At 39.6% G+C, this 72,089-nt stretch overlaps 2 protein-coding genes and 1 pseudogene across 6 annotated transcripts; 2 read left to right on the forward strand and 1 right to left on the reverse strand.

Annotated features, from left to right (window-relative positions):
* Window positions 1-30,312: 30,312 nt before the first annotated feature.
* On the forward strand, window positions 30,313-49,764 carry LOC104121595 (zinc finger protein CONSTANS-LIKE 14-like). 4 transcript variants are annotated; one of them, XR_011413103.1, is made up of 6 exons: window positions 30,313-31,453; window positions 32,698-32,898; window positions 33,544-33,806; window positions 33,919-34,064; window positions 35,437-47,221; window positions 48,166-49,764. XR_011413103.1 is itself a non-coding variant. In XM_070192216.1 (5 exons), exons 1-4 carry the CDS (start codon window positions 30,605-30,607, stop codon window positions 34,019-34,021), a joined length of 1,416 nt encoding a protein of 471 aa, XP_070048317.1. In that variant the 5' UTR covers window positions 30,313-30,604; the 3' UTR covers window positions 34,022-34,064; window positions 48,166-49,764. The 4 variants fall into 4 exon arrangements, 3 of the variants coding, with proteins under 3 accessions (XP_070048317.1, XP_009631920.1, XP_009631919.1); XM_070192216.1 differs by lacking the exon at window positions 35,437-47,221; XM_009633625.4 differs by lacking the exons at window positions 35,437-47,221; window positions 48,166-49,764 and adding an exon at window positions 35,084-35,406.
* On the forward strand, window positions 32,403-32,541 carry LOC117273742 (U4 spliceosomal RNA; annotated as a pseudogene).
* An 8,859-nt stretch (window positions 49,765-58,623) lies between the features above and the next one.
* Window positions 58,624-70,552, reverse strand: LOC104115152 (sphingosine-1-phosphate lyase). 2 transcript variants are annotated; one of them, XM_070192103.1, is made up of 15 exons: window positions 70,218-70,551; window positions 69,931-69,976; window positions 63,724-63,869; window positions 63,522-63,581; window positions 62,392-62,616; window positions 62,164-62,305; window positions 61,875-61,925; window positions 61,673-61,764; window positions 61,297-61,423; window positions 60,780-60,795; window positions 60,040-60,147; window positions 59,906-59,960; window positions 59,685-59,831; window positions 59,421-59,499; window positions 58,624-58,933 (listed from the first exon to the last, which is right to left on the reverse strand). In XM_070192103.1, exons 1-15 carry the CDS (start codon window positions 70,415-70,417, stop codon window positions 58,811-58,813), a joined length of 1,617 nt encoding a protein of 538 aa, XP_070048204.1. In that variant the 5' UTR covers window positions 70,418-70,551; the 3' UTR covers window positions 58,624-58,810. The 2 variants fall into 2 exon arrangements, with proteins under 2 accessions (XP_070048204.1, XP_070048205.1); XM_070192104.1 differs by lacking the exon at window positions 59,421-59,499 and having other exon boundaries at window positions 70,218-70,552.
* Window positions 70,553-72,089: the final 1,537 nt, after the last annotated feature.

Raw genomic sequence — 72,089 nt, forward strand, 5'->3', positions numbered from 1 at the left:
TAAATTAAACAATAGCAAGAATTAATAGAAGATGACTCTGAGGCCTACGAGCGGACATGTAGGTATACCTTGAAGTCTTTACAGCAACTCTGATAAACAACTCGCTAATGCCCATCCCGCTTTGAGGTACTTGGATCTACACAAAAATATACAGAAGCGTAGTATGGGTACACCACAGCGGTACCCAATAAGTATCAAGACTAACCTTGGTGAAGTAGTGACGAGGTTCAAGTCAAGACACTCACTAGTCAAGTAACATGTGCTAAATATCAAAACTAATCTGGCAACAAAAAGAATAACACAAGTAATAACTGTAATATCATCAGATTAAGCGATAACCATTTAAAATGAGTAAAGGTCCAATTCTGACATTAAGTCATCAAATAGAATCACTCACACGGCACCTCCTGCCCACATTATTAATCACCATCTCACGGCAAAGATATCGTGCCACAATATACATCCCACTCACACTGCAAAGACCTCGTGCCACTATCTATATCACAACCGCATGGCAAAGACCTCGTGCCACAATATATATATCACAACCGCACGGCAAAGACCTCGTGCCAAAATATATATCACAATTGCATGGCAAAGATCTCATTCCACAATATATATATATATATATATATATATATATATATATATATATATATATATATCACAATTTGTGTCGGTTATTAATAACACGTTCAATAGAAATTTATCAAGAATCAAATAAAGTAAAGCATGATTACAATTTTCTTTTATTTCAATCCATTATAATACCAACAACACAACAGAATATGGGATAACAACTCCATTGGAAAGATAAGTAAAGACATCAAGTAAATCATCAAGTAAAGACAACAGAATATGGGATAACAATTTACCTTGGCTACCAAATCATCAAATAAAGACAGAGACACTAATTAGCACATTGGAAACCATGCAACAAAATACGTAGAAATGCATGACACACACAAAGAGGTCAACCACCACATAAATATAATCAATAATACGCCTCCAGGCCATCACATATCATCCCCACATAGCCTCCCTTGTCTCGCCGCGTGCGATATAATAGAAAAAATGCTCGCCTTGTCTCTCCACACGGGCATCAACAATTATCCCACCTTTGTCTCGCCACATGCGTAAACCCGATATATATATAGCCCGTCTTGTCTTGCCACATGTGCAATATTAAAAATAACAGTAGCACAGAAGAAACCTCGTGCAAACACCCCGACAATCCTCTCAACAAGTCCACGTGTGCCAACATCACAACAACATAACACACCAACAATTTTCATCAAGACATCAAGTCTCAAATCTGCCAACGCAGTGCACAAGGACAAATCGATAAGGAAAGGCGGATGGGTGTTCAACATATAACATGAATTCAACTAACCCAAATAGCAACAATTTAACAAATACCTAACTTGGCCAATTAAAAAAATACAATCCTAAAACATGATCTCTAACATAGAATATGAACTCAAGAAATCATCACAATAGGAAACATGTACTGTAGAGATTTCACAATAAAAACAAGGCAATAAGAGCAGCTTCGGGTCAATCCGCTAATAACCAAAATATATACGCCCGTGTACACACTCGTCACCTTATGTACATGTCATTCACATAGTACAAATAATGCAATTAGACCAAATCCTACGGAGAAGTTTCCTCACATAAGGTTAGGCAAGATACTTACCTCAAAATCCCTCAATCAATACTCTAAAAATGTTTTTCCTCTAAAATTCACCTCGGCTCGGCTCAAATCTAACCAAAATCATTTAATAATATCAAACAATGCAAGAGAAACTAATTTCAATTAAAAAAGTAATGATCTTTACACAATTCCCAAAAGATCAATAAAAGTCAACCCCGGTCTCACCCGGGCAAAACTCGAGTCGAAGGATAGATCTTGACTACCCATAGCCCCAGGACTCTAAATATGTGTTTAGTTTTCAAATACGAGTTCAATTCGACTCCCAAATCTCAAATTTGCATTTTTCAAAATATAGACAAAAATTTCCAAAATTTCTCTTCAAATCTCATGATTTAGATAATAAATCTCATAAGTAACCATGTTATGTAATAAATAAAAGGATTAAAAATACTTACCCAATAGTTTGGTATGAAAATCTCTCCTCAAAATCACCTCACACTGAGTCTAGGGCTCAAAAATGTGATAAATGAGCTAAGTCCCAAAATATCCAGCTATAAACAAGTTGCAGATGTCGCATTTGCGACCTGGGATTCGCAAATGCGACCCCCCCCCCTAAATGCGAAAAAATGATCGCAAAAGAGACCACTGAGAAATTATGGAAACGTTGCAAGAGAGACATAATTTTTGCAAATGCGAACTCGGACTACTTTGAGAAAGCAACATCTTGGTCGCAAATGCGATTCCCCAAAGCCGAGATGCCTACCACAAAAGCGACTCTGGCTTCGCAACTACGAAGCTAGCCCACGCTGTCAGAGCTAGCAAATACGGTGCCCACCATGCAAATGCGAACAATATCTCGCATTTGCGAGACCTGAAGCACCAGTAATGAACCAGACCTCCTAGAACAGTCCAATCTGAAACTCATACGAGCCCCCGGGGGTCCACATCAAATATCCACACAAGTATAAAAATATCATACAAGCTAGCTCGCATGATCAAGACACCAAAATAACATCCAGAATCACAAATCGGACACCAAAACACATGAAAATCACAATGAACTTCAAGAATTGCTAGAAACACAACCATAAGTCCGATTCCTATCAAATCAACTCGGAATGATGCCAAACTTTGAAGAAAAGTTCCAAATAATAAAATCGACCTATTTTAAGTCACGAAACTGAAATCCAAACCCGATATCAATAATGTCAAACCATGGCCAAACTTAGGAATATTCTAAACATTCCAATTGTCAACTTTCTCTAAAAAGGGCCAAATCACCCTAGGAGCCTTCGAATCCAATTTCGGGCATACGCCTAAGTCCAAAATTACCATCCGAACCTAACAGAACCATCAAAACTACAATCTGAGATCAAATATGCAAAAGTCAAACTTGGTCAACTCTTCCAACTTAAAGCTTCCAAGATGAGAATCATTCTTCCAAACAATCCCGAAGTGCTCGAAAAATAAAACCGGCCATGCACGCAAGTCATAATACATAATATGAAGCTACTCAAGACCTCAAACTACCGAGCGGGGTGCTAAAGCTCAAAACGATCGGTCGGGTCGTTACAAAGGGTGTCAATGGTTCGGCTCAGCCGGTAATTTTATGAAATTTATACATATTAATTTTTTGATTACTCTATTTTGTATAACTAAAATTAGACTTTTTGAAACCATACCAATTATCTCTGTGTATCTTTGGTATCGGTATGGTTCATTTAATATCGAATATTTTTTAAAAGGTCGTGTGAGAGTTGCTAGTAGAATTTTTAACGCGATAACATGCGTACTTGCATAGGCTTGGAAAAACTCTCTAGGCAATTTTTTGGTTTACTTTTTAAAATAAAAATTCTACCCTATTATTCGGTATGGCTATTAATTTATATAAAAAAAATTATAATTTTATTAAAAGAAATCTAATATTTAGTTCAGTACAGTACGATACAGTCGATTTAGTCGATTTTTAAAGATGCATTGATATTCCTACTATATTGGTAAAAAATAAAGGTCTTGAAATGTGAACAAATCAATGACCAACACGTGGAAAATATTCCCAGTCAGCTCCAGGTCAAACCGAATGGCTAGCTAAGGAAATAAACCAAAGTTCTCTAAATTGAGATCAAACGGTGTTAATCTAGAAGTAACCACCCCGAATCTCCAGAAAATGATTGAGTATCCGAAAAATCTATGAATTTCCGGATAAGATATGTTCGGATAAATAATTAAGTACCTGGAAGCATTCAGAGTCTTCAGATAAGAAGACCAATAGACCAATAGTTTTTGAGAAATCGGGGAATTAGTATTAACTCAGTAGTTATGGAATTCAATATTACTTAGCAGTTAAAAATCTTACAAATGTAACAAACGTGCTAAATAAATTCTCATAATGGATCCTAATTAAAGAAAATGGCTATGTGGAATTAGTACTATAAATATGTACACTTTAACTGTAACGATTCGGCTGGTCATTTTGTGTATTTGAGTCGCATTTCCCTATTTGATACCCCTTGTATGTGTATTTTTTGTCGTGTGACTTATGGGATGGTTGGTTTGGTTTCGGGGAGATTTTAGATCGTATTGGAACACTTAATTCCTAGTTTGGAAGTTTAAGTTGGAAGTGTTGACCAAGTTTGACTTTTGTATGTTTGACGTTGGATCAGAGTTTTGATAGTCATGTTAGGTCCGGATGGTAATTTTGGACTTAGACATATATCCGGATTTAGATTTTGAGGTTCCCAGGGTGATTTTCCTCTAATTGGCAAAATTTGGCAATTTAAAGGTTTAGAAGTTCATAGTTTGACCCATAGTTGACTTTGTGATTATCGATGTTCATTTGAGATTTTGAGTCTTGGAATAGGTTCATATGGTGATTAATGACTTGTGTGAAAATTTTGGGGTAATTCCAAGTTGTTTAGGCATGTTCGGCGTAAGTTTGGAATTTGAAAATTTGGATTAGATCATTACGTTTGAAATTTGAAAATTTGGATTATTAAGTTTGAATTGAGTTGCGATTCGTGGTTTTTTTAAATATTTTTTTGTATGATTTGAGGCCTCAAATAGATCCATATTATGTTTTGGGATTGGTTGGTATGATTGGACAGGGTCCCGAGGGCCTTAGGTGTTTCGGATGGGTTTCAGACCATTTTTCTCATGTTTGGAGTTACTGGTTTTCTGGTGTTCAGGTGTCAATCGCGATTGCGGATGGGGTATCGCGATCGGGGAGTCTGTTTTGGAGGCTGGCATTTTTTTGCTATTTGCGTTCGCACTAGGGGTGTCACGTTTGCGGAGCATGGTGGGCAGTGGCCTTCGCGTTCACATTCGCGACCATAGGTGGTTGGAGTCTCATATTTTGTATTGATATTGTTAATTGACATTCGAATAGTATTGTATCCTTTGGGATATTCCGTATGTATTCAGTTAGAGCTCATGACTCTGTACTACCTAGTTCTGGGGAGATGTTTAAGTATTGACTTTGAATTGTATTTACTATATTTCTGCTTTTATATTGATTTCTGTATTATTATATTATAATTTTTTGATTTAATATTTTTAAGTCATAGGCTTACCTATACTTAGAGATTAGGTGCAATCACGACCCTTATGGTGGAATTCATGAAAAGTTGATATCAGAGTACTTGGTTCATAGATTCTATGAGTCACGAGCAAGTTTAGTAGAGTCTTGCAGATCGGTACGGAGACGTCTGTACTTATCTTCAAGATGCTTCCAAGCTGTTATGAAACATCATCTTCTTTCATTCTTTATCGTGCCAATTTGTTTTTTCGAAGTTTGAACCTTTACTATTCTACTCTCTCATAGATGGTGAGGACACGCTCTACCCGATTAGCTGAGCAGACACCAGCGCCCCCTACTAGAGCTGCGAGAGGCAGGGGCCGAGGTAGAGGGCGGGGAGGGAAACGTGCCATAGCTAGAGCACGTGCTAGAGCAGTAGCTTTGGAGCCTCCAGCAGGTCTAGTTGAGGATCAGGAGCCCAGGCATGTTAAGCATACACCTGCATAGCCTATTGCTACACCAGGGCTCCAGGAGACCTTGGCATACTTCATGAGTATGTTCGGCATTTTGGCCCAAGCAGGGTTGATTTCGGTTGCACTAGCTACTTCACAAGCTGGGGGAGGAGCTCAAACTCCCGCCGCCCGTACACCAGAGTAGCCGACTCATGCTTATCAGACACCGGGTGTCGTACCGGTAAAACCAGTAGTTGCAGTCTAGCCCGAAGTAGGGCCAGTTGTGTCGGTAGTGGGGAAGAGGAGTTTGGAGAGGTTTCAAAAGTTCCATCCTCCCTAGTTTAGTAAAGGGGCTTCTGAGGATGCACATCATTTCTTGGAACAATGTCACCGCATTCTACGTACTATGGGTTTGGTGGAGTAAGTGGGGATGACCTTACTACCTTTTAGCTAATGGGGTTGGCATATAGATGGTGGTAGACTTATGAGGTGAGCAGACCAGCTAGTGCAGCACCACTTACTTGGTCCTAGTTCTCTGATCTTTTCTTGAGGGAGTTTATTTCACAGACCCGCAGGGATGAGTTGCGCAGTGAGTTTGAGCAGTTGCGCCAGGGGAGTATGATTGTGTTCGGGTATTCTATGAGTTTTACAGAGTTATCTCATCATGCACCTTCCTTGGTTTCCACTAATAGAGATAGTCCATAGGTTTATTGAGGGACTAGTATATAGCCTCAGATTGGGATGGCACGGGAGTTGGAGACTGTGACTCTATCCCATTAGGTTGTGGAGATTGCTAGGAGGTTGGATCAATCCGCGGGAAAAAGAGGGGAGGATAGGGAGGCAAAGAAGCCTCGAGGTTCTGAAGGATTTAGTGGTTTCTACTCTTTGGTTCCGACCCGTCATGGAAGAGGCTTTGTCAGTCGGCTAATTTAGTTCGTACATCAGGTTACTATAGTGCTCCAGCTAGCTAGGGAACCCAGGGCACTCATACCGAGCATTCATTGTTTAGTGCAACTTTTGTACGGGGTTCCTACATTAGTTATTCCAGTCGTCCGGCGCAGACTCAGTACCAGCAGCCACGCCCGCAAAGGGATTATTTTGAATGTGGTGATACAAAGCACTTTATAAGAGATTGTCCTAGACTTTGGAGGGGTAGACCTCAACAGGGTACTCAGACTATGGTTTTCGCTCCAGTTGCTACTCAACCTGCACAGCCAACTAGAGGTGGGGGCAGGCGGGTAGAGGATGTCATAGAAGGGGGTGCCAGGCCCGTTGTTATACTTTCCCTGGTAGGACTGAGGCAGTCGCATCAGATGGTGTCATCACAGTTATTTTTCAATATGTAATTGAGATGCATCAGTTTTATTGATCCGGGTTCTACTTATTCGTATGTGTCCTCCTATTTTGCTTCATATTTGGATATGTCTCGTGATTCTCTATATACTAGTATTTATATATCTACACCCATTGGGGATTCTATTATGGTGGACCGTGTCTATTGCTCTTATTTGGTGACCATTCGGGGCTACAAGACTAGGGTTGATCTTCTATTGCTTAATATGGTGCATTTTGATGTGATTTTGGGTATGGATTTGTTATCTTCGTACCATGGTACTCTTGATTGTCATGCTAATATCATGACATTGGCTATGTCGGGGTTGCCGAGGTTAGAGTGGAGAGTTTCCTTGGGTTATGTTCCAAGTAGAGTGGTATCTTTTCTGAAGGCTCAATGGATAGTTGAGAAGGGGTGCTTGGCGTACTTGGCCTTTGTGAGACATGTGAGTGTTGATACTCCCACGGTTGATTAAGTCCCCATGGTGAGGGATTTTTCAGATGTGTTCCCTTCAGACCTACCGGGCATGCCACCTGATAGGGATATTGATTTTGGTATTGACGGGCACCCACCCCATATCTATTCCACCTTACCACATGGCTCCAGCAAAATTGAAAGAATTAAAGGAACAATTGCAGGAATTACTAGATAGGTGTTTCATCAGGCCGAGTGTGTCACCTTGGGGTGCTCCAATTCTATTTGCGAAGAAGAAAAACGGTTATGTGATGACGTATATTGATTACATGAAATTGAACAAAGTTACTATCAAGAACAAGTATCAACTGTCATATATTGATGATTTATTTGATCAGCTTCAGGGTGCTAGGGTATTCTCAAAGATTGATTTGAGACTGGGGTACCATCAGTTGAATACCAGGGCTTCAGATATTCCTAAAACAGCCTTCAGGACCCGTTATAGCCATTATGAGTTCTTGGTGATATCGTTTGGCTTGACCAATGCCCCAACAACTTTCATGCACTTGATGAACAATGTGTTTCAGCCTTATCTGGATTCCTTTGTCATTGTGTTTATTGATGATATATTGGTGTATTCTCATAGTCGGGAGGAGCATGAGCAGTATTTGAGGATTGTGCTCCAGACTTTGAGGGGGAAGAAGCTATATGCTAAGTTCTCCAAATGCGAATTTTTGTTAGATTCGGTGGTATTCTTGGGTGATGTGGTGTCTAGTGAGGGGATTAAGGTGGATCTGAAGAAGTTTGAGGCAGTTCAGAGTTGGCTCGGACCTTCTACCCCTTTAGAGATTCAGAGTTTCCTTGGGTTGGGTTGGTATTATCACCGCTTTATGGAGGGGTTTTCATCTGTAGCAGCCCCATTGACTAAGTTGACTCAGAAAGGTGTCCCATTCAGGTGGTATGACGAGTGTGAAGAGAGATTTTAGAAGCTCAAGTCTGCCTTGACTACAACTCCAGTTCTGTTTTAGCCTTTAGCATCATGTTCATATACTGTCTACTATGATGCTTCATGGGTTGGATTGGGTGTGTGTTGATGCAGGATGGTTTGGGTGATTGCGTATGCTTCGCGTCGGGTTAAGCTCCATGAGAAGAACTACCCAGTGGAGAATCAAGGCTTTGAAGTCTCCCCTTCTCCTCCTAACCTAGTAGGAGATTCTACATTTGGTAACTTGTCAGCTATAGCAGCCCGACAGGGAGAGGTTGTGGGGTTAGAAGAAGCAAAAGGGTGAGGAATTTGGGAAGCCATTATAATGATAAGTGAAACAATGAATAGAGAAAATCGGAGAATGAAGAGAATACAAGGAAAAAGACGAAGGCAAAGAAAGTAGGGAAAAGATTTGAAGGTTTCGATTTCATATTTATAGGAAAAAGTTGCGTCATCATGAACCTTCATCACGAGACTGTCACTTCGAAGTTACAGAGCCATTAGTGCCTAGAAAATTACTGCAAATTATAGAATCAATCATATTATGCCACATGTCTCGAGTATTAAATGAAAGCGGCGTATGTCCTTTAACTTCTACAGCATTCCCGCCAAAAATTCTTTACCACTTTCTGAACAATCAGTTGAGATTATCCGAAAAGTGGAGGGACTATCCGTATTGGTAAAAAATAGACTCACTATGTGGACAAGTTAAATCTCAACACGTGTCAAATATAGTGAAGAATGATATGGATAGAATTAGAAGAAACACTCGATACTAGACATATTAATATCGTAATCATTAATACTGAAACTGATTATAACGAAACTACGCCAAATTCGGTATGAAGAGTCACAAGTAGATACGAAAAGGAGGAGAATCAGCCAATCCCAGATTAAGTGGGATTAGATAAATTCTGTATCAATTACAAATTCTTAATGTAACTGGTAGAAAACATAATTAATGCGTGTAACGGGTGAGCGTGATATCAGGAAAAAAGTTACGAGTAAATTCACAATTTAAACCCCGCTTTCCTTTCAAATATATCTCATCTAAAAATTATTATATTATTCTCGTAATCGTAACATTGTATTTCTATAAATTCAAGATTCATAGAATATGAGAGAAGAGTTTATTCTAATCAATAAGAATTCTCCTCCCTTTTATTTCATTACTTTACTATTTTGTTCATTGTTTGTGTAATTTCGTATTATTATTATCATTTGAGAAAGTGAATTAAATCGATTGTTAATATCCTAAAATATAAATTTAATTGATTTGACCTATTAATCTAATTTTAGGTTAAACACCCCTCAACCGGGGATTCTCTTTTATCACTCTCCACGAAAATGGGAAAGCTTTCTTCTGGGCATCCCTGAGACAAAATTAAGCATTCTGGGGGATTGTCTCAAGGACAACTCCGGTCATTATCAATTCTTTCTGCTTTCTGATGGACCTTGTCTTCTCTTCCGCGGAGGGTTGATAAGAACAACCCTCCTCAGAATGGAACTTGTAGTATCCTTCTTCTTCCGCTTCAGAGTGATCAACTTTTTGAGCTTTATTATCCATTTTTGGGATCTCAATCAAGACTTAGGGGTGAGTTTTTCTTGACCGAATACCTACAACAATGAGAGGAAGATAAGATCACATAATGTCAAACAAATAATCAGTTCGAAAACTTACCAAAGTGCTTAGATTTCCATCTGGAAATCTTGAAGATATACTTTCACGACCTCATATCCACAGGAGAAGAAGACAATATTTTCTCTAACCATTCCATGATGCAGGGGACTTCTCCAATTATTTTTATAGCAGCTGCGGTTCAAAGACCAAAAATTATAAGATGAACTAGAACAAAGAATTGCATTTATGTTAATCATTTCACTTCTCGGGGAACATGCGGTCTTTGGATTGAACTATATCCCAGGTCGATACCACAATAAATATATCATACTACCCAGTAAAGTTTCAAAAAAATAGAGATGGAGGAGGTTTCGAGAGTGAAATCTATATTGACAAATAAAGAAGGAACGCTACAAGCCTTCAGATACTCGAACCCTTTTGGGCTAGGTAGATGTTGAAATGGTTGCAAAATTCCATCATGCCGAGATCAATTACTGATCCGAATATGAGAGTGTATGGGTACGTATATACGAAGAAACATCATCCTGATGATTAGTAATTAGCTCATTCTCCTAATCAAGTTGAATATCGACATGATATTTCCAATAATATTCCTCCCGAATGAGAGAAGGTGTTCCAACCATATGAAAGAAGAAAAATTCATTCACGGATATATTTCGGTTCTATATTTATCCTTCTATTTTGTTTCAAAGGGCACAATCCGCTAAAGTCATTTTGGCAATATTTGCGAAACTTAGTGATCCGAAATGGAAACATCTTGTGTGATGATCATCTTGCCTTTTGAGGAAGAATAGGGTTTCGTATTCATAGGCATGTAATCAACATCATGGGGTCGTCATCACAAAGTCATGGAGTTATCATTGCCTTGGAAACCGTTGTTAATGACAGTTCCAATCAAGTTTCACTACATATATCAAACATCAAATGAGAATGTCATATGATGCTTCAATCTCGGAACACGTCCCATCAATTTTAGGATGAGAGTATTCAACATAATTTCTTTCCTGCCATTCAAGAATGTCAATTACCATTTTTTTCCCGCTAAGTACTCTTCCACTTACCGAAAGCTTCTAGAAAACTGTTCGAAAAGTGAAAAGACTATTTGTATTGGTAAAAAATAGTCTTGACACGTGAACAGATTAATGACTAACACATGAAAAATATTGCCTAGCCAGCTGTAGGTCAAACCGTAAGGTCAACTAAGGAAGTAAATCCCAAGTTCTCTAAATCAGTATCAAAAGGTGTTAATCCAGAAGTAACCATCCTGAATCTCCAAAATATAATTGAGTGTCCGAAAAAATCTGTGAATGTCCGGAAAGGTATCTCTGAATAAACAATCAAGTGCCCGGAAGCAACTATTTAGAGTCTATGGATTAGAAGACCAACAAACCAGTAGTTTTCAAAAAATTTGGGAGTCAGCATAAACTAGTAGTTACAGAATTCAGTATTAAATCAGCAATTACAAATCTTTTAAATGTAATGAATGGGTTAAATAAATTCTTATAATGGATCCATTATTCAAGGTAAATAGCTACTTGGAACTAGTACTATAAATATGCACACTTTACCATCATTATAATCATCTAATTTTATACTCCCGAATTCAGCACATTGTAATTCATAGCAACTTGCTCCGTAGATTACCGCAATTCAGCTCATCAAGCTTTGTTCAGCACACTCATCCGATCAAGGATCATCACATATAAATCACTTTATTTCTACATATTTGTTGTTTTATTTCTTATTTCTGCTATTATTTTTCCTTTTTGGTTTTATTCGATTAACAAAAGATAATATCATTGGATTGAATCAATTGCTTGTGGCCTTACAATTACAAATTTAATTGATTAATTTGAGAGTCAATTTTTGGGTTATACACTTATACCCCATACCTAGGGACTTATGCCTTACCACATGTTTAGATAAAAACGTCACGCCTTATGCCCACACCAACTAAAATAGTGGATGTAATCAAGGATAAAGTAAAAAGGAAAAATTAAACAAAAATGAAAGACAGTTAGCCGAGAACGCAAATCTAAACCTCAAAAGTCAGAATGGTGGAAGGAGTCTTCATCCATTTGTAAACGTTACACATGGGGAACTTGCACAGGTATTGGTCTTTTATTTCAGAAAAAAGGAGGACACGAAATTTCTCACTTTGATTTGACCGTACACGTTTCTTGCTCACTTCACTCTCTCTCACTCTCCTTCGTTTTTTCTTAACCTATGCTATGTACTATTTCTTCCACCTCAATTTATGTAGCATCAAAAGAAATGAAATTTTTTAAAATTTGTTATTTAAAATAAGTTTTAAATATTTATGTCATTATAAATCATCTTTTTAAAAATAAAAAAATAATATCTCATTCTAGACAAACTAAAAAAATATTACCACATAAATTAAGATAGAGGGAATACAAAACTACTCCTTAGCGATTCATTGCTACGTTAATTACTGCAACACACGTTAATAAAATATCGTTGCCTTGATGCGACCCCACTATGCTGTCATATAAGTAATAGACGCGGAGCCATCATTTAAACTCTATGGGTTTAATTTTTAAGATTTTTAACATTGAACCTATTATATTTTTGAAGTTATGAGTTCATATTTACTATTTTTGTAATTTAAGAAAATTTTACTTATAAATTACTCCGCGTCAAATATTAAGAATTCAACTAAACCCATGATCTGTACACTACATTCGCCTCTAGGAAGTAAGTCTAAATTAATTTAATCTGAGACTGTACAACACGGAATTGAGACTATATAGCAGTAAGTAAATAAGAGTGAATCCGGAACCAAAGTGTGGTTCTTTTAGACTCAAGCGACATAAATAGGTTTTAAAAAAAAAATTAGGTACCATTTTATATATAGCGCGGTTATTCACTGCTCTATACCTTAATAGCACATTTGTCCGTTAAGGTATAGCGCGGTGAATAACCGCGTTATATTTGAACTTAAAAAGGGCGGGAGATATAGCGCACGTATAATATGTGCTATAGTATAGCGCAGTGAATACATGCGCTATACCTACTTAAAGAAGAAGGCCTTCATCTTCCCCGACCAGAATTAGTGCCCTCCCCCCAAACCAATTTCCAGCGGTCCCCTCCCCCCCTCCCCATATTTAAAGCAAAAAAAATTCATTGGAGCCCACCCGTCCCACAAAAAGTGTATCTTCTCGGTATTATAGCAAGCTAATACCGGATCGCAAGCGTTATCGCATAGTGGATTGCTTGTTTCGGCCTCCAAATCTTCACCTTTTCAAAAATATTTAAATCGAGATATTCTAACTTACTTTTTGTTAAAACTCATGTATAAAAAATACATATTAGTTATTTTTCACTGTGATCTATATTATTTCGTGATTGTTTTGTGATTTAATTAATTTATTATTTTTTATCCGGATTAGATTATTGTTGTGGTAAAAAATTAGTAAAATAGATAAATTGTTATTTTATGAATAATTAATGTTATTAGTTGGTATAAAAAATGTTTATTAGTTATTTTTACTGTGATATATGTATTTTCGTGATTGTTTTGTGATTAAATTAAATTTATTATTTTTATCCAGATTAGATTAATTATGTGCTAAAAGATTTGTAAAATAGAAAAATTATTATTTTATGAATAATTAATGTTATTTAGATTTTATTGTTGTACATATATTAATATGTGACTTTATTATTGTTTAGTGCCCTTTAGTATTATGTTGTGTCCGTAATTGTAATATAGTGCCCGTAATTGTAATCTAGTGTCCTTTAGCGTAGTAAAATATAGTGCCCTTTAGCGTAGTATCTTTGTAATTATTGAAATTAATCATTTAATTATCTGTTAACCCCAAAAATATCTGAAAAAAAGATGATAGTGTAAATACAAACTCTCTCGAATTTTAGTCAACAAATGTAAGAAAATAACATTAAAAATAACAATATTTGTCAAACTAAGTATTTTTATATGAATACTTATTAATTATATCATGTATAGTTATAAAATAATAAACTAACATATAAAATAAGAAACAAACATATAAAATAAGAAACAAACATATAAAATAAGAAACAAACATAGAAAGTAATAAACTAACAACAACAACGACCCAGTAAAATCCCACAAGTGGGGGTCTGGGGAGGGTAGTGTATACGCAGACCTTACCTCTACCCCGAGGGGGTAGAGAGGCTATTTCCGATAGACCCTCAACTCAAGAAGACAAAAAGAGATAATATATCAGTACCATCAACAAAAAATCATAGAAATAATAACAACATCACAAGAACCAATGAATAGATGAAAGCAGAAATAATAACCAGTAGATAAGGCCCGACACTATGAAAACGGAAGAGTAGTGTAACCATAACATTAATCACCAGCAATCAAAGACTAAATCCTATCAGTCTAGCCTCATACTGGTAGACTAAATATGCTCAACTACTTCCTAACTTACAACCTTAATGCTCGACCTCCACAGCTTCCTATCGAGTGCCATGTCCTCGGAGATCTGAAGTCGTGTCATATCCCGCCTGATCACCTCTCCTCAATACTTCTTAGGTCGCTCTCTACCTCTCTTCATACCCACCAACGCCAACCGCTTGCACCTCCTTACCGGGGCATCCAAGCTTCTCCTCTGTACATGCCCGAACCATCTGAGTCTCACATCTCGCATCTTGGCATCAATGGGAGCCACGCCCACATTCTCCCGAATATCTTCATTCCTAATCTTATCCATCCTAGTGTGCCCGCACATCCACCTCAACATCCTCATTTCTGCTACTTTCATCTTCTGGATATGTGAGTTCTTAACTGGCCAACACACAGCCCCATACAACATGGCCGGTCGAACAACCGCTCTATAAAACTTACCTCTCTATAAAACTTACCTTTGAGTAGTGGTGGCACTTACTTGTCACAAAGGACTCCATATGCTATTCTCCATTTCATCCACCCCACCCCTATATGGTGTGTGACATCCTCGTCGATCTCCCCACCCCCTGGATAACTGACCCAAGGTACTTGAAACTACCTCTCTTGGAAATGACCTGCGATCCAAACCTCACGTCCATGCCTACTTCCCTCGGCTCAGCACTGAACTTGCACTCAAGATATTTCGTCTTCGTCCTGCTCAACTTGAAACCCTTAGACTCAAGGGCCTATCTCCAAACTTCCAGCCTATCATTAACGCCACTCCGCATCTCGTCAATCAGAATAATGTCATCAGTGAATAACATATATCATGGCACCTCTCCTTGAATATGGTGTGTCAGTACGTCCATCACCAAGGCAAATAAGAATGGGTTGAGCGCAGATCCTTAGTGTAACCCCATAACAACCAGAAAATGCTCAGAGTCGCCTCCCACTGTCCTAACCCGAGTCTTAGCTCCATCATACATGTCTTTAATCGCCCTAATGTAAGCAACCGGCACACCTTTAGCCTCTAGGCATCTCCAAAGAACCTCTCTAGGAACCTTGTCAAACGCTTTCTCAAGATCAATAAACACCATGTGCAAATCCTTCTTCCTATCCCTATACTGTTCTACCAACATCCTAATAAGGTTGATAGCTTCCATAGTAGAACGACCCGGCATGAACCCGAACTGGTTGTCTGATACAGACACGGTCCTCCTCACCCTCGCTTCTACCACCCTCTCCCAAAATTTCATGATATGACTCAATAATTTGATATCCCTATAGTTGTTGCAACTATGCATGCCACCTTTGTTCTTGTACAACGGAACCACAGTACCCCACCTCCACTCGTTCGACATCCTCTTCATCCTAAAAATAACATTAAACAACCCAGTCATCCACTCCAAACTTGCTTTACCTACACATCTCCAAAATTCTACCGAAATCTCGTCAGGCCCGATAGCTCTGCCCCTGATCATCTTACGCATAGCCCCCACGACCTCCTAAACCTTGATGCGCCTATAGTACCCTAAAATCGCAGTGACTCTCGGAATGCCCCAACTCGCCTAGCACAATATCCTGATCCCTTTCTTCATTCAGAAGTTTATGAAAGTAAGTATGCCATCTCCGCTTAATCTGGGCCTCTCCCATCAATACTCTATCATCCTTGTCTTTGATGTACCTCACTTGGTCCAGATCTCGAGCCTTCCTCTCTCTCGCCTTGGCCAGTCGAAATAATTTCTTCTCCCCGCCTTTGGCCCTTAGTTCCTTGTATAGACGACTAAAAGCTGCAGTCTTATCCTCCGTGACTGCCAATTTTGCCTCCTTCCTAGCTACTTTATACCTCTCCTTGTTCATACTCCTCTCTACCTCGCATGTGCTCCCTACTAACTTCAGGTATGCCGCCTTCTTCACTTCCATTTTACCTTGGACCACTCCATTCCACCACCAGTCACATTTGTGTCTGCTAGCGTAACCCTTCGAGACTCCCAACACCTCTCTTGTCGCCTCCCGTATATAATCTACTGTCGTCAACCACATAACGCTCGCGTCCCCACTACTCCTCTATGCTCCCACAGCTAATAACCTCCCTTCTAACTCCTGAGCTTTATCCTTAGTCAAGGCTCCCCACCTGATCCTCGGTCGACCTCGTGCAGTCCTCTTCTTCCTCTTCATCATAATATCGATGTCCATGACCAAGAGCCTATGCTGCGTCACGAGATTCTCACCCGGGATAACCTTACAATCCTTACACAGCCCTCTGTCGCACCTCCTAAGGAGAAGATAGTCAATCTGACTCTTCGCCACTCTGAAAAGTAACTAATGCTCCTCCCTCTTCGGAAAACTAGAGTTAGCAATCACCAGCTCAAATGCCTTAGCGAAATCCAGTAGTGAAGTACCTCTTGCGTTCCTATCCCCAAAACCGAAGCCACCATGCACCTCGCCATAGCCGCCTGCAGTCGACCCAATATGACCATTGAAATCCCGTCCTATAAATAACTTCTTAGCAGGCGGAATACTATGCATAATCTCATCCAACCCCTCCCAGAAACGCCTCTTAACCTCCTCTTCCCAGCCAGATTACGGCGCATACGCACTAATGACATTTAGGGTGCACTCTTCAACCACCAACTTAATAGACATTAACCTATCATTCACCCGCCTAACCTCTACCACAGACTCTCTAAGTTCCCTATCCACCAAAATGCCTACACCGTTCTTACCCTTCAGGAATCCAGAGTACCACAGCTTATATTTGTTTGCATTCCTCGCCCTCGATCCTACCCACCGAGTCTCCTAGACACACGCTATATTGACCTTCCTCTTTCTGTAAGATCGTCGCCAGCTCTATAGACTTACCCGTCAATGTACCTATATTCCATGACCCAATTCTCAACCTATAGGTACCCTTGTGCCCCTTACCTCCCTTGCCTCCTGTCCCTAGCCCTGACCCCTACCCCACCTCCCTCCCCATCCCCTGGCCTCCCCAAGGACATGACCTTACTCTACCATCCAGACTACAACCACTATACCTACAACAGACTAAGGAGAATCACTCACACACCATAGGTAAACGGACCAGACTAGGAGAAAATAAGTTGACGCTAATAGAATGCTTTACACTAATGCAAACTAAAAAGGCAGTAGTCTAACTAACACAATGAAAAGAGAATAGGAAAGCGGGAGGTACCAACTCTCGGGAATAGAACCTGGAAGTTGTCTTGGTGTACACGATGTTGTTGCGACACCTGGCTTGTTCACATCCAACTTTTCACCGCCCCTTACCGCTACTCGCCCTAGCAGCCCTCCTATGTTTGCGCGCCCGCTCTTCGCTCGTCTCCAATAGCCACCACGTATTAACTGAAAGACACAAAAAACTCAAGAACCAAAAAAAGGTGCTGCCTTCGCTACCACTGGTGGAGCCCCAACAAAAGCAAAGAAGAGAAAAACAAGAGAAAAGAAGAAGAAGGGGGGGATAGTTGGGGGGATAATGTCCAAATAGTCTAGCCCACAAGTACAAAAAAGAGCAAAAGAAGAAGGAAAGAAAGATAGAGGAGCAGACGGGGATGACAGTGAGACTGAAAATGAGGGAGGTCATAATTTTGATTTTTATAAAGCTTCGGCTTTATATCCATTGGTATATTTGGTCAGAATTATTGGATTTGCAGGTTTGGACCAGTTTTTGACGCCCTTTCAAACGTAATTAATTAAGGAAATATTTCAAAGAACTAGGAGGAGAAGAGGACGGCCGGACGGAGTAAGGGGAGAAAGGCGTCGTCGGCGTCGCGTCGGCAGTGAGAGGGGAAGAAGAACAAAACGGGAAAGAGAGATGAGGGATGTGCGAGAGATGAGGGAAGAGAGATGGGGATGAGAGAAAGGAGACTTACCTTGGGGGAGGGTGGTCGCCGGCGGCTGTGCTGGTCACCGGTTGTTAATTAGCTGTTAGGGTTGTACGTCGCAGAGAGAGAGAAAAGTCGGGGAGAGAGAAATAACTTAGCTAAAGTAATAAACTAACATATAAAATAATAAACTAACATACAAAATAATAAACTAATATTTGAAATAATAAACAAACATATAAAATAATAAAGTAACATATAAAATAATAAACTAACATATAAAATAATAAACTAACATATAAAATAATAAAAAAACAAAATATAAAATAATAAACAAACAACATATAAAATAATAAACTAAAATATAAAATAATAAACTAGCATATAAAATAATAAATTAATATATAAAATAATAATATAAAAAATATATCAACTTAAGTAATAATATAGTAAAAATATCGATTAAATATTAATATAAAAGATATTGCAATATATTTAAAGATGTTAAGCAATCAAAAAGAAAAATACTTTAATTAATATTTTTCAATTTACATACATCATCATGGAGGTTCCCCCTGTGCATCACGGACCTGCATCTCGAGAGCTACTGTTGCTATAGGGCAACCATAGGTCTTCATACATCTGGGATGGGTAGTGTTTGGCCTAGACATTCCGCCTCAGACGTATAGACGATATATGGGAGTTCATTAGGGACCACCCACTCCATCCTCGTATAGTTAGACGCCTTCAGGATACGAGTTTCTACATGATCATAGAGATCGGCCGGTTGCAGTTCGGCTGGGTGTTGATCAAGGCTATGATAGAGCGGCGGTGACCAGAGACACACACGTTTCATCTACCCATCTGCAAGGCTACCATCACGCTTGAGGACGTGGAGGTTCTCTTCGGGCTACCAGTTGATGGATTACCTATAGCTTACCCACATGCTCTTAGAGACTATAGGGGAGTGCATTACCTGCATATGTTGCATCAACTCACCGGTTTCCAGCCAACGAAGAAGACTGCATTGAGTAGGGCGAGTCGATTGCAGTTGACGCCCGTCCGACAGCATCTGGCGGCGATGGATGCGGAGATTATGAATGATTCACCGCCGGAGGATATCGACTTGCACACGAGATTATTGTTGTTGCTGATGTTTAGTGGTGTACTATTCTCGAACACTTCGGAAAACCTAGTCAGCTTGAGATTTCTACATCATCTGGAGCGGCTAGATGATTTACCTGGTTACAGCTAGGGTGCAACTGTTCTAGGTTACCTGTATAGGCAAATGTACCGGGTGTGCATGGGCACCAAGAGAGACGTTGCCAGATTTTTACCGCTACTACAGGTGAAAACATAGTCAATTCTTTTCATGATTATAACATGCATAGTAAAAAAATACCATAAATTTTACGTCCACAATCTATATTAGGTTTGGGCCTGGGAGCGGTTCCTGTAGTTCTAGCTACCTCTACCACCGATCGCTCCGGATGCACCACTCCACCGTTTCTCCCTTTATCTTGGAGGTGGGTTGATAGGCGAGGCTATGGACGTGAGGTCGAGGCTCGACATCATCTCCCCTATTACAGGGATTTGTTGGATTTGCTTGAAGGCGCGCAAGTACATATATACTTAAGTTTACTTGGCCTGGCTTCATATGTGTTTTGTTTACTCATGATTCTTGTGTTTAATAGTTCGTATGGAGGCCATACAACGACGCGCTCATAGGTGGTTTGCCCTATTATTGCTCCCCCGGCTGAGCTATGTGGAGCTCTTCCATCCCACTGATATGTCTCGATATAGTCGAGCATCATGCCACCGAGCGTGTCCTTCGCCAGTTTGGTTGACAGTAACTTGTACCTATTCCGCCCACTTGGGTTAGGACAATTCAAGCCTAAATAAGCTACGGACCTCCAAAATACAATCCGGATACGTCCCTAAGTTCAAAATTACCTAACGGAGTTAACGGAACCGACGGAACTCCATTCCAAAGTCATCTTCACATAGTTCCGACTATGGTCAAAATTCTAAGACTTAAGCTCCCGTTTTAGGGACTAAGTGTCCCAAAACACTCTAAAAACCAAAACGAAGCCTCCCGATAAGTCACATAAGCAAGAAATGGTACGGGGAAAACAGTAAATAGGGGATCGGGGCTATTACTCTAAAAACGACCGGCAGAGTCGTTACATCCTCTCCCTCTTAAAACAATCGTTCGTCCTCGAACGAGAATAGAGACATACCTGAAGTGGTGAAAAGATGAGGATAAAGGCTACGCATATCCTGCTCGGTCTCCCATGTCGCCTCCTCAACTGGCTGCCCCCTCCAATGAACCTTCACAGAAGCAATGTTCTTTGATCTTAGCTTTCTGACCTGCCTGTCTAAAATAGCCACTGTCTCCTCAACATAAGATAGATCATTGTCCAATTGGACTGAGCAGAAATCCAACACATGGGACGGATCGCCGTGATACTTCCGGAGCATAGAAACATGGAATACCGGATGAACTCCTGCTAGACTGGGAGGCAAGGCAAGCTCATAAGCAACCTCCCCAACTCGCCGCAACACCTCAAATGGACCAATGAACCTTGGGCTCAGCTTTCCCTTCTTTCCAAACCTCATAACGCCCTTCATAGGCGAAACCCGGAGCAAGACTCACTCTCCAACCATGAATGCCATATCGCGAACCTTCCTGTCTGCATAACTCTTCTGTCTAGACTGGGCTGTGCAAAGTCTATCCTGAATCACCTTAACCCTTTCCAAGCCATCCTGAACCAAGTCCGTACCCAATAATCTGGCCTCTCCGGGCTCGAACCAACCCATTGGGGACCGACACCACCTACCATACAGAGCCTCATACAGTGCCATCTGAATGCTAGACTGATAACTGTTGTTGTAAGCAAACTCCGCAAGTGTCAAGAACTGATCCCAAGCACCCCTAAAATCTATCACACACGCATGGAGCATATCCTCTAATATCTGAATAGTGCGCTCGAACTGCCCGTCCATCTGAGGGTGAAATGTTGTGCTCAACGCAACCCGAGTACCCAACTCATGCTATACAGCTCTCCAGAACCGTTATGTAAACTGCGTACCCCGGTTAGAGATAATAGATACCGATACGCCATGAAGCCTGATGATCTCACGGATGTAGATTCGAGCTAGCTGCTCAGAAGAATAGGTAGTCATCACAGGAATGAAATGAGTTGACTTGGTTAGCCTACTCATAATCACCAAAACTACATCAAACCTCCGCTGAGTCCGTGGGAGTCCAACAATAAAGTCCATAGTGATCCGCTCCCATTTTCATTCCGGAACCTCCAACTTCTGAAGCAACCCAACTGGCCGCTGATGCTCATACTTCACCTGCTGGCAATTTAGACATCGGGCCACATACTCTACTATGTCCTTCTTCATCCTCCTCAATAGAGTACCGCGAACTGTGAGCCTCCTGGAGAATCAACTCACGCAAACCATCTACATTGGGCACACATAGCTTGCCCTGCATCCTCAATACACCATCATCTCCAATAGTGACCTTCTTAGCATCACTGTGCTCGACCGTGTCCTTAAGGACAAGCAGATGGGGGTCATCATACTGACGCTCCCTGATACGATCATAAAGAGAAGACCGAGAGACCACACAAGCCAATACTCGACTCGGCTCAGAAATATCCAATCTCACAAACTGATTGGCTAAGACCTGAACATCTAATGCCATAGGCCTCTCTACTGCTGGTAGATATGCTAAGCTCCCCAAACTCTCTGCCCGGTGACTCAAAGAATCGGCCACCACATTGTCCTTCCCAGGGTGGTACAAAATGGTAATATCATAATCCTTAAGCAGCTCCAACCACCTCCTCTGACGCAAATTAAGATCCTTCTGCTTGAACAGATGCTGCAAACTCCGGTGATCGGTGTAAATCTCACAAGGAACACCGTACAAATAATGGCACCAAATCTTCAAGGCATATACAATAGCTTCTAACTCAAGGTCGTGGACGGGATAGTTCTTTTCATGCCCCTTTAGCTGTCTGGACGCATAGGCAACCACCCTATGGTCCTGCATCAACACCGCGCCAAGACCAATCCGCGATGAATCATAATATACAGTATAAGACCCCGAAACTGTAGGCAATACCAATACCGGGGCTGTAGTCAAAGCTGTCTTGAGCTTCTGAAAGCTCTCCTCACATTCCTCTATCCACCTGAATGGAGCACCCTTCTGGGTCAGCCTGGTCATAGGTGCTGCAATAGATGAGAATCCCTCTACAAAACGACGGTAATACCCCGCCAAACCAAGAAAACTCCGGATCTCCTTAGCTGAGGACGGTCTGGGCCAACTTTGCACTGTTTCAATCTTCTTCGGATCCACCTGGATCCCCTCACTCGATACTATATGACCCAAGAATGCCACTGAGTCTAGCCAAAACTCACACTTTGAAAATGTTGCATATAACTTCTTTTTTCTTAAGGGTTGAAGTGTAGTCCTCGGGTGCTGCTCATGGTCTTCCCGAGTCCGGGAGTACACCAGAATGTCATCAATAAACACAACGACGAATGAATCAAGATAAGGCCGGAACACATTGTGCATCAAGTGAATAAAAGTTGCTGGGGAATTAGTCAGTCCAAAAGACATCACAAGGAACTCGTAGTGACAATACCGAGTCCGGAATGCAGTCTTCGGGATATCTGGCTCCCGAATCTTCAACTGATGATAGCCGAAACGTAAATCAATCTTGGAAAACACTCTGGCACCTTGTAACTGATCAAATAAGTCATCAATACGAGGCAATGGATACTTGTTCTTCACCGTGACTTTGTTCAACTGGCAGTAATCAATACACATCCGCATAGAACCATCCTTCTTCTTCACAAATAAGACAAGAGCACTCCAAGGTGACACGCTGGGCCGAATGAAGCCCTTATCAAGCAATTCCTGTAACTGCTCCTTCAACTCCTTCAATTCAGGAGGAGCCATACGATATGGAGGAATAGAGATGGGCTGAGTGCCCGGCAACAAATCAATGCCAAAATCAATATCTTTGTCGGGCGGCATGCCCGGAAGATCAGCTGGAAACATATCTGGAAAGTCCCTCACTACTGGAACTGACACAACTGCAGGGGTATCAATACTGACATCTCTCACATAAGCTAGATACGCATCACACCCCTTTTCAACCATTCGTTGAGCTTTAAGAAATGAAATAACTCTGCTGGGAATATACTCTAAGGTACCTCTCCACTCTATTCGCGGTAAACCTGGCATAGCCAGTATCACGGTCTTAGTGTGACAATCAAGAATAGCATAATGGGGCGACAACCAGTCCATGCCCAAAATAATATCAAAGTCCCCCATGCTGAGCAATAATAAATCGGTTCTGGTCTCAAAACCACAAAGAACTATCAAACACGACTGATACACATGGTCCACAACAAGAGAATCTCCCACAGGAGTAGACACATAAATAGGGGAACTCAAAGAATCCTGAGATACGCCCAAATACAAGGCAAAATAAGAGGACACATAAGAGTATGTAGAGCCTGGGTCAAATAATACCGACGCATCTCTATGACAGATCGGAACAATACCTGTAATGACAGAATCAGAAGCAACTGCCTCTGTACGAGCAGGAAGGGCATAATATCTGGCCTGGCCTCCCTTTCTAGGGCAACCTCTACCTACCCGACCTCCACCTCAGGCTGGCTGAGCAGGTGGGGTGGCAGTTGGTGTTGTAATCATAGCCTAAGGACCCGGTGGAGCATGTTGTGGCTGAGAAGTCTGTGGAGGTGCACCCCTCCTAAATCTGGGGCAATCCCTCACCATATGGCGAGTGTCACCACACTCAAAATAAGCTCTGGGAGGGCGTGGCTGTTGTGACTGGCTCAGGCCAGGTCTGCTGGACTGGCCGCTAGGAACACCCCGTGCAGGAGGCACACTAGATACTGGCGGTACATAATAAGGCTTCTGGGGCCTAGAAGGAGCTGGAGCACCACTGGATGCTGGAAGAGTTGAATGAATGGGGCGACTCACATAACCCCTACCATGGCGAGCTGTTGGGACACGAGCTCCAGAATAATAACCAATCTCTCGAGACCTCTTGGCCTCTCTCTCCACTCTGTCCCGGGCAAGCATGCCCTCCAATCTCCTGGCAATACTCACAACCTGCTGATAAGAAATATCCATCTCCAACTCCCTGGCCATACTAATCCGGATGCTAGGGTGGAGTCCCTCAATAAACCATCAAACCCTCTCTCGAACTGTGGCAACCAAGGCCGGTGCATGTCGGGCCAAATCACTGAAACAGACTGCATACTCTGACACAGTCATAGATCCCTGGCATAACTGCTCAAACTCCGTGTGCCATAAGTCCCTGAGGCTTTGAGGGACATACTCTTTCAAAAATATGTCCGAGAACTGAGTCTATGTAAGTGAAGCTACATAAGCATGCCACCACTGATAGGCTGCTCCTCTAAGCTGGAATGTAGTAAAAGAAACCCCACCCATCTCCGCTACGCCCATAGTACGGAGAATACGATGACACTCATCCAGAAAACCCTGAGCATCATCTGTAGCTAATCCGCCGAAGGTAGGTGGGTGGTACTTCTTGTACCTCTAAAGTCTGAGTTGCTCCGCCTCAGAAGTTGCTGCCCTAACCTCGGGCTGAGCTGGAGCTACCGGCTGCATTGGTACAATCTGTGGAACCTGGTCGACCTGAACCCGCTGCTCTGGAGTACCGGCAATGGGAGTCTATGTTCCTCCCCCGGCCTGAGATGTGGCAAGAGCAAGTAGAATCAATCCATCTTGAGCTAAGGTGCTGAACATACTCAGAAATTGGGCTAGAGTCTCATGGAGGGCTGGTGAAGAAACAGATGCCTCAGGTGCCTGCCCTCCAGCTGGAGCTACTGGGGGCTCCTCTGTAGCAGCTCGTGTGGGTGCTCTGGCTGCACCACGTGGACGTCCTCGACCTCTACCCCGGCCCCGACCTCTCACGGCTCTAGCAGGGGGCGCGGGTGACTGTTCATCAGATCCGCTTGTACGTGTCCTCACCATCTGTGAGAGAATAGAATACAGAAGTTTAGAATCTTTGAAGTCAACAATTTTTCGCCCGACAAGGAATCAAAGTAGTGAAATTTTTCTAACAGTTCCATAGCCTCCCGAAGATAAGTACAGACGTCTCTGTACCGATCCGCGAGACTCTAATGAACCGGCTTGTGACTCACGACACCTACGAACCTAGAGCTCTGATACCAACTTGTCACAACCCAATTTCCCCTCCGTATAAAGTCGTGACGACACCTAGTCTCTATGACTAGGTAAGCCTAACATTTGGGGAATAATGAAATGAAAACATGAATTAAACAACTAACTGTTCAAAATACACAATAATCCCAAAACCCAGAACATCATAAGCCACAAGCTACATAAGGAAACGAGTATCTCTATACACCAGAGTCTAAAAATAGAAATAAGGAAGGTAAATGACATAGGAGGGAATAGAGGTGGACTCCGTGGTCTGCGAATGCGGCAGATATACCTTGAAGTCTCCGTATAACAGCTAGCACTCTCAGCTAGTAGCGGGACTGATAAGAAGTACCTGGATCTGCACACAAAACATGTACAGAAGAGTAGCGTGAGTACACTACAATCGGTACCCAGTAATTGCCAAGCCTAACCTCGATAGAGTAGTGACGAGGTCAGGTCCGGGCTCTACTGGAATATGATAATAAAGCAAGGCAAAAATGAAATATCGAAGTAAAATAAAGACTGAAATTTAACAAGAAAGAATTTATAGAAGGTAACAGCTTAATACACAGAAATACAACAGGGGATCTCCCGAGATACTGTCTCGTAGTCCAAAACATAAATGTGCAGGGGGGATCTCCCAGAATACCGTTCCGTAGTCCCAAAGTAAATATGCAAGACAGGGAAATCTCCCGGAATACCGTTCTGTAGTCCCAAAGTAAATATGCAGTACAATGGGATCTCTCGGAATACCGTTCTGTAGTCCCAAAGTAAATATGCAATACAGGGGGATCTCTCGGAATACCGTTCCGTAGTCCCAAATTAAATATGCAGTACATGGGGATCTCCCGGAATACCGTTCCGTAATCCCAAAGTAAATATGCAGCGCAAACAATAGAAACACAACTACATCACAAAATCTTATGATTTAGACTAAGTACCAGTCAAGGAAGAAGCAGGAAATTCACTAAGCATGCTGCACAGAGTTCACATAAGCAATCAAGTCACATAGACATGTTGTATTAGATTAAACAGGATAGCTACACATATTGGAATAACTCAATTAAGAATGAAGATAGATTAATACTCACTAAAATGGTATAACTCAAAATAAAAGAAAAACAAGTTGCTGCTCAATAAGAAAATTGGGTTTTTCCACAACTAGCCTGTGTACGCACTCGTCACCTCACGTACACGACTCTCACATATCACAATAGTACCAAATCTTAAGGGGATTTCCCCCACACGAAGGTAGGCAAGCCACTTACCTCGAACCAAGCTCAATCAATCGGTCACAATGCCTTTCCCAAGAATATCCGGCTCCGAATGGCCCAAATCTAGCCAAAAAGCAATTACATATCATAAATACAATAATAATAGGCTCATTTAATTAATGAAATAAACACTTTAACAAAAATTCCAAAATCAACTCAAAAATCGCCCGTGGAGCCCACGTCTCGGATCGGGTAAAAGTCACAAAATGCGAACACACATTCGCTCACGAGTCTAACCATATAAATTTACTCAAATACGACCATAAATCCCTTTTCAAAACTCGAAATCTTTGTTGAAAAAGTTCTTCCAAATTTCTCCCAATTTCAACCCCAAAATCCAAAATTAAATGATGAAATCAACCATAGATTAGTAGAATATAACCATAAAGGAGTTAGGAAACAGTACCCAAAACCTTCCTTCGAAAATCTCTCCAAATTTCGCCTTCTACCGAGCTCTCAGTCAAATTTTGAGTTATGAACCAAAAACCCTCGATTTTGAGCTTTAATTCTGCCCAGATATTTTTCTTTAATCGCGATCGCGGAAACACCCTCGCAATCACGAAGAACAACTTCGCTGCCCCATTATTTTACTCTACACGAACGCATAACTCTCCACACGAACGCGATTAAATAGCTCCTCAGACTTACGCGATCGCGACTGACCTCACGCGATCGCGAAGAACAACACCCAATTCCACTGCTGCCTTATTTCTTCTTCGCGAACGCGGCCTAGCCCATGCGTTCGCGATGCATAACCTGACAAAACCTACGCGATCACGTCCCATTCTTGGAGAACGTGAAGAGATAACCCAACTAGTCTCCCTATTCCTCTACGCGATCGCGAGCCTTCTCAAGCGATCGCGATGAAGGAAACCAGCTACAGAACACTCGCAAAAACTGCCAACTCCTTAAGTCCAAAAATGACCCGTTGAGCATCCGAAACACGCCTGAGGCCCCCGGGACCCCAACCAAACATACCGACCAATCCTAAAATACCATACGAACTTAGTCGAGCCCTCAAATCATATCAAACAATGCTAAACATAGCGAATCACCCTCCAATTCAAATCTTAAAAACTTGAAACTTCATCATTCTACAACCGATGCCGAAACTAACCAAACTACGCCCGATTGATCCCAAATTTTGCACACAAGTCATATTCAATACTACGGACCTACTCTAACTTCCGAAATCGGATTCCAACCCCGATATCAAAATTTTCACTACCGGTACAAAATTCCAAAAATTTAACTTTCGCCAATTCAAGCTTAAATAAGCTACGGACCTCCAAAACATAATTCGGACACGTCCCTAAGTCCAAAATTACCTAACGGAGCTAATGAAACCGATTCCATTCTAGAGTCATCTTCACATAGTTCCGACTATAGTCAAAATTCTAAGACTTAAGCTCCCGTTTAGGGACTAAGTATCCCAAAATACTCTAAAAACTAAAATGAAGCCTTCCGACAAGTCACATAAGCAGAAAAAGGTACGGGAAAAATAGTAAATAGGGGATTGGGACTATTACTCTCAAAATGACCGGCCGGATCGCTACAACACAATGCTAGTGGGATGATCATTGCCGGGTTGATGAGACATACTTGGCCTGGCTAGAGGCCCAGATTGAGGTTTGGGACCAGAGGTATGACCTGATTCCGCCACCCCATCCAGTTGAGCATATGGACGGCGAGCATGAGTAAATGGGTTGGTATCGCAGTGTTACCCGACTTCTCATCGGGAATCCTGTTCATCGCGCTGGTGGTCGGTACATTCCATACGCCGGGAGGCATGAGGCACTGGTATGTTATTTGTTATACTTACTTATAACGTTACATTATCCTTCCGTAATTAATATTTTACATGTTATGCGGGATATTGGCTTACATCAGTTCTACCAGTTGGGACTGCAGATGTTGCAGCACACCGGCGAGGGAGAGGCAGCTTTGCACGGGTTTAGCCGTCGGGTTACTGATCTTGCTACCAAGACATTGAGACGTGCCCGAGATGATGAGCGCTTAGGATACGAGGCTACTTATGTGCCGCCAAAGGAGTACCATCATGGGCCACCAGTGGAGCCTGAACATGGTAGATGTGGCAGACGTGTCCAGAGAGGAAGGGGTATCCCACGAGGTCGTGGTGGTCGGCGAGGACGGGGTCCCCAGCAAGGGGGTGTTGAGGCACCCATGGAGGATATTAGAGATGATCAGCCGGGTGACCACCCTAAGCCACACGATGCTCATCATGACATGCTACCATGATAATGTGATGATGTCGGCATGGAATACCACATGTGGGCTATCTCCTATGGACAAGTCAGAGATTGTGTGATTTGATGAAGTTTTTACGAAGAGTTCTACGTACTACGAAGCGGAAGGTCGAGTATACGATTATGGCTGATTATTCGGGATGTTCATGAAACGTTTAATAAGAAACTACAAGCAATTTGGCAGGTTAACGGTATGGGATCATGGTAATTGAGGAGGAGGAATCGTTGGGAGCTCTATATTATGGGATGGTAGCTTAAAGCTACCGTCTACGACTAGATCGCGTGGTTATCTGCTGGTGCGGTTTCTAGTTTTCGATGCGTTGTTGGATTATTTATGACTAAGAAAAAGGAAATGTCAAGAGTAAGTCGAACAAGGAACCCAATGAATGTGTACTTCACTTACAAATCATAATGTGTTGATATCCCATGATACACATTATCCTGTTGATGATGACTCCCGGATAGACTACCATGATCCAACACACTAAAACTAGGCATATTCTAACTGTCCGTTGGTTCATAACTTGTAAAATTCATATCTGGTCGGTATCTCCTGTGGAATATATGAGCGTTAATACACATTCAATACATAAAAATAAACATCGTAACACAAAGAAAAACTGAAGTTTATCACTCGGCTTGTTAATTATGTAAACTTGGGGAGAAATTATGTTCTCGCTCCGCATTCGCCCGTGGAGATAAGTTTAGATCTGGCCAAACTCTTTCACCCGAAACCTGTTCGGATAAAACTGCTCCAAAAAAATTACCCGATGATTGAAAGATATCCCTATTTTGCGTAACCTCATTATTGCGAACGTCTTCAGCCTTGACGTACATTTCCAACATTTTTATCACAAGAAGTTCCCGGTATTCATCCGAAGTCCTCAAAAAATCTGTCAGAGTTTCATCGTCTTCGATGTTAAATTCAGCATAACAAGCAACCTCGTGCGGAGTAATATAATACGGATATCTTCCGGTTACTTTAATATTCACCGAACGTTTGCTCACACTCATTTTTTTACATAACAACGATACCAATCTATCGTACTCCATTGTAAGTGGCAACTTACCATGACACTGTGGAGAATAACTATATCATACTGAGTTATTTTTCATCACAATCCCACCCCAATATAATGAAACCCTAATTTTTTGCTCTTCGAATATTATGACAAAATGTAAAATAACTAAAGAAAAAAATATTTTGGAAGACCTAAAGGATCCAAAATGAATTTTTATCTAATTCTGGAACTCCTTTAAGGCTAATAAAAACGCTATATATAAAATGAAAACCCGTCCCTTAGCCCAAAAGAACTGGTTCCGGACTCTCCTCATTCCATCCCTAAAAAGGAGATTTGCGCGAGATCAACTATCACCTCTGTCCATTTCAAAGATAGAAGAACATTGAACTCTTCTTAAGCATTCAGAAAATCCAAAATACAAATAACATCAACTAATTACCTCAAACTCTTGACATACAAAAAATAAAATCTTTTTGTGTCAAGACAAGATTGCACAATATTTCTAGCTTAGCGCCGCCAAACCCAGATCGTTTTCCTAGGGTTTTGGAATCGTGATAATGAGCCAGAGAAATACTGGAGACAGCCGTCCCTGCGATTTCTGCAATCAGCAGATTGCCGTACTTTACTGTCGAGCTGATTCAGCAAAGCTGTGTCTTTTCTGTGACCAGCACGTTCATTCAGCTAACGCCCTCTCCAAAAAACACCTCCGATCTCAGATCTGTGACAACTGTTGCTCCGAGCCTGTCTCCATCCGTTGCGCCACCGACAACCTCGTACTCTGCCAAGAATGCGATTGGGATGCTCACGGCAGCTGTGCACACGATCGGACCCCTGTTGAAGGGTTCTCTGGATGTCCTTGTGCTTCTGAGCTTGCTTCAGCTTGGGGTTTGGATGTTGAGGCCAAGAAACCACCAACACCTACTCATTTGCAGCCCACTTGGAATGGTTTCTTAGAGCCTTGTAATTGGATGTGTAAGGATGTTATTCCTCCACCTTCTGTCTTGTTGCAAGATTTAATGGTACCTAACGCTAATAATAATTCTGGGATTTACTCCACAACTCGTGAGGTGGGTAGAAAGCAAAATCCAACTTGTGGCAAGCAGAAACAAGTGATATTGAAACAATTAATTGAGTTATTCAAGAGAGATTTTGCAGATGGGGTTGGAGGTGGATCGGAAGATTTAGTTCCAAAGACACCTAATGGGAGTAGTGATTGGCAGGGAAATGTTAATGTGACGGAGGGGAGTGATGCGGTTATGGGTGGTGCCAATCAGCAGCTTGAGCCGCAGAGCGTGCCATTTACCTCTTTGCTTATGATGCAGAAGCCTCATAATTCAAAAGACAGTGACCGCATGGTGCAAGGGAATATTTTGTCGAGCGGAAATTCCTATGTTCAAAACACCCAGGTATTATCATAATTTTATGGTGCTAATTATAACTTTATCGGTCATAGCTAGGATATTTTGCATAGCCTGAACAAGTGCGATGAATTAATCCACTTCTGTTGTCTCGTTCTTTATATAACATATTGTTCAATAACGTTTGCCTTTGTTTCAAATGTGAAAAGCTAAGGTGTGTCGTGCGGAATTGCAGAATAAAAACTGTTTTTGTAGCATTGAGTCGTCATTGAACTGAGGATTTCTTCATACTAATAGTGATTTGATTGATAATTGAACATCCAACATGAATCTGCACGTATGATGATTCGTTTGAGTTGAGAAAAGAATACTATGATAAGCCCATATCATTATAGTGTTTGGTGCCTTTCGAGTATATTTGGGATGTGAACAGACTTGAGATTCTGCTTTGATTTGTTTCTAGTGCGCATCTACAAAGCAGAGGAAAATTCTGTCATATTGGAATCTTGGGGGTAGGCGTTTTAGAGGTTGGGAAAAAAGTTTCTTGTACTAATGGAATTGGTTGTCATATTTGTACAGGCAGCATGCAAAATTTCCTTTTCTGTCAAGTTTTGTTAGATCTTGAGTTAGTCGTGGTTAATAACCTAGATCTATACCAGTCGATCCTCCTTTTTGTGGTTTTTAGTGATTTTGGCATATGCATAAAGTTGCATGAGAATCACATTCTTGAGGTGTGTCTCAAGATAGTATCTTCATTTTTAAGTAAATAAAGATACATAATGCTACGATGTTGCCTTTGATATTCTGTTTCAATATTAAGACAATCTTCTATTCCCATTTCTTTTTCTAAAATGGGATCGTCTATTTCCATTTTTGAAAAAATATGATATTCAGAACTATCTTTGAGCTGTCAAAATCAGCTGTACACCTTTAATCTTCTCTGGTGAAAAGTATTAGGAAATTTAAAAACATGCAACGAGCTTAATGAGTGTAACATAGACTTGTCATTGACGCAGCTAGTGAGGTTCTAACCGAGGCGCCTCTATTGCTGGTTGAAAACTATTCCAAACATAGACTTGTCATTGAATTATGCTTTTGCTCTTTTGAACTGATAAAATTTAAAAGGAAGAGATATCGGTTGAACAGGACATGTTGCTGATATACTTTATCTTGTACCCTCTTTAGTTACCTGAAATGATACTAGCTGCTTCTCCTCTACTGCTTGCTTCTTTGATCCAGTTCTTGAAGTTGGACTGATTGTATACACGGCCTTGTTGTGTTTGCTTCTTCAGATATGGGATTTCAATCTGGGGCAGTTGAGGAGCCATGAACAGTCAAGCTCAGTGGAAGCCGACTACAGTGAGAGCGACATGGCTTACATGATGAAAAGCTATGGTGAACTCATAAAAGGAACATCATTAGCAACTTCAAAAGGATTAGAACTCTCAGGCATTAACTGCTCAGTTGCCCATGAAGATATGACAGCTCTCAGTGTAAGCTCTAGCCACCGTTAATTTTATCTCATTTGTTTTATTTTAATCCCTTAAATCAATTAATTTGGCATGATTGAGTCTTGAGACCTGTAGTTTTAAGTGACAGATTAGACATAACAAAAATGTCTGAGTGACAGATGTCTGTTACCAACTTTGTCAGTTCTTTGTTCTGTCTTGGAGGATTGTTGAGGTTTCTTTTGTGTTAAGGAGTCGAATATATAGTACCTTTACAATTTTGTAAATTCTAACAAAGGCATGGTGTACAACTGATTCTGCAATGCGTTTAACCAGAATATGGCCATGTCAATTTTAATTAACTCTAGAACTTTCTATTGTCTGCTTTAGGAACCACGACCATTAGTTGTTCTGTTGATTCACCTTGGACACTGCTTTTGACATTACTTTTTCCAATTAGCTTGGGTTAATGTTATTGAGAATTTGAGGTACCACATTATTACCTGATTAATAAATAAATGTTCGATAGTTAGGTCATACATAGTAATGCTGACAGTAACGCTTCATTTTCTCTTTGGTATACATGGATGGATAGTGAAGTTATCTGCGAAAAAACAGATGTGTCAAATGGTATGGTATAATAAAGTCTTCCTCTTGAATCTGAGAAATTACTTGCTTCATGCCTTGCAGAATAATTCGAATAATCGAGGGGGAAGCCAGGGGCCAGCGACATCTGAGAGCAACAATTTACCAATAATTAAGCTTTCTTCGGACTCTGGTTATACTAAACGGAAATGCTGTGGTGTGTCTAAAGATTTGAACTTTATGGAGCAAAGCATTTTTGTGGGAGGTGAAAACACCGGTGAGGAAATACTCAAGGCTGATATGGAGCTTCTGGCGAAGAACAGAGGAAATGCAATGCAACGTTATAAGGAGAAAAAGAAAACACGAAGGTAGGTTATTTCTTTTAGTTTTCCCTTCAGCATAGTTTTCCCTTGTCACCTCTTGAGTTTATCCCTACATGTTGGTTTTGTTGAATCTCTGAGTGTGAGTTGTGATGTCCAGATATGATAAGCACATACGTTATGAATCAAGGAAGGCAAGAGCTGATACTAGAAAGCGAGTTAAGGGTCGATTTGTCAAGGCTAATGAAGCTCCAGATGGCTGAATACCCGTTGAATGACAGAGGATAAGGATCTTTCTGTCTTTAGGTATATATTTCTTAGCCTGCTTAATATCTGTAATCTTAGGATGCGTTGTGCATTTGTAGCACCATTTGTTAGTTAATATTCTACTCACTTTTCGTGCTTCTGCATATATATCAAGTGCTTGCATGTACAACCTTGATCATCAGGTTTGTGGCTAGACCCCTAACCCGGGGACCAGCCTTTTGAGGCAAGTCTTGGAAGTGAAATCTTGGCTAATTTTGTGCGGCATTAATTGGGATATTTGATGATATGAATCCACCAGGAGCGGATCGTCTGGATACCTCATTGAGAGGTAACCAGAGACTCAATTCAGTCTCCCTCTGGCAATACTTCGTGCATCATTTCTTTTTGAGTGGTATGCATTCATTCATTCTGTCGAGATGATCTGAGTGATAAAATTCTTGTTTCTTTCACCTGGAGCCGGGGAAAGGGAGGAAGAATTCTTGCTGAAGCTGATGTAACCAGAGACTAAATTCAGCCTCCCCCTCTCCCCCCCCCCCCCCCCCCCCCTCCCAACATTTCTGGAAAGCTGATGCTAAGTATTTAAGTTAGAAGATGGATTATAGGATTTCCTGATAAGTTGGTAGTGTTGTAACCAATTCTTCTGTCGTGCGACGTTTTGTTAGCCGTCAAGATTAATCTTGCATGTATGCACTTCTCAGAATTAGGAACGGGAATTCCTCAAGTCTCTTCCTTTAGAAACAAGGCTCAAGTTTGTCATTTTATGGCACCAAAAGACCGACAACTAAAAAGGAAAAGGAAAAAAAAAAGAGAGGAAGAAATATAATAAAGTGCCACGTGCTAGATTCCTGGGTAGATCCAGCTGACTCTAATCTCATTCTATCGTGTGGTTAATCTTGGGAAATAATGCAACTCGATAGAAGAAAATTTGTTTGATGATGTGGGTTAATTTGTTTGTATCTGACGGTTCTCGTTTACTAATGTGGAATGGTTATCATAAACCCGTGCAGCTGTTGCTTTATTATTAAAATTCAAATGATGTATTAATATTGCGGATGTAGATGGCGGCCCTTAATTGAGTTTTGGAGGAAATAGTGTTGGTTCATCAAGGAAATGAAGAAGCAAATGTAGATGAGTGTTAATAAAAGATGCAGGCATAAATTAAGCCACTTGCGCATTGATCCGTGATGGTATAACTTTTTCTTGCCGAGATCTGAAGTCTTGTGAAAGCTCTTTTATCCTGTGAATGCTTTTAAGGATCATCTAGCAGAGAAAAGAAACTACCGCTCCCTATTTACTTCATTCACGCCGACAATTTGAACAATGTTTTCAGTCACTTGAATTATTCAAACTAAAACAGAGTAATATTGGTCTGATGAAACAATCAACCATGAAGGACTTGTCTTTCTTTCAGTTGAAGAATCTCATGGGAGCTAAGATGAGGAAAGGCTTTAAAAACTTCTGTAATAACGAAAGCTATACCTCCACTCTCAACCATCAAACTGCAGCCTCTGCCCGCCCTCTCTCATCTACTTACATGATGGTCACTGCTACTACTGATCTAAAGCTGAACGAAAGGGATAACCAGACAACCTTGGAGGAGATGTTGCTCCAATTGGACATGGAGGAGAAAATGGCAAGAAGAGAAAAGCTGAACGAATATGGGCAGCATTGAATGTCTTGTGTCAACAGTTCAGACATTCTTCCAACTGCAAGGAACGCGCGCTTTTCTCTGGATGGCAAAGATGCCATCTACCGGTCTTCTTTCCATGACGTGTCTCCTTTGCTAACCACAAGTGTTGGTGCAAGAAAATCAGTATGCTGCAACCACGAGCTGAGGAAAATGGAGATGAAAACTCGAACTCAAAACATGCCCCCGGCAATAGCAGGGGAGAGAGTGGTTGGGTGTAAACCAGGAGTAGTAGCTAAGTTAATGGGACTAGAGGCCATGCCAATATCAATACACAGAAAGCATAGTAAGGATAGAGTGAGTGCAATTATCAAAAGCCAATGCCCGAGGAAAAGAGCAAAAAGGTACGAGATGGAGAGTAAGAGAAGATGAAGGGTGGTGGTGGAAACGAACTGTGGTGGCCACAACTGTAGCGTAAAGAGGGATGAATAATCAGAATGTGACGAGCTCTTGTTCAAGAAAAGGCTATTGCGTTATGAAACCCGTCGCAATGGACCTAACAAAAGATCACAAAGAAGTAGGCTGGCCAATGCGAGGCGGCGTCTTGTATAGAAATAACAATGACATGTAGTAAGATTTTTCTTTTTACTTATTTGTTCAACACAGGTGCTTTTGTCAATCATATATAGAATAGGACTACCTTTTCTGTATGCCAAATTAATTGTTGTTTACCCATAAAACAGTACAGTTGAATTTATACGTGGTTTATAGACAAGTGAATCGATTTGATCCTAAAATGATAAATGACTTAAGCAAGAATATAAGATTTAGCCTTGAAATCGAGATAAAACAACAAATATCTTGACTCCGGGAGCAGAACTTCCGGAGGCAGTAAGAACAATATTAATGAGCAAGAAGATAAAATAGTATTAAACTTTTGAGTAGAGTATAGTATTAGTATGTCAGGAAATTCATGTCCCTATTTATAGTTGCATCTAGGGAACAAGGTCCTAGGATCAAGCCCCTCTTAAATGATAATTATGAGGGCCATTGAAACATGTGTAACGGTGGACAGTGAATGCCATATTCTCTGTAATGGACCGTGCACTTAATGCTATAGAATATTCTCCACTAAATGCTATCGGGTGGCAGGTATTTAATTCGCCTTTATGAATACCATTCTCTTCGAGATCGTTGTCTTCGGACCCGATTGTCTTCTGTCTTCGGCTCCACGTGTCACTTCCTAATACGATCATTTAATATGAATATTTGTACCCTATATAGATAGTCCCCCTGCTTTCCGGTGGTATAACCTTGTGTCATTAGGAAGTTGGTAAAGATACCTTTTTTCGGGAAATCCTCTGACCCTCTTTGAAAAGTTTCTGACGGTTGACTAGACGCACGCCTCTCTGCATTTAATGCCCCAAAAATGCGTCATCCCACGATTCAACAATACTTTTGCCGGTTATCGAGGTAATTATGGCCACGATTTTAGCCGCCTATTCCTTTACTTATACGCATCAAACTTCTCCATTTACACTTCATAACTTTCCAAACTCTCTTTGCTCAACTCATACTTGTCTTCAACTTTCTCTAACCTCCTCCTGCTTCTTCCTTCTAATAACAATGGCCTCTTCTTCCAGAAATCCCAATTCCTCAAAGAACAAAGGTAGTGCTGGTGATGCTGCTCCTCCCACGTGGCCACCATGCTTTGCTAACCAGCATGGATGATGACAACGACCGTGGGTGGATGGAACGGCTCGTTGCGGTTGCCACCGGGGATATCATCCCGTCCACGACTCCATCCTTTCCGGAATTATGGAACTGTAGTTGTAAGTTCGCCATTTATCTTTTCTTCTAGTTAAAGATCACCCCATGCTGCTACCGATGCTTCTTCTTTCACTTATTTCACCAACTCGGTGGACACCACCTTGGGTTGAAGGCTTGGACCAGTGGGTCCAGAAGATTTTGGATGTCACTACGCCCGAGACCCGCACGTGAAAAGAACTAGCCCTTAAATATGGACGGAAGGCCAAAATTCATGGTAGGCTGAACTCATCTTGTTTTCACATTTCGTATAGGGAAATTGATTAACCTTTCTCTCCTGCTGAATTCAGGTCTACCCCAGGGCTCAATTGGCGTCCCCGTGGAGGATGTGTTGGCTGATCCGGCTGATGCGGCGAGGCTGCTGCAGGAGGCTTTCACCCGATTAGGAGTCTCCGGGCCCGCTTCTGGTGCAAGTGCTTCTTCTCGGAGTCCCTAGCCAGAGAAAAAGAGACAATAAGGGGACGTTCCTCCGCAGCTAGAGGAAAAAATAAAAAGGCGAAGGATACTGTGCCCGAGCCGTCCACGGATGTTGTGGCGACGAGCGCTGCGATCAAGCCGGCCATAGACACCGTAGTGATCAACGATGATGGAGAAGCCAGTGATGAGGGGGCTTCTCTACATAGAAGACGGCGACCTTTATCAGCTCAACAGAATGCTCAATCTGTTGAGCTAGTTACGCCAACGGATGACAATGTCCCGGCGCTCTGGGGGAATTTGCTATAGTGGAAGATGCTAACTCTCGCTTCCGAGTCCCAGTCGGTGTTCCCGGTACCATAAGGCTGGGTACTGGGTGTCTCCCGTCCTCGGTTGATGAGCAACCAACAACTAGCAATGCTGTTGTCGCAGCTGCTTCGCACCCTACAACGACATCATCTTCATCTCTTTCTTCACCAACTCTGCCTTCGCCACCAGCAACTGCTACACCATCTCCACCGGCCGCAACTTCCCGAGAAGAAGATGTCCCTCTTCCCCAGTCCCCAGTTCATGGGAATTTGGGGCATAATTATTCTGCCCCCTCTGAAGATCCCCAAAGGAGGAGGAGCGTCACCCTCTCGATTTTTACTGGATGCCATCTGTTGTCCCGGCTAGTGGAACTTGTTAATTATCTGAAGCCTCTGGCTTCAGAAAAATACAGGAATAAGATACAAACTCTCTCGGGAGAGTTTTTGTTGAACAATGCCATGCACAACGCAGCGACGGTATAATCTTTATTTCCTCTGCTGTTTCTTCTATCTTTGTTTATGGCAGGGTTTTGAGTTTGCATTTTTGTTTTGCAGGCTAACTTACTTGCTTCCGAGAGCCTTAAGAGGTTGATTCTTGATAAGGAAGAACTTACCTCCGAGCGGGATCAATTGTTAATCGAGCGAAATCAAATTACTACTCATCTCACGGAGCTGGAAGCACGAGCTGCTGAGGCCACTGAATTGGATGCTCGGTTGCAGTAAAGCGAGCAAGAGGTAGTGACCCTTAGCCAAGAGACTGCCCAGTTAAGGGTACAATTTAAAGAAGCTAGGGCAAAGTGGGTCGAGGTCCATAATGCCGTTCTTGCTGCATCCGGTCGCGAGGCTGCCTCTGCTGAAAGATTCAATAATTTGGAGGCGGCCTTGAACTCCAAAGCTGAAGAAGTCACTGTTGCGGAGGAGAAGTATGCCCGGTTGGAAGAGAGGCATAAGAGAGTCATAGAGCACAACAAAGTCTTCAACTCCAATGTCTGCGACCTCAATGTTAGCCTCCGGGCCACTAGATCCGAGCGGGATAGCCTTTCAACGAGGTTGACCGTCTTAAAGAAGAACTCCAGCGTCGAGCGACTTCCCTCATTATTGAAAAAATATATATTCTATGTATAGCATGAGGAGAAATCTTGGAGGAGTCCAAAGCGGGCATCATTTACTTTGATGCCGAAATCGCTAAAGGCTCGTGAGCTGGAGACAACTGCCCGAAGGGGTCTTCCGGTCCAGCATGATGCTACTAACTCTTCTGATTCCGGTTCTGAGTTCTCGGGAACTGAAAAAGAATCGGAAGGTGAAGATGCTGAAGGCCAAGACAGTGAAGGCCAAGATATTGAGCCAGCGGCGGATCTACCTACTTCTCCCGGGGGTGCAGATGCTTCTTTTCCTCCGGATTCGGGGGTGCAGTAGTTTAGCTTTTGCTTTCTATTCTTTTCCATACTTTTGTATTTGTGCTATTTGGCACGTGTGCTGTGAATAGAAGTGCTTTTTCATTTAATTATTTGCGCAAGTTTTACTCTTTGCATCGAATTGTACAAGGCTTCGGGTGTATTTCTCCGCGAGAGCATTTGGATTCTGGGCATAAGTTCTTACGGAATCAACCCTTTACCGTGAGGGTTTCATAAGAGAGGGCCCTCTTAGGTTTACGGTGTTCTTGAAGAGGACGTCTCCTGTTCATTACGGTATTAGCATTGAAGTACTTGTTTAGCTTTCAAATGATAAAATTAATTCATCGATAGGACAAGAAACAAGATAAAAATAAAAGGACTTTACTTTATTCCTTCCATTTTCAAAAGTACATAATCATTCATTGTGCTAAAAAGGAATTGCCATTACTTGTGGCTAACTTGTACAACTTATTTCTACGGGGCTGGCCGCGCAGTCCCCGGTCCCGATGATACAACTTTGTCTCCGGGTTTCGCGTTCCCCGTCGATGCGGCAGCCATTGTTGCCATATTCACATATCATTCCCCCCCAGTGTTCGAATGCGAAGGATGCGAATTTGAACACTGGAAGTCTTGATCCTTTAGAGATTCCACTAGTGGATGGTTAGATAATCTTTAGTTCGATAACAAGCTTCACTTCCCCTTAGGAACTTTGTTATTGAGCCAAAGACTATCTAACAACCCCTCAGTGGCTTGTACTCGTGAACGGTCGGGTAACCCTTGGCAAATAGCAAATTTTACTTCCCGGTAGAAACTTTTGCTACCGAGCCAAAGATTATCTAACCGCTCCGTAATGATCCGTTTTTTGCGTGCCTTGTCATTTTAAGGTCTTATTTCTGCTGACGAAGCTTCCTTCATAGTAAGCTTTCCATTGCTGCCTTGTTAAAAACCTTGCCAGAAAAAACCAATTGGGACAAAAACTAGACGAAGGGAAAAAGAGTGCAGCACATACTTTCAGTGTAGGCAAGGCTCATCAGCAATAGTATCTTTTGAGGTGTGCCATGTTCCAGATGCTCGACAACTTTACTCCGTCTTGATTTTCCAATTCATATGAGCTTTTCCCGGTGATAGCTGAAACCCGATAGGGTCCTTCCCACGTTGGACCTAACTTTCCTGCATTGAGCTCCCGAGTGTTCTGAGTTACTTTCCTTAAAACCAAGTCTCCTACTTTGAAATAACAGAGGTTGGCCCTTTGATTGTAATATCTTTCCATTATCTACTTTTGGGCTGCCATCCTTATATGTGCAAGTCCCTGTGTTTGTCGAGCAGCTCCAATTTGACCAACATTGCTTCATTGTTTGTTTCTTCGTCCGCTTGGAAATATTTCAAGGTAGGTTCTCCTACTTCCACCGGGATCAGGGCTTTTGCTCCGTACACAAGAGAGAAAGGAGTTTCCCCCGTGCTTTATTTGGCCGTTGTTCGGTACGCCCATAGTACTCCTGGTAGCTCTTCGGGCCATTTGCCTTTGGCTGCTTCCAATCTCTTTTTGAGATTTCAGATAATCACCTTTTTGTTGATTCAGCTTGACCGTTTGCGCTCGGGTGATAGGGTGACGATGTGATCCTTTTGATTTTCAAGTCTTCAAGGAATTTTGTGACCTTTGCGCCTATAAATTGTGGCCCGTTATCGCAGGCTATCTCTTTTGGTATCCCAAATCTGCAAATTATATTCTCCCACAAGAAATCTACCACTTTGCGTTCGCCGATCTTCTGATAAGGACATGCTTCAATCCATTTAAAAAAATAGTCAGTTAAAATCAAAAAGAATCTTACCTTACGGGGGCTGGTGGCAACAGACCGACTATATCCATCCCCTATTTCATGAACGACCATGGCGACAAAACTGAGTGTAGTGGCTCTGCTGGTTGATGTACCGACGATGCGTATCGTTGACATTTATCGCATTTTTGAACATAAGCCTTGGCGTCCTGCTCCATCAGGGGCCAGTAGTATCCTGCCCTAATTAATTTTAGAACTAAGGAATCTGCGCCTATGTGATTTCTACATATTCCTTCATGGACTTCCTGCATGACATACTTAGCTTCGGAAGCCCCCAAACATCGGGCCAACGTGCCTTGGAAAGATCTTCTATATAATTGACCTCTCTTGAAACTGTATCAAGCTGCTTTAGTGCGCAGCGCTCGCGATGCCTTGGGATCTTCATGTAATTTTCCGTGCTTGTGGTAGTCAATGATCTCATTTCTCCAGTCCCAGACCAAATTAGCCGCGTTTACCTCGTAATAACTATATGTGTCCAGTACCGAGTGCATAAGCTATACGACCGTACCTGAGTCCGATCCCTTCATTTCCGTGGACGAACCCAGATTGGCTAGTGCATCTGCTTCCGTATTCTCTTCCCTCGGGATGTGCAAAATTGACCATTCCCTAAACCGAGCGAGCAGGGCCTGGACTTTCACTACGTACTGTTGCATGCGTTCCTCTTTGGCTTCGAAGGTCCCGTAGACCTGATTTACTACCAATTGGGAGTTGCATTTGATTTCTATGATCTCGGAGTCCAGTCCCCAGGCTAGCTCGAGTCCTGCAATCAAAGCTTCATACTCTGCTTCATTGTTAGTCAGAGGAACGGTTCTTATGGCCTGCCTTATGGTTTCTCCCGAGGGCGTAGTTAGCACTATGCCGAGCCCGGACCCCTTCACATTGGAAGCTCCATCCGTGAACAAGGTCCACACTCCTGATGTCGATTCTGACACCATCACTGTTTCTTTTGTAGCCAAAGGCAACAGTCCCGGACTAAAATCAGCCACAAAGTCGGCCAAAACTTGTGACTTAATCGCAATCCTAGGTTTATATTTTATGTCAAATTTACTTATTTCGACAGCCTACTTGGCTAGCCTACCTAAAAGTTCAGGTTTATGAAGAATATTCCGCAAGGGGAAAGTGGTCACCATGGCTATCGGATGACATTGGAAATAAGGCCTAAGCTTTCGAGCGGAGACTACGAGGGCTAAGGCCAATTTTTCCAGATGTGGGTAGCGAGTTTATGCTCCTGTTAAAATTTTACTAACATAATAGATAGGATATTGCATACCTTTATCCTCACAGACTAAAACGGCACTTATCGCTACCTCCGAGACCGCTAAATAGATCAGTAGTTGTTCGCCTTCCTCCGGTTTTGACACTAATAGAGGACTTGGCAAATACCTTTTCAAATCCTTCAAAGCCTGCTGACATTCCAGAGTCTATTCGAAGTTGTTCTTCTTTTTGAGGAGTGCAAATAAATGATGGCATTTTTTCAAAGACCGGGAAATGAATCTGCTCAAAGCGGTCAGTCTCACTGTCAGCCTTTGAACCTCTTTTACGCTTGATAGCTGGTCCGAGATGTCTTCGATGGCTATAATTTTATCGTGGTTAACCTCGATCCCCCTTTGCGATACCAGGAATCCCAGGAACTTACCGGAGCTGACCCCGAAGGCACACTTCTCGGGGTTAAGCTTTACGTTATGCTTCCTTAAGATGTCAAAGGTTTCTTGCAGGTGTTTAAGATGATCACCTACGTTCAAAGACTTAACCAACATATCATCTATGTAACCTCCATAGTTTTCCCTATTTGTTTCTCAAACATTTTGATTACGGTCGCTGATAAGTGGCTCCGGCGTTCTTTCGCCCGAAAGTCATCACATTATAACAATATGTGCCTTAGTTCGTTATGTACGAAGTATTTTCTGATCCTCCGAGTCCATCTTGATTTGATTATACCCGGAGTAAGCATCGAGGAAACTCATTAACTCGTGCCCGGTCTTCGCATCAATCATTTGATCGATATTTGGCAGTGGGAACGAGTCTTTTGGGCATGCCTTATTTAAATCCTTATAGTCTATACACATGCAAAATTTATTCTTCTTCTTTGGAACTACTACTACTTTAGCTAGCCAGTCAGGATACTTTACCTCTCAGATTGAACCGATATCAAGCAAACGAGTTACCTCTTCTTTGACGAATTTGTTTCTGACCTTGGCAATAGGACATTTTTTCTGTCTTACCTGAGGGATGCTGGGATCCAAGCTTAGTTTGTGCACGGCCACTTCCGGCGGGATACCTGTCATATCCGCATGCGACCACGCAAAACAGTCAACATTAAATTTAAGGAATTCAATAAATCTAGACTGGAGCTCGTGGTTTAATCCTGTCCCCAAGTAGAACTTCCTTTCCAAGAACTTCTCAAACTATGCGACTTGTTCAAGTTCTTTCGCCGTGGATTTCGTTGCATCTATTTCTTATGGTACCTCAAAGTATCTTGGTACCTAATAGGATTCCTCTTCCTCCTCCTCTGGTTGACTTCGCTCGGCTCGAGAGCAGGTGCCGGTTCCTGTAATTGCTATGCTGCATGCTCCTTCCTTGGCTACTGGAAACTGAGATTGCATTCATCTCCCTTGCTGCTGGTTGGTCTCCTCTTATTTGTTTAATTTCCTCGGGAGTTGGGAACTTCAGCAATTGATGATATGTTGACAGTATGACTTTCATCTCGTGCAACCATGGTCTCCCCAGGATAATATTGCAACCCATATCGCCGTTCACTAACTTGAAAAGGGTCATCTTCATTACCCCCTCGACATTCGTAGGCAGCAGGATCTCTCTTCGGGTTGTCATGCTCGCCAGATTGAACCCGGCGAGGAGTTTTGTGGTTGGAATGATACTTCCGATCAACTTGGCTTGTTCCAACACTCTCCACTGGATAATATTCGCCGAACTTCCTGGGTCCACCAAAATATGTTTAATTTTAAAATCTAAGACATTTAAAGAGATTACCAAGGCATCGTTGTGCAACAATAGCAGTCTATCTACGTCTTCCTCCGTGAAAGTAATGTCGTCCTCATCGACTTCCCGGAGTCTCTTACTGTGGGTTACCGATACCTTCGTCTATTTTGCCGCCGAAAACATTACGCCATTAATCTCGTTCCCCCCGAAAATCATGTTGATCGTCAAACGTGGAGGATCTTCTCCTGCTTTTGAAGGTTTCACGTTATCACAATTGGGACCGTAATTGTTTTTAGCCCGATCACTCAAGAATTCTCTGAGATGGCCATTTTTCAGCAATGTCGCCACCTCTTTCTGCAGATGCTGGTAGTCCCCAGTCCGGTGACCGTTGGTCCCATGGTATTCGCACCACAAATTAGGATCCCTTTGACTGGGATCAGATCTCATTGGCTTCGGGAACTGTGCTTCCTTCATGTTCCTCAAAGCCGATACCAGCTCCACTACACTGATGTTGAAGTTGTATTCGGAAAGCCTGGGGTAGGAGGAATCTCGGGATCCTGATATCTCCTTGTCCTGCAATGACCTGTTATTCCGGTCGTGATCAGATATCCTTTTGGTTGCGAATCTATCCGCCGACCGGACACCTCTACTGCGTCCTTCAGCCCTTTCATAGGGCAAAAACTGCCCTCTTGAAGATCGTCGAAATCATCTTTTGACTTCTCTTTATTTTTCTCCCGGTCCCGACCCTTGGTTGATGTCGGGAAATCGAGTTGATCATCCTCAATTCTTATCTTTGATTCGTACCGGTTGTTGCCTGGAACTCGAGCTGACTTTCTTTCAATTTCTTAGAAGTGTCAGAACTTCTCGGATTCAGACCTTTAGTGAATGCTTCAGTTGCCCATTCATCCGGTACGGCCGGTAGCAGTATCCTTTCCTTCTGAAATCTGGTCACGAACTCCTGCAGTAATTCGGACTCTCCTTGTGCAATCCTCAATATGTCGGCCTTTCGGGCCTGTACCTTCCTGGCCCTGGCATGGGCCTTGATGAAAGAGTTTGCGAGCATCTCGAAGGAATCTATGGAGTACTCGGGCAAAAGCAAATACCATGTCAGGGCCCCCTTTGTGAAGGTCTCCCCGGATTTCTTTAATAAGACTGACTCAATCTCGTGGGGAGATAAATCGTTCCCCTTCACCGCCATTGTATAGGTGGTGATGTGCTCCTGAGTGATAGCATCCTAGGAAGCTCAACTCTATTCAAGGGCAAGGATGAAGCTTTGGAATCTCAAAGATGGCCTTTAACAATATGTCAAGCTAAAGAGTTGCAAAATAAGGCCATTAGACTTCAAGTGCAAATAAAGAAGCTTTTAATTGTGGAGGACGAGCTCAAGACCAAAGAAGATAAATTATATAAATTTTACAATTATTTGGTGGCCCAAATTGAAGTCCAAGAGGAGGAAGATTGAGTCCCGAACTCGGCCCTTGAAATCTAGCAAAAGGGCACCCAGAAGAGCCCAAAATGAGCTTAAAAGAGGTCCAAATGGGGGTGTTTGAAATGGAGCCCAATTGGAGTCCAAACCAATGGCCCAAACTAGTAGTTTTAAGGCCCAAATCTGCCCCAAAGGGATTTGGCCGCCCCTACCTAACTTTGTGACTTTTCTTATTTCTTAGCAACCACCCTACCTAATTTTGATGACTTTGTTACCCCTTAGCAGCCCCCTACCTAATTGTAATGACTTTTTATGCCTTAGTACTCCTATAAATAAGGAGTTCTTCTCATTCATTGAGACACTTCATTATTGATTAAGTATATCATACTTTGAGAGTTCTTTTGAACCTTTGTTACTTGTGCTTTGAGATTTATCTTTCAACCTTTACTAGTTCATAGTTCAAGGTAGTAAGATTACTTCTCTATTGTGATATCTTTGATTTCTTTGTGGTATTCTTAGAAGGCGATTAATACTAGTTATTAATTGTTGTCTCAAGTTACTCGTAAAGCGGTCAAGATCCGAATCTATTGTTTTGATTTGCTTTTAAGTAAAGGCGTTTGATTTCTTCAATAAATCAAGACGTTGTTGCTTTGATCTTGTCAAGGCTATAGAACTTGCGTTCTTGGAAGTTCTTGGAATTCTTTCCTTGAATTTTCCCATATCCTTTATTTTCTGCCCTTTAGTTCTAGTTGTTCAATTCCTTATTGTTATTGCTTCCGCATTTACTTTTCAAATTCTTACTCTAGTTTGGATTCCCGACCTTGTCGTTATCAAGTGGTATCAAAGCGGTTCTATCAAGGTTTCGTTCTTGATAATTCTGGGGATTTTTTGAATACTAAGAGCGAAAAAAAAAAAAAACAAACAAAAAAAAACAAAAATCAATTTTTTTTTAAAAAAAAATTGCTTGCTCTCTAGGAACTTTCTTTTGTATCTAATTTGTTTCCAATAACTATCAAAGGAAACAAGAAGAGGGGATCCCAGATTTCAAAGATAAGACAAAAATTTAATTCTAAATATATAATCATTTCCTTTTTGTTCGTGTCTTATTTCAACCGAGCCTAATAGTTCTAGGATTTGGTTCTTCTTTCATTTGTTCCCCAAAAATCTATATTTTACTACTAAGAACTTTATATGAGTTGGGTTTAACCATAAATCTACAAAGTATTTTGTTCAAAGGTTATTTCGAGAGGAAGAAAAGGCAAGAGAGGTGAGAGCATTATAGGGAAAAAGCCAAATTTGAGAGATACATATTTCCCTTAATCTATGTCAAGATGTCTCAAACAGGTAGTTACAGTGGAAGGAGGAAAGCTATGACTCAACAACTTGAAAAGTCGAACTTACAGTATACCGAATGGAAGGAAGACAATGGTAAAGTTATTTTTCAAACAAGAGCTAAAGTGATGTCTGCAATTTATGCCCTTAGAATTGACAAAGCATTTGGCTATAACTTAATTAGCACTTATATGGTTGAGAAATTGAACTTGCCTTGTGTTGAACATATTGAACCCTACATGTTGAAAGGGGTAAAAGTAGATAAAAGAGTGTTCTTGCCATTCTCTATTGGAAGGTATGAGGATGTGATTTGGTGTGATGTCATTCCGATGAATAGTTTTCATATCTTGTTGGGATGGCCATGGTATGTCTATAGAAGTGCTTCATATAGTATAGAAAAAAATAGATACTCTTTTGAGATTAATGGGAAGAAACTCATTCTTGGGCCTTTGACTCCCTCACAAATTTGTGAAGATGAAAAGATTGTTAAAGAGAATATGAAAAAATATGAGAGAGAAAAGAATGAGAGGAGTAAGGGAGTGCATGTTGACATTCCAAGAGAGGAAAAAGGAGAGGTTGTCTTGAGTGAAAAGAGTGGGATGTCAAGTGAGGTAAAGAGTGATATTGAAAGAAAGGAAAAGAGAGAAGGTAATGAGATGAACAAAGTTTGTGAGGTAGAGAGAGAAAAGCAAGAGGGATTGAGTGAAAGCAAAGAAAAACTCTTTAGTGAGAGAAAAGAGGCTAAGGGTGAAGAAAACGTTAGTCTTGTGATAAAAGCCAAAGAGAGTGTAAGCAAGAAAAAAGTTTCTTTACTTCCTAACCCATTAACTCTTTCTTGTTTTAGTTCTTGTGATTTTGTGCAACCACGTGTTGAAATACCTTTTGAAAGGGGTGGTGAGGCGCAGGAGATGGTAGCAAAAGATCCAATTGGATTCCAACATGAATTTGGCGATATCTATTCTTGTTGGATGGTGGAAGATAAAAGCTTGGTTAAATTCTTTGTTATTGAATCTTTTGACTATTTTCATTCTTATTTACAGTGTTATGACATGGAGTTTCCTAAAAGCATTGCTAAGTTGGAGCCATTGCATAAAAGAATACAAGGTAATGATATTCCATCGGTAAATAAGTCCAAGTATGGTATGTATAATTGGTTTATTTGCATTCTTGGCCTTTCTAAAACACCTAAGGTATTTTTGGAGGTAATGAATTATACTCTTATTTCTTATATTGGTGACTTTATAATTTTTATGGATGATGATATTTTGATGCACATCAAGTCATTAACTGTAAGATTTAAGTTAAAGTGCAAGAGTAATTTGCTTCCTTTTGAAATTGTTTATGACATAGATGATTATGTATTCCAACTTGGTGGAAAGAGGCATGAAATTTATGAGAAGAGGCTTGTGAATGAGTTAAATATTTCTTCTTCTCTTATTCAAGTGGCTAATGAGTTTTCATGTGATAAATTGCTAGAATGTGATTTTTGTTGTGTGATGGGGAGTCATTCTTCAAGTCATGTTGAATGTGAGCTTGTAAAAGTATTTGTTACTAGTAAAGATGATATGCATGATTGTTGTAACACTTGTGATCAAATACTCTTTCATGTAGAGGAATCCATGAGATTTTTAATTGTAGATAGTTGGCTATATCATGAAAGTATCTTATTTGATACATGTGGTAGATATACTTATATTAAATGGATGTGTTGTCAATCTTTTATAATTTCTTTGTCATGTATACCTATGGACTACCTTACCGACAAGATCGAATTGCAAGTTCCATTGCATGGCGCATCTACGAGAAGTTTTTATTGTATTGATCTAGGTAGGCATAAATTTTGTTGGAATGATGATATCCATATGCTTTATTTACACCTATTAGGATTAATTGGGTTAAATGGACATATGGTCACTATCTTATTTTATTCCTACTAGTTTTTCAGATTAGTGGATGCCATTTACAAGGGCGTGTTTTCTTTTTCTTGCAAGGTCGAAATTCGAGGACGAATTTTCTTCAAGAAGAGGGGAATGATAGCATCCTAGGAAGCTCAACTCTATTCAAGGGCAAGGATGAAGCTTTGGAATCTCAAAGATGGCCTTTAACAATATGTCAAGCTAAAGAGTTGCAAAATAAGGCCATTAGACTTCAAGTGCAAATAAAAAAGCTTTTAATTGTGGAGGACGAGCTCAAGACCAAAGGAGATAAATTATACAAATTTTACAATTATTTGGTGGCCCAAATTGAAGTCCAAGAGGAGAAAGATTGAGTCCCGAACTCGGCCCTTGAAATCTAGTAAAAGGGCACCCAGAAGAGCCCAAAATGAGCTTAAAAAAGGTCCAAATGGGGGTGTTTGAAATGGAGCCCAATTGGAGTCCAAACCAATGGCCCAAACTAGTAGTTTTAAGGTCCAAATCTTCCCCAAAGGGATTTGGCCGCCCCTACCTAACTTTGTGACTTTTCTTATTTCTTATCAACCACCCTACCTAATTTTGATGACTTTGTTACCCCTTAGCAGCCCCCTACCTAATTGTAATGACTTTTTATGCCTTAGTACTCCTATAAATAAGGAGTTCTTCTCATTCATTGTGACACTTCATTATTGATTAAGTATATCATACTTTGAGAGTTCTTTTGAACCTTTGTTACTTGTGCTTTGAGATTTATCTTTCAACCTTTACTAGTTCATAGTTCAAGGTAGTAAGATTACTTCTCTATTGTGATATCTTTGATTTCTTTGTGGTATTCTTAGAAGGCGATTAATACTAGTTATTAATTATTATCTCAAGTTACTCGTAAAGCGGTCAAGATCCGAATCTATTATTTTGATTTGCTTTTAAGTAAAGGCGTTTGATTTCTTCAATAAATCAAGACGTTGTTGCTTTGATCTTGTCAAGACTATAGAACTTGCGTTCTTGGAAGTTCTTGGAATTCTTTCCTTGAATTTTTCCATATCCTTTATTTTCTGCCCTTTAGTTCTAATTGTTCAATTCCTTATTGTTATTGCTTCCGCATTTACTTTTCAAATTCTTACTCTAGTTTGGATTCCCGACCTTGTCGTTATCACTGAGGATCTGAAGTTCCATTATATTTCGGCACGTCTGGCATTTTGAACCGCTTCGGAATCAACTCTGGTGTCGCGCTTGGTTTGAACGGCAACTGGGTATATTTCTTTGAGTCCGATCCTTTCAACACTGGTGGTGTGCCCGAAATTTGATCCGTTCGGGCGTTTATTTTCCTCATAAACCTCATGAGTTTGGTTTTAAAGGGATTATTTTCGTTGTTGTTACCGAATCCACTCCGTTCCCCCCGGCCCCGTCGAAGCCGACTTCGCCCCTCGGGGTGTTGTTGTCGACCATCTGCGTTGTTTGATTTGTGGGAGCACCGGGAGGAACTGGACCTCGTCTATTCGTGTTGTTGGAAGTACCTGACAACGCCTGCTTCAACTCCGTCATGACCTGATCCTGTCGTGAGAGATGGCTCATAATGGCCTTTTGTTGCTCTCTCAAGATCCTTACTGTTTCAACGACGTGCTCGTCTTTTGCATCATCAGGAGTCGCCTTTCGAACATGTCACGGATATTGTCCGTCGTGGACCGGCGTGGCCTCGCCCCCTTGTTGCGAGTATTACTGATTAAATCTTCGTGCTTAGGCTGATTTCCTTGGGCCTCAACGTTGTGTATGATGTTGACACTGTTATTTGCCATTTTCTATGACTTTTACTAAGAACAAATAATCAAACGAGTTAGTAATAGATGCAATGATCAACTCAATTACACAACTGACTAAGCCCCACGGTGGGTGCCAGACTGTTTACCCGTAAAATGATACAGTTGAATTTATATGTGGTTTATAGGCAAGTGAATCGATTTGACCCTAAAATGATAAATGGCTTAAGCAAGAATAAAAGACTTAGCCTTGAAACCGAGATAAAACAGCAGAAATCTTGGTTCCGAGAGCAGAGTTTTTGGAGGTAGTAAGAACAATATTAATGAGCAAGAAGATAAAATAGTATTAAGCTTTTGAGTAGAGTATAGTATTAGTATGTCAGAAAATTCATGTCCCTTACAATGACTGTAGAGCTTACTATTTATAATTGCACCTAGGAAACAAGGTCCTAGGATCAAGCCCCTCCTAAATGACAATTATGGGGGCCATTGAAGAATGTATAACGGTGGGCAGTGAATGCCATATTCTCTGTAATGGACCATGCAATTAATGCTATAGAATATTCTCCATTAAATGCTACCGGGTGGCAGGTATTTAATTCGCCTTTATGAATACCATTCTCTTCGAGATTGTTGTCTTCGGACTAGATTGTCTTCTATCTTCGGCTCCACGTGTCGCTTCCTCATGAGATCATTTAATATAAACATATTTACCCTATATAATTGTGTCTTTATGTTTTTCTAATTAGTCGGATGCATGATGTGTATAAAAATTTCTAATGTGAATCCGGAGTTCTACCAGAACAAGTTTTAAACTGGAACTGGTAATGTACCAAAATTGTGTTTGAACATTTTAGCGTGAAACGTTTGTTGGGTTTTAAGGCGTGAATGGGAAAATACCTTTTGAATTGCACCTCTTAATCTAACCAGTTCTTTGCCTATAAATACTAAGGCATTATTTCAGATATTTTCACCGAATTTCCAAATGTTTCTGCATGTGTGATTTGTTTCCTATCTTTGAGTTTGAAGTTTGGTGGAGTTTGAAGTATTGCTACTCCAACAAGATAAATTCGTTCTATCTTGAGACAAAATAATCCTATACCTCGAAATGCTATGAGGGGATTAAATTCTTTTAAGGACACACAACAAATTCTGTGGGCCCGAATTAAATTACTATATTTGTGTTATTCTAGTTATTCGGTTTTCTTTACTGTTTCGAACACAATTTTTAATAAGCTTAAGGAATTTAAGATGAGGACTATTTGTTCTGATGGCTGAGAGGAAAATTTGGGGCAGTTTTTCTGCTACGAAGAGAAAAAAAAAAAAAAAGAAGCAGCAGCGAACATTGTCGGATGGTCCTTGGCTGAATCTGTCTGTTTAATTTCTGTTGTAAAATCTGATCATGACGAAGGAGAATTGAGTAGTAATTTTAATTTGATGATGAAACGTAGTGCCAAATGCAAGTCTTGGGGCGGAATTTGCTTGATCGATTTGCATCAAAATTATTTATTGAGTAAATTGCATCTTGTTTTTGGATTCTTTTTATTAAAGGACGCATATACATTTTGGATTGCTTGTACCAAAGGCCGCTTAACATGGCACCCTCTGTCATCATTTAGGTTTGACATAATGATGGAATTATTATGACTTGGTTTCAATATCACACATTCACAATCAGAGATCAAAAGTCAAAAGTCACGCTTGACATGAACAGTTGCAAAATATGTTTACTCCTCACCGTATGAGTAATACTTCATAAAAAAAAGTTAAAAAAATCATACAGAATACTGATCGTCAACACAAAAGAGATTTACCATGAATTGGCACTTGACTTCACAAAGTTTGCTTCAAACGCGCCAAATGATACCAGTTCTCACGGTTGAAATAGAGTTCTCTGGTAAAATTACTTTATGAAAAATGTTACAACCTGGCAAGGATTCTGACGTTTCAAGCCATTATTCGAAGAGATTGGAAAGAACGGTTTGATGACTACAAAATGGATTCTATTTTCTTTCACTTTGTCTTATAATTTACTATTTTTTATTACCTACCCTTGTGATTGATGAAACATAAATGATATAAATCTTACGGCAGATGTTTATTACATGATGATCTCATATTATATATTTAGAGTTATATGCATGCTTAGGACTTAGGAGTAACATATATTCCCTATGTTTTCAAGGTAAATTTTATTTATTCCCTTGACCAATATAAAACTGTTTGTTAATATACAATTTGGTAGCATGCATGGCATCTTCAAGGAAGTAAGACATTATATAGGCTTATACTAATACTTGAAAGTATTAAGATCATAAATATAATAGTATATAAAGATGTACATATACTTGTTTGATTAGAGTAAGAGATCAAACTATTTAAGTGTTAGAATGGTTTAGTTGAGAAGCCATTTAAATTTCTTTTTAAAACCCTCATAATTTTCTACTCTTGTTTGGAGATTAAAATCTTCGTAATTTTTTACTCTTTCTTTGAGATTTAAAGCCTTCATAACTTTCTACTCATTTTTTAGATATTAAAGTGTAATTAACTTTTTACTCATTTGGAGATTAAAATCTATGTGATTTTTTACTCCGATTTATTACTTAATTTGATGATTAAAAATTTTTCCGTTTTATTAACTATAATAGTATGAGATATTAATCGGTTTGAAGATTAATATCTTCACGGTTTATTAAGTATGATTGTGTCGTGCTTAATAAATATGACACACACAACCGTTCCGGTGGTTGGCTCTACAAGACATACTATCTCTTCAAGCCGCTCTGTACCTCCACCGATATCGGTTTTGGCAGAAAAGCCCAAAAGATATTTGGCACTAATTTTAAGAGATGACAGCAAAATATGTTCTTTTATTTGACTGCTCTAAGTCTGCAAAAGTTTATTAAGAAGGATATTCTAGTCCCGCCAGAAGGAACTCTCGACAAAGAACGCTTCATTGTGACTGAGGCGTGGAAATGTTCTGACTTCCAATACAAGAATTATATCCTTAGTGGATTGGGAGACGACTTGTGTAAACTGATTGTCACGACCCAAAATCTACCTAGTCGTGATGACACCTAACCTAACCTGCTAGGTAAGCCTAATAACAGTCAATACAATTCTAATGAAATAAAAGTGGTCAACAACAATATAATTGAATTCCGTATAATATCCCAATGACTGATAGTATAAGTCACGAGCGACTACGAATAAGATTTCAATTTCAGTTTAAGAAAAGATATATCATCTGTTCGAAATTTACATATACATAAATATAAATCCTAAACTACCGGAAACAATTGGTAGATGGTATCTGGAGTGCGGATACGTCTTCAATTCAAGGCTGTGTCTTCCACAGCTAAGCATCTACAAGATCTACACTGAAGGTGCAGAAGTGTAGCATGAGTACAACCTATCAAATGTACCGAGTAAGTATCTTGACTAACCTCGATGAAGTAGTGACGAGGTTTTTAAGTCAAACGATACTCATGAATATATCCTGTGCAATAGATTTGCAATAAAAATAATACTAGAAATAACAGAAAAGAGTACAAGAACAAATATGCGAAGTAGTAATGACTGCAAAAAGAAATCACGTTCAGTTCTCTCAATATCACAACCAATCCTTTTCTTAAAGCGATAACCACCAAACAAAAATAGTAACTCCACGAACTTCATAGTATGAGGAATGTGTTCAAGAAATCAACTTAAATGGCACGGCAACACCCTTCGTGTATTTATCTCGTCTTCACCAAATATGTGTATGTATGACAAATTGATTGGCACGACAATACCCTTCGTGCATTTATCTCATCCTCACCGAGCATATGTATAACAATACCAACCAGGTAAAAGAAATACCAATAATAGTATCTACAAAATAGAGAGTACACAGATAACAGCAATAAACAAATCGAAAGCATATGGAAAACAATAACAGACGAGGTAGGAGACACAAAAATAGTGACAGCAAGGTAGAAGAACATATGTTTCAACAGCTAATGAGGAAGAAGGTTTAGGTGATATCACAACAAACTAGAAAAAGGCATGATGTATATATAACAAACAAAAAGGTAGACATGAACGTAACAATAAATAACAAATAGAAGGAACAGATAGAACAATAGCAAATAAGGAAAAAGGCAAAGATGTGACAACTACAAGAATCATAAAAACATAGATGCAACAGTAACAACTCAAGATAAAGGCATAAATGTATACACAAGGAAAAGATATCACAAAATAATGCATGTCTCTCATCCTCGCCTGCACAGAAATACCCTTCATGCCAAGAACACATAATAATATAAAAACAATGGCACGACATCACCCTTCGTACTTTTACTCTCGTCCTCACATGATAATATAAATACAATGGCATGATATCATCCTTCGTGCATAATAATATATATTAAATGGCACGGCATCACCCTTCGTGCTTTACACTCTTCCTCACAAGATAATGTATAACAATGGCACGACATCACCCTTCGTGCTTTACACTCTTCCTCGCCAAGCATATATATATATATATATATATATATATATATATATATACACACACACACACACACACACATCAACAACCAGCAAGGCAGGAAGCACGGATAACATCAAGAAGAGTGGTTAAGCAAAATACACCACGCGAACGAGAATCACAACTCTTACATAATTAAACAATTAAAAAGACTTCAAGAACCCCATTGCTCAAGTGTCTCAACAAATCTCTAAAGAGATCTTCAACTCAAGTGTGGAACCCAAGTATCTCAAGAATAACGGTCGTAACAATGTATTCGTGATTAGGTATAGTGATGACTGAATTTAGCACATCAATAGTTTCCCAAAAAGTCCATCAAATTTAATCAAGTTATAATAAGATGAATCATGGTTTCTAACAATGAATTTCATATTCATATTATTATAGAAGTCAAGTAAAACATGAGGCAAGAAATTAACATAATCCAACAAGGCACAAAAAATTATACCGCGAGCATGGATAACCCTGGCACATGTATATACACTTGTCTCCTCATATATGCATCACTCCGCATGTGGTATATGCAATTTATTATATGAATATATCATACAAGAATTTAATTATACAAAAAATACAAATATGAATTTGAATTTCTTTCATATCATGTCTTAAGTTTTTTAATTAGCAAATATTTTCTATTTTAATTATGCATTAGTTAGTTATATATGTTATTTATTTATTCTACTTTGAGGAGATTATTTATTTCTATTTGTCGATGGATACTGACAAAAATTATAATAAAATTAAAAAATATGCAATTTAACGCACTAAGAAAGTTGATATTTCTTTATTTATTTTTTTGTTACAAAAATACAAAAACTTAAAGATAATCGCAAACCTGACCAAGTATGTAAAATTTACATTAGCATAAAAAAAAAAATCTAAAATACATATTCATTATCATCTTACTCTTCCTATCTAGAAAATGATCTTGATTTTTTTTTTTTTTTAAGATCCATTTGAAATTTTTTAGAAAGGCATGTGAACTTAAATTAATTAAAGAGTTAAAAGCATATTCAGTCAAGTCTAAATAACTAATATTTTTTTTTTAAAAAAAAAAAAACAAATTCGATGGCATTCGTTTAGCTAATATATAAGACTGACAAGCAAAAACAAAATTAGACTTTTAGTTGATAATTAGCTCATTTTAAGCGGAAATATAATAAAAAGTCAGTGACAAAACTATTAAACAATGAACAATACAATAACGATATGCAAGGAACAAAAAGAGAAAAAATAAAAAAATAATAGTGCAAAATAATAGAAAAATAAGACCCATTTAAAATTAAATCAAAAAAATATTTTTTTAATTATAATGAGAAATGTCATACAATACATAATAACACACAATTAAAATCTTAAAAGATAATTTCTGAAAATATTAAATAATGAAATAATATAAATATAAATATAGAATATAAAAAATTTAAATTAAATTTTTTATACAAAACTTTTATAATTAAAATTAAATCTCAAAGTTTATGTATAAATAAAAGAAAATTTTAATTGCATATTGCATATCATATGAAGGTAATAATTATTAAAAAAATTGATAGATTTTTATGTGGTAGATTTGAATATGGCTTATTGCATATTGTGCGAAAATATTGCATATCATACGAAAGTATGCTTTCCTACGAAGACCCCTGTCAAGAGACATAGATTGGAGAATGGATCCTATGTGATATATATTGGTGATGATCTCAATGCATAATTTTCAAACAATGGTTAAAAAAAAACTAAAAATAAATATTTTAAAACTAAAGAATGAATATTTTTAATTTTCTAAGGAAAGTGAATGGTCCACTATATGAAGAAGAAATATTCCTGAAATGTTTTTTCTATTTTTTTATGTCCTACCTGTATCAAAATTTTTATGCTTTTTCTTTTATAACAGTACCGATTTGCTTAATTTAAGCCATATTCAAAGTACAATTACGATACATGTTTGTGGTAATTTATCCAGTGAAAAATATAATTTCATGATCAAGATTTTCCTTTGATGAGTTTATAATTTTATTCCAGGATTTTAACTGAACCCGATACTTTCGACGCGGAGCATAAATTTATATGTAAAAATCACTAAATTTATAATAAACAGTAGATATGAACCCATGACTTTAAAATATAATGGGTTCAATACTAAAAACTTTAAATGTTGAACTCATAGAATTAAAATCCTAGATCCGCCTCTGTTTGTTGTAGTTTTGTGAATGACAATATATATATATATATATATATATATATATATATATATATATATATATATATATATATATATATATATATATATATATATATATATATATATAGATAAATGTTCCAATACATATAGATTAGAAACGTTTCGAAAATACAGAGAAAAACATGTACATTGACTATTATCTTGAAAACATATGCTAGCTGAGTGTTAAAATGGTATGAAGTTGATGTTTGGTGCAATAACGATCATGTTTAGCTTATTAGTAAATTAAAAAAAAAAAAATTAAACAAAATTAACGGAAGAACAAGAAAAAAAAGAAACAACAGTGAAAAAAATAAATGCATTTTTTTGTAGTAACGTGAAAATTCAAACTTGAGAAAATGATTTATTCAAATAAAAAAGGTAAGTTTGAAAACCCAAAAGAGAAAAATCCAAAACTAAAACAAAAAGATGCTTATCATAATATAATTGAGGTCAATTATTGTCCCACATGGGATTGATTTTGAAGAAATCAGTATTAATAGAAGTACAATATTATGTTGCTCTTTCATGGTTGACAAATAGAAAGGGATGAAAATTTTAGTATAATAGATGATAGACAAATAATGAATGAACCTATAAGTAGTGTATAAATAAATTTCGCAATTTTATTTGAAGCATCATTGAATCTATTTTTCATCTAATTATTATTTATTTTTAATTGATCAATTCAAATTATTTATATCACAAATTATATAATTTTATTTTGTGTTTTCATATCATTAAAATGCTATAGTGGTAAAGTTAATATGTTTTAAACTTAAGTAATAAAATTTTGATATGAGAAACAGAATCAATTAAACACAATGCAAGCATACAAATAGTTGAGCTTTAAAACTCAATTGAGATAATTTTACATATCTGTTACTTTGATATATAAAATTTATTATGATAAATTTCTTTTATTATCGACCGTGCATCGCGCGGGTACTAATACTAGTATATTTCTTCGACAAATTACTTTCACATACTTTGGTAGGGGTTAATTGTTTTGCATTTTTTCATATCGAAAAACAGTAATAAACTCAATTTTTAAAGTTAGCTTGGGCCCGTGCACAACACTAGTATATTATATTTTAGAAGCGAACATCATTCAGTAAAAGAGAATCAATAGAGTTCATTTGTTAAAAATCTATGCTTGTATTCATCATATGCATAAAACTTGACATCAATCAACAACTGCAAATTTTCTTTTCACCAATAATTATGCAAAGAATATGCACCAAAGATGAGAAATGACTAGCATGAACTGTCCATAAACTCGATCAACAGATCTTGAACCATTCCCCTATCTGGCATCTTCCCCGCGGCACCGTAGATTGGAGCAAACCCTCCATTAACTGGACCTGGATTTTCTTTCACCTGAGACGGGAGTAAATACTGTTAATGGCCCCTCAACAGCAAATCACAAAGCATATTGTCCAAGATAAGAATCTAACTAAAATCAGCTAAGTGGTTACCAAGGAATGGATACATCCAAACCAACTGACCCGTAAATTCATCATCGAGTTGATATTTTGGATCTGATTTGTTTAAAACCATGGGCACAAGTAAAAGAAGATCTCGACCAGCAAAACTTATGAGGGAAAAATGACTCAATCAGGTTTTGTTAAGCAGGCGGAACAGAAGAGTGCGACAACCTTTAAGAATTAAGACCCTAATCATTGCATTACACATTGGCTGCAGAGAAAATATACATTTGGCTGAAGAATAGCCCTCAATAAGTTGGTCCTGGAACTGATTAACCATATTGAATTTGACAGGAAAATCTTGGTATGCTAGTTGTAAAGATTTATGACATTGAAAACTCAAAGATGAGAAAAAGATGGAAGTGAAAGAGCACACTTACAGTCTGCACGGAATCTCTCAGATCCTTCAGAAAAATCTGGACTACTGGTACATGTTGAAGTGTCACACAAATATGAACACTGAAAAGGATATGTAATAAAAACAACTTAGAAGTGAAGTGCTTAGCATTGTAGAAATAATATTCAAGATTATACTCTCCTGGCCCAAATTGTTCAAATGGTTATGAAGGAAAAGCACATTTAAGGTAACTGTTTAAACGGATAAATGAGTCTGACATCAACTGCATCATGTACAGTGGCAATACCTGTTAGGTCTCTGCAATGCATTTAAATGCCAGCCTTTGGATGACATTACATCATTGACTTCAAATATGTCTACAACGTCAGATCCAAAAGCAATAATGCTCATTTCAGGCCTTCCAATCACGAACAGTTCTGGAATGTCCTGTATCCTGAGGGTTAGGATCATGTGAGACATTGGTCCTTAGACTGGATAAAAAATTAAACTAAGTGACATTATATCTACCCTTTCTGAATATTTTTTGATGCCTCCATAATCTCCTTGGTGTTTTCCAAGTATCCTGTAATGTGTATAAACTCTCAGTTAAGAAGAAATGGAAGTGGCAAGTGATTAACCAACAAGAATGAGAGAAGTCTAACCTTCAAAGCCTAAAGATATCATTGCTGCCCACGCCCCGGCTATCAGACCTCCAGGCCTGCTTCCAGCAATTGTTGGAGAAACATAAAGCCCACCAGTCCACTCAGTGACTACCATGCAAACACAAGGAGAATATGTCATTAGAACTTTATTCTTACACAGAAAAAATGATTGCCTCCATACAATAAGAATTAGAAAATTATCTCTTCCTTTTTCTATAAGAAAGTGGAAGAGCAAAAGAAAATAGCAAATATCTCAAACAATGGCTACTTTATTTCTCACTGAATTGGTTTCACAGGATCTTTTTTTTTATTTTAATAACCGCGGTGTCCGAGCCATTTTGCGCGCACCTCGACTAATTCCACGGGATACCTGCTACCTCCCCCACTAGCAACATGGACCAAGTAACTTTGTCCGCCAAAGCTTGGACAGATGAGAAGAGTTCACCTACTGTTTTTGCCTAAGCTGGGATTTGAATATGAGACCTCATGTTCTCACCCCACTTCATTGACCACTAGGCCACACACCCTTGGGTGCTCTGATTTTTCCCAAAAATAAATTACATGATTACATATTTAAGGTTCAGAGCATCTGGAAACTGGTTTCCCTGAAGTCTTTTGCAGCACATATCTAGTTTTTATTATCACATCAGCTGCCTCGCAAATAGTTCAGACGGATTTATTTCCTCGAGTAAGTAGCAAAGCTTTTGATGATGACTAACTTTCTGACAAGAGTAACTTACCAGCAACAAATTGATGCTGTTAAGGCGTAAAACCAGCAGCAAATTTGTCCAGTCCCGACACATGTTTCAGGAGTAGGAAAATGTATAAGATCTCAGATTACTTTAAAAACACAAACATATAAAGTGAACTCATAGCATCACTTCCTTGCAGATGAAGTAAACCACTGTTCCAAATGTTTAGAGATATAGTATATCGCTTTTACACAAGTTTGGCATTAATACAGGAAAAGTTAAAGAGGAGATCTCAGATAGAAAACCATTACAAATTCAAGAAAATATTTTCAGTCACATAAATGGATACGTCGTGTAACATTGAGAATGCAATACAATTTTCATAATCAAAAGAAGACAAAATTTCCTCACAAAGAAGAATATATTCAAAGGAACAAATCTATCTCGGGCGAACTCTCACATATTGGATGATCAAACAAATTCTATAGATTCTGCTTAGAGATGCTTCAATTGAATGCTAAACAATGCCTACAGTGAAGGGGCAGAAAGTACTAGCACTTAATACCTTCCGTATCTCATGATTTCTGTACAGAACTACACTGGTTCCTTTTGGAGCCAGCCCATACTTGTGTACATCCACTGAGATTGAGGTTACTCCTTGAACAGTGAAATCAAATGGAGGTACGGGGTATCTGGACAAACACGACTAGAATCATACTTATACAAAGTGAGGTATATAAATGAACTGTTGTAGATAATTTGAGCATTTACATAAGAGCTTATATACAGGAGAGGGAGGGCAAGGGCAAGGGCAAGGGCAAGGAAGTCTTCTTAGAACTAATAGATCAATAAACTACAAAATTAGACAAATAGTTAGCCCAGCTTGGAGCACTCTACTTTAGAGAACCATAACCTAGAAAACAAAGATCCATCAAACATACCCCAGTTTACGAGCAAATGGTAAGACAAAGCCTCCAAGACAAAGGTCAACATGGAGACAAATTCCGTAGCTAGAAGCCAAATCACCAAGATCCTGCAAGAGAAATTACCAAAAAAAATTTAGTGAGTAAAGGATCCAAAATCCATAAGAATATAGCAGCATTGCTAAAGAGATTGAAATTAGGAAAAGGTTGGTGCACTTGCCTCAATTGGATCAATTATGCCATGGGGAAAGCCAGGCGCTGATCCAACAATCTGTATATTCATATGTTTTAGTTAGCAGATCAAATACTTTAACACAAAGTCGGAAGTTAAGTAAAGAAAATATGATACAATTCAGCTAAGTTTGATTTCATTTCTACGAAGATTCAGAATCACAAAACAAAGGAGAACAGATAAACAGAATGACTAAAAGATACTAACACACAACCACAATTTTGCATTTTAAAACAAGGGAAAATTATTCTAGCACTGCCCAAACTCAAAACTTTACCATGATAGTGTTTTTGTTAATACGCTGGTTAATAGCTTTAACATCAGCTCGAAATTCTTTATCAACAGGAACGCGCCACAACTTGATCTTGAAATATTGTGCAGCTTTGTCGTACGCTGAGTGCGCAGAAACTGGTATTATCCTACAGTCATGTATGACACTCACTAATTTTCGAGACTGATATTTCATGGCGGGATGTTAAAGAAAACAGAGAGAAAGAGCACATACATTTCTGGTTTAGTGATTCCTTTCTTGGCTTTCATATAGTCACGTGATGATTTCACTGCTAACAGTATACTCTCAGTCCCTCCTGATGTCATATTTCCACAAATCTGTCCTCCAGAAGCATTTTCCTTACTGCCAAGAAGTGCAGCTGTCATCACAACCACTTCTGCTTCAAATCTAACAACGCTTGGGAACACACTCAGATGTAGTGGATTTGTATGTGCAAACCTGAAGCAAGAACAATCTATTCATACTGAAAGCTGAGATGGAAAAAGTTGTGCTATAAGAAAGCTACTACGGAAGGTGTAAAGTCAACAAGTGCACTCTCTCCCGCGACAAGTACAAATAAGAATCTGAAGATAAGTACAATTAAAGAAAGCTAATTGGATAACAATGGCATTATTGAACCTAATCGCATTGAGAAAATAAGAGAGATTACATGATCAGATACACCAGCATGAGCATAAATGACAACATATGTAGCTTGGGCAAAAACAATTGAACAGAACTGGGACCTATCATTTTAATCCAAGATGTCAAAGAGAATATCAGAAACCACTTCTGCCAGATGACAGACCTTAATACAGCAAGTATGTGTAATGTACATAAAATGTTGAAAAAGGGTTAGCTGAATCAAAGAAATCAAGGAGTATAACATGGTAAAGTTACCAATCCACTTTTAGAAGGAAAACAAAAAAGAGCTTGTAGAGCTAAGAGAGCAACAAAGCCCCCGCTTAACAGTACTAAGTATGTCAGAGGTTCAAGTCTATCTTCCATCCAGCATCATCAGCATGTAAAGTATGACATTTTCTGTACCCCCTGAAGCCTTGCTAATTCATTAAAAAAAAATTGCAGGTCTTAATCCAATCTAGCATAGTCTACATGTTGGCTGTGTCCTTTTGTTATAACCCCTGATCTCTGTATAGGTAGTACATACCAAGAGGAGGTTTTCAAGAGACTGAATCTACTCCTTATTCTGTTTAATCATGCACCGAATATTTGGACTAGATTCTTTATGGCAGAAGATTTAACATGAAGAATATACATGAAAAGAAACCGCCCTGCTCTTGATCAGTTAGCGCAAGCAAAGAAAATAAATATACATATATACTCAACGGATTGCACAATCTTACATGGAACATGCCTCGTTTATTAATGAAAAATGTCCCTCATGCTCATTTCCGCCAATATAGCTGCTCAGGAAATAGGAAGTTGGTTAGTCTTTCTATGCAGGGTAAAGAGCAAAAGAAATGGTTTTATTGAAAAAAGAAACAAATATAATTCCAAATTACTAGCTAAAAACTCTTAACATAGTGCAACAATTATGAAACATACACGGTACCCGAACATTTGCCCTGCCAGGTCACATCTTTTTGTTTCTCATATTTCATTTGCTCTAGGACTTTGTTTCCTAAACCTGATCTTGGCAACTCAGTCTTCCATCCATCTCTACTACCGGAAGCTTGCAATTTATCCACTATCTGCCCGGTTCAATAATAAATTTTGAAGCCGAAGAATGTCAGATTTATAATCAGAAATAAAGACATTAATCACTGTAACCTGTTAATGCTCCCCAATAGATGTACAAGTGAACATAGAATCTTAACCATGTACTTTCTTTGCTTGAATTATTCATCTAAAACAAGCTGAACAGATCTAATCCAAAATGTATGGAACAGATAATTTAGCCTAGGTTCTGAAGTGTTAAAACACTAATCCCAGGTGAACCAAACCTAAATACAATGGCGTGATATATGGATTAAATAATTTAATACTGGTGTTTCCACTGGAACGATTTTACTCAAGGTTGCTAGCATCTACTCCATCCTTTCAACTTATACTACACACTTTTCAAAATGTTTGACATTGTTCCTTTAATAATACTATTACTTTATACAATTTTCACGAATTTCAAGAATTTAAATTTATCTTTTATGATACAAATTATAAACACTGATTTGATGGTTTCTCATCAGTTTAACATTTAACCCATTACTTTATCATTTTCTTCCACTACCATTAATATAATACAAGAGTCAAATTCGGTGGCGGATATAGTGTTTGCACAACAGGGTCAACTGAAATATATATATATATATATATATATATATATATATATATATATATATATATAGTCTGTGCGTGTGTGTATTTATACATGTATAATAAGTTCAATGCTACGGAACTGAAAGGTTGAACTTCAAATTCTCCCCTAGTCAATTTAACATCTTAATAAAATAGAACAGAGGTAGTGTCATATCTGATATTGGGCCAGAATCTACAGAGAAAACTGATGGGCTTAATAGCACTTTGAGGCGAAGCAAAAGAACAGAAAGGCCCAATCAAAAATTGGCAGATTACCAATGGAATCCGATCTAATTATTTAGAAGAAGGAAAAGCAGTTACTGGAGAAAATAGTTACGTAGTGCGTAGCAGTTTCTGTATTGGGTAGTCGGTTGTCAGAAACTTCTTCCCCTCTTTGTATTTCCTTACTTGTCTCTCTTCCTCTATTCTATCTCTATCCTTCCCTCTCTGTTGAATCTTCTTCTTATGTTTACTCTATTACTAAGTTGTAATGTTTAATTTGTTTGCTGTAAGAAACATCTACTACTGTCTCTTGTTGTTTGTGTTAAGATAAATACTTGTTGTAACATTTGGTGCTTTCATTGACTTTTCCGCCATGCCGGAATCGACAAAAAAGGGCTCCGATGATCCATTGGCTGAGATCCGAAATATCCAGTCTGGATTTTCTCATGACCTCGCTGATTTCGAGTTGCATTGGCTAATAACCAACGAGTTATGCAAGACATGTTGGCTCAAATGGCGAATCTGGGTATACAACACCGTCCGGCTATGTCAGAGACACCCCGATTTTGTGCTCATGAGAATTCTTTTCCAAATACATCTTCAGGGGTTTCTGGTCCTACTCTACGTCATAAACCAGCATCAGTAGAGATTGGACGTTTTCACGGTGAAAACGCTGAGGCTTGGGTGTTTCAAGCGGAGAGATACTTCGAATTCTATTCCATTGATGATTCACATAAACTAACCATTGCTTCTTTTTATCTGGATGGAGATGCTTTGGATTGGTATCGATGGCATTATAGAAACAAACAATTGATTGATTGGGATCATTTTGTGGCAAAGCTTCTCTGTCGGTTCAAGAAGCGTATGTTACAGAAACCGGAGGGTCGTTTAGCCAAGCTCCGTCAGTCGACCACTGTTTCTGAGTATCTCACCAGGTTTGAAGCTATTTCTAGTGAAACCGTAGCCTTACCAGATCAATTTTTGATCCAGTGTTTTATTTCTGGGTTGCGGATGGACATTCAGAATGATGTTTTAGTGCACGAGCCCACTACACTGGAGCAGGCTATTTCTCTAGCCCACAAGTATGAGCAGAAGTACTTTTTGGCCAAGGAGTCCAACCCGAAATTTTCTTCCTCCAAACAACCCCCACTTTTACCTACACCATCGACTTCTAATCCCCCTTTACCTCTTCCACCGTCGCTTCCTTCCTCTTCCTCTTCGTCCATCCCTAAACTACCATTGAAACGCCTTACCCCAACAGAGATACAGCAAAAACGTGAAAAAGGTCTTTGCTATTATTGTGGTGAGAAATATTCTGCCACTCACAAATGTAAAAACCTTCCTCGATTGCTACTTCTTGAAGAAGACACGATTAACCCTACGTTGGTTTCCGATTCCTTCTTATCTGATGAAGTTTTGGCTGAGGAATTACAATGCCTTGAGGCCCAGTCACATTCTGCCATTTCCTATCATGCGCTGGCTGGAGGGAATTCTAAAACAACACTTCGATTTTCTGGGCATGTTAATGGTTCTCCGGGGCAAGTATTACTCGATGGGGGCAGTACAAATGAGTTTATCCAACCTCGGATGGCTAAGTTTTTAAACCTTCCAATTGATCGTACACCTAATTTTGTTGTGGTGGTAGGTAGTGGTCAATGCCTCAAATGTGAGGGTGTGGTTAGGGCTGTACCACTAACCATTCAGGGCTGCACTTTGTCCCTTGACTTTTATGTGCTATCTTTCCATGGTGCTGATATAGTGTTGGGGGTGTCTTGGTTAGCTACACTGGGACCGGTAATCACGGATTATAGTCAGCGTAAGTTTGAGTTCTCTATTAATGGGACTCGTTATAGTTGGGTTGGTGAACCTCCTATTGATATTCAACTTATCCAGCTTCAGATCCTAAGACGCTTGACCTCTGTTGATGTTGTTTCTTCCCTTTTTTCGATTGAAATTGGTTTCAGATACAGAGCATTCACCAGAGCCTCCTCCTACAGAATTGGCATCCATTTTGCACGAATATGAGGATATCTTTTGCAAACCTCATGGTCTTCCTCCCTCCCGATCCCAAGATCATGCCATACACCTACAACCTCATACCGGTCCTGTCAATGTTAAACCATATAGATATCCTTATTTTCAAAAACAAGTGATGGAACAATTGGTGGCAGACATGTTGCAAGAGGGCATTATACGCCCTAGTACCAGTCCATTTTCCTCACCTGTGCTCCTAGTACGCAAGAAAGATGGAACATGGCGTTTTTGTGTTGATTATAGAGCATTGAATGCTATCACTGTTCGGGACAGGTTTCCCATACCAACAATAGATGAATTATTTGATGAATTACATGGTGCTCAATTTTTTTCCAAGCTCGATCTTCTCTCTGGCTATCATCAAATTCGCATCTGCCCTGAAGATATTTCAAAAACGGCATTCCAGACTCACGAGGGACACTATGAGTTTCTTGTCATGCCTTTTGGGCTATCCAATGCGCCCTCCACCTTTCAAGCAACAATGAATTCAGTTTTCAGGCCCTATCTCCGCAAATTTGTACTCGTCTTTTTTGATGATATTCTCGTATATAGTGAGTCTTGGAGTTTACACATGGAACATCTTACAATTGTTCTTCAGTTGCTTCGCCAACATCAATTTGTTGCCAAGCAGTCCAAGTGTCTATTTGGCCAGCAGCAGATTGATTATTTGGGCCATGTCATTTCTGCTAAAGGATTGGCTGTGGATCCTTCTAAGATTGTAGCAATTCAACAGTGGCCAATTCCTCGTAATCTCAGGGAAGTGCGAAGTTTTTTGGGGCTGGCAGGATATTACCGGCGCTTCATACGACAATATGCTACTATTGCTGGTCCACTTACTGATTTGCTCCGTAAGGATGCGTTTGTCTGGACTGACCGTTCTCAGGAAGCCTTCACCGCATTGAAGAACGCTTTAGGCTCTACCCCTGTTCTATCTCTTCCAGATTTTTCTAAAGAATTTCACCTAGAAACTGATGCTTCGGGGTTAGGTATTAGAGCAGTCCTTTCTCAGCAAGGTCATCCAATAGCTTACTTTAGTCAGAAACTCAGTCCTAGAATGCAACGGGCATCTACTTATCATAGGGAGATGTTTGCCATCACTCAAGCCGTGAGTAAGTGGCGTCAATACCTTTTGGGTCGTCGTTTTGTCATTTATACCGATCAACAAGCCTTAAAGAATCTCACTGATCAGGTAATTCAAACGCCTGAACAATAGAAGTGGTTGAGTAAACTGTTGGGCTATGACTTCACAATTTTATACAAGTCTGGCCGCACTAATTTGGCAGCTGATGCTTTGTCTAGAGCACCTGCAGCTTCATTTCAGGCTATTTCTGGTCGTCAATTTGATTGGATAGAACAATTACGGCACGCTAATATTGATCATCCAGAATTGGTGGAGTTGCACAACAACTTTCAGTCTGATACAACGAAGTTTTCGGATTTCTGTGTTCGAGATGGACTTTTATTATATAAGGGTCGTTTGGTTCTTCCTTCAGATTCTCCTATGCGCTTAATACTTCTTAAGGAATTTCATTCTTCCGCAATAGGTGGTCATGCAGGGGTTTCTCGCACTTTTCAATGTGTTGCATCAAATTTCTATTGGAAGGGTATGCGCCACAATGTTCACACTTATGTAGCTTCTTGTCAAACTTGTCAGCAGATGAAGGATATTCTTAAGCAACCAGCTGGATTCCTCCAGCCTTTACCAATTCCTGCTTTGGTTTTTGAAGAAGTAACGATGGATTTTATCACTTGCCTCCCCAGTTCTAAAGGTAAGGCCACTATACTGACTGTGGTGGATCGTCTTTCCAAGTACGGGCATTTTATTGCTTTGTCTTCATCTTTCACTGCACATTCTGTGGCAAGCGTTTTTGTTTCAGAAATCATTCGTCTCCATGGGCATCCTAAGATAATTGTCACTGATCGAGACCCTCGCTTCATGAATAATTTCTGGAAGGAAATCCATCGTTTGCAGGGAACTACTCTATCAATGAGTTCTGCCTACCATCCTCAAACAGATGGTCAGTCCGAGGCTTTAAATAAATGTGTGGAACAATACTTGTGTTGCTTTGTCGCTGACAGCCCCCATGAATGGGCATCTATGCTTCCTTGGGCTGAATATTGGTACAACACCGCTTACCAAACAGCTGCAGGCATGACTCCTTTTCAAGCATTATATGGCAGGGAACCTCCAACAATGGCACGCTATGTCCTTGGCAGCAGCTCGAATGATTTAGTTGAACGTTATATGCTGCAACGAGATGAAGTTATAGATTTATTGAAACATAATCTATCAAAAGCTCAGCAACGTATGAAGGAGCATGCTGATAAGAAGCGGAGGCGGCTGGAGTTCTCCATTGGTGACTGGGTTTATGTGAAGTTGAAACCTTATCGGCAACATTCCTTGAAATTGCAGCGTCATCACAAGTTGGGCAGACGCTATTTCGGTCCTTTTAAAGTGCTTAAGTGTATTGGGGAGGTTGCATATAAGCTTGAATTACCGGATGAAGCTCGCATACATCCTGTTTTTCATGTCTCGATGTTGAAACATTGCATTGGTACTCCTGATACACAAGTTACTCCTCTCCAACTTCAGGATGTTGAAACTGTGACTCCTTCGAACTGTGCGGACAAGGTTCCTTTTGGGGAGGAGGGTAATGTCATATCTGATATTGGGCCAGAATCTTCAGAGAAAACTGTTGGGCTTAATAGCACTTTGAGGCGAAGCAAAAGAACAGAAAGGCCCAATCAAAAATTGGCAGATTACCAATGGAATCCGATCTAATTATTTAGAAGAAGGAAAAGCAGTTACTGGAGAAAATAGTTACGTAGTGCGTAGCAGTTTCTGTATTGGGTAGTCGGTTGTCAGAAACTTCTTCCCCTCTTTGTATTTTCTTACTTGTCTCTCTTCCTCTATTCTATCTCTATCCTTCCCTCTCTGTTGAATCTTCTTCTTATGTTTACTCTATTACTAAGTTGTAATGTTTAATTTGTTTGCTGTAAGAAACATCTACTACTGTCTCTTGTTGTTTGTGTTAAGATAAATACTTGTTGTAACAGGTAGTAATTAATTTAGCTTTTCACAATCACACAGCAATTCACCAAACTCTAGGTGATAATCACCGAAAGGAACAAAACGCAATGAAGCGCAGAGCACAGTACTTAATACTCAATCGACAAAGTAGGACCAAATAATTAACTAACCTTCTGCTTCTCAGCGTCAATGTACTTTTTAACTCCAGGCACCAACCTATATTTAAGAATCAAATATTAAAATCCATTCAAACATAGCTTCGAGAAATCTCAACAAGTGTCAAGTAGTGATTCGAAGAGCAATCAGAAGCTACAAACGTGTATAACACTCTTTTCTTATTTTTTTACATTTTTATGGTCCACTAATTCCGTACATGGATAATTTACTGACAAAGAAAAATTAAACAAAAATAGAAGAGATTCAAAGAAAAATCAAGGATTAGATGTGAGAAAAATACTTGACAGAGCTCATGACGATACTAATAATGGTGGCTTTGAGGCCTCGTTCGTGAATAACAAGGAAATAGGATTGAAGAATTTGAGCCAATAAAAGAGCGAAGAGAGGAGCAAGGAGTAGAGTTAACGGCTCGTATTGAGATAAAAAGGAATTCGTTGAAGCTCTGAACTTATTCAACCATGGCGGATTTGGAAACTCCATCGCCGATCGATGTGAACGAGACGCTGAAACAGGTTTATCTTTTTGTATGTTTTTTTTTCTTTTTCCAATCCTTGCCTTTTTTTGGTTCGTTGGTTGAGAGCAGTGTTTTACTTAACTTTTTGTTGATTTTTTTAGATTTTTATAATTTGGCATCTTTTAATACACCGTATCGTAAGCGATGCGTACAAGTTATCGGTTTCTTCTTCGGCCAGACGCCCCTTAAATTTGGCTTGAAATATCATTTTAATACTTAAACTTAACATTATTCCATTGAACATTCAAACCCTAATAAAAATATATCTTTTAAACAGACATGCTGACATGGCAAAAGAAAGTGTTCATACTTCATTAGTTTGGCGTGTGAATTAGTCCCAATTTTTTTAAAGAATTCTTTTCTTAAAAAACTAGGCTTCAATACCCTTACGTCATTGTTGCTTGCCATGCTTCTGTCGCTGTCGCTGTCGCTGTCGCTGTCGCTGTCGATGTCGCCGTCGCCGTCACTCTTCTTCTTCTTCGTACTTCTGCCACCATCACCATCCTTCTCCTTCTCTTTTCACCGCCATCACCTACCCTTACCTTTCCTTATCCTCTCCTTGTCACCCCTACTATCACCATCTTCTTCCTCAATCCTCACCACTTATCTGCCATCACTCACCTTAGCCAAGAACCACTATTACTCTCTTTTTCTTCTCCTCGCATCTTTATAATCAGAGACAACCATCAAACAAACATTTCATCACTAACAACCCGAATCAAGTCTCCCTTCATCCCATAGAACCAGATCCAAAGAGAAAATAAATAAAAAGGTAGAGACCATATCGGGAAAAAAAATCTCACCGAAAAGACATAAAAGAACTTTTGTCGATTTCGTCCATCACCATTACAATCTCACAGAGGTAAATTAAACATATTTTATCTATTTGTGCTACTATCTTGTTTGTTGTTTTTGATCAAGGATTCAACTGATATTTAAACCTTTACTTCTTTTGCGAGTTCTTGATACTATTCCAAGTTTAATTTTTTTAGGTATATTTAGTTATATAAAGAAGTTGAAATGTTGTCGCATTTTTTAAAGTGTCAATATCCAGCATTCTCTGAGGAAAAAAGTAGTGGTCGGAGGCAAAATTATGGTGGAGTTCAACATCTGAAGGGAGGTGTAAGAGGAAGGAAGAGAAAGAGGGGGAGGGGGGTTTATTTTGAGATGTGCTTGTTCAGTTTTTTCTTTGATGGCATATTTTTTTAATTGTTCAGATATATCTGGAGCAAATGATGTCAAGCGCCTGGATTTATCTAGACACATTGAGTGAGATGTTGTCACGATCAAAAATCCTAACCCGTCGTGATGGCGCCTAACACACCGGCTAGGCAAGCCGAAAACATAACAATAAAGAATTGAGACAACATAAATTATAGAAATATCATAAGTCTGAAATATCAATGTAACAAAATACTGCCAATACAAGGTAAATCCCCCATAAACTGATAAATACGGAGTCATGAGCTCTACAACAGGATATAAGTCTGAAACTAAATAATGATACTGTCTGAACTAAAACAACAATACATAAGAAAAGACAAATCAAAACTGCGACCAAGAATACAACTCTACCTCGCCTCTCGAAGCTCAGTCCAACAAGCAAATCTACCGCTGATATCTAGTTCTCATACTTGG

Source organism: Nicotiana tomentosiformis, chromosome 12 (assembly GCF_000390325.3).
Source record: "Nicotiana tomentosiformis chromosome 12, ASM39032v3, whole genome shotgun sequence".
Lineage (NCBI taxonomy): Eukaryota > Viridiplantae > Streptophyta > Magnoliopsida > Solanales > Solanaceae > Nicotiana > Nicotiana tomentosiformis.

Bases quoted from the DNA above. Each gene is read 5' to 3' on its own strand.
- LOC104121595 (XM_070192216.1), top strand. From the start codon at position 30,605: ATGAGCCAGAGAAATACTGGAGACAGCCGTCCCTGCGATTTCTGCAAT. The intron at 31,454-32,697 runs GTATTATCATAA...TTGCTTCTTCAG, and splicing joins CCTATGTTCAAAACACCCAG to ATATGGGATTTCAATCTGGG. The intron at 33,807-33,918 runs GTAGGTTATTTC...TGTGATGTCCAG, and splicing joins GAGAAAAAGAAAACACGAAG to ATATGATAAGCACATACGTT.
- LOC104115152 (XM_070192103.1), bottom strand. From the start codon at position 70,417: ATGGAGTTTCCAAATCCGCCATGGTTGAATAAGTTCAGAGCTTCAACG. The intron at 61,765-61,874 runs GCAAGTGCACCA...TTTCTCTTGCAG, and splicing joins GCATAATTGATCCAATTGAG to GATCTTGGTGATTTGGCTTC. The intron at 61,424-61,672 runs GTATGTTTGATG...GTGTTTGTCCAG, and splicing joins CCATTTGCTCGTAAACTGGG to ATACCCCGTACCTCCATTTG.